Source organism: Maylandia zebra, linkage group LG5 (assembly GCF_041146795.1).
Source record: "Maylandia zebra isolate NMK-2024a linkage group LG5, Mzebra_GT3a, whole genome shotgun sequence".
NCBI lineage: Eukaryota > Metazoa > Chordata > Actinopteri > Cichliformes > Cichlidae > Maylandia > Maylandia zebra.
Genome location: NC_135171.1, coordinates 25,258,406 through 25,320,221, shown reverse-complemented (window position 1 = coordinate 25,320,221; position 61,816 = coordinate 25,258,406). Strand labels below are relative to the sequence as shown.

The 61,816-nt window shown below is 41.5% G+C and overlaps 2 protein-coding genes across 5 annotated transcripts; one reads left to right on the top strand and one right to left on the bottom strand.

Moving 5' to 3' along the window:
- Positions 1 to 28,845: 28,845 nt before the first annotated feature.
- errfi1a (ERBB receptor feedback inhibitor 1a) lies at positions 28,846 to 35,209 on the top strand. Of its 3 annotated transcripts, none has more exons than XM_004548583.3 (4): positions 28,846 to 29,020; positions 31,533 to 31,738; positions 31,906 to 31,985; positions 32,244 to 35,209. In XM_004548583.3, the coding sequence occupies exons 2-4, from the start codon at positions 31,587 to 31,589 to the stop codon at positions 33,230 to 33,232; spliced, it is 1,221 nt and encodes a 406-aa protein (XP_004548640.2). In that variant the 5' UTR covers positions 28,846 to 29,020; positions 31,533 to 31,586; the 3' UTR covers positions 33,233 to 35,209. The 3 variants fall into 3 exon arrangements, with proteins under 3 accessions (XP_004548640.2, XP_004548639.2, XP_076740202.1); XM_004548582.3 differs by having other exon boundaries at positions 31,903 to 31,985; XM_076884087.1 differs by lacking the exons at positions 28,846 to 29,020; positions 31,533 to 31,738 and adding an exon at positions 31,748 to 31,815.
- Positions 35,210 to 37,372: 2,163 nt separating this feature from the next.
- LOC143418637 (mucin-3A) lies at positions 37,373 to 40,614 on the bottom strand. Of its 2 annotated transcripts, XM_076884085.1 has the most exons (8): positions 39,538 to 40,614; positions 39,245 to 39,363; positions 39,032 to 39,096; positions 38,726 to 38,928; positions 38,430 to 38,595; positions 38,035 to 38,199; positions 37,852 to 37,922; positions 37,373 to 37,714 (listed from the first exon to the last, which is right to left on the bottom strand). In XM_076884085.1, the coding sequence occupies exons 1-8, from the start codon at positions 40,598 to 40,600 to the stop codon at positions 37,665 to 37,667; spliced, it is 1,902 nt and encodes a 633-aa protein (XP_076740200.1). In that variant the 5' UTR covers positions 40,601 to 40,614; the 3' UTR covers positions 37,373 to 37,664. The 2 variants fall into 2 exon arrangements, with proteins under 2 accessions (XP_076740200.1, XP_076740201.1); XM_076884086.1 differs by lacking the exon at positions 39,538 to 40,614 and having other exon boundaries at positions 39,245 to 39,495.
- Positions 40,615 to 61,816: the final 21,202 nt, after the last annotated feature.

Here is a 61,816-nt window from a genome sequence, read left to right as displayed (position 1 = left end):
TGTGTGTGTGTAAAGGCAGCAGGATATATATTTTAGTTCTGCTGAGCCAAATAAGACAGGTCAGGGTGAAGAAGTGACAGCCAAAGAAAAGCTTACCACAAAACAGAAAAGTTATGACAAATCAGACTATAAGGCAAAAAGAAAGTGCAGCTTTATAGTTTCATGGACAAAAGAATTTCTGTGGCTGCAATATGACGAGCTATATAACCGGGGCTGCACATAAGTGGTCCGCAGCTGCGCATTCGCTGTCAAAAAAAACCAAAAAAACGCGCACAAGATATGAAGTTGCAACGCGTGTTTGCATACATAAGATTTTCTGGAGGAGGACAGACATTTGTTTAGAACTCTTAAAGATGTCGAAGAAGCTCCTTTAAGCAATTAGTTGGTGTTCCTCCACCTCCAAAGAAATGTCAGAAGGAGTCCGAACCACAAAAGAAGCGCGTATTCTCGGAAAAGTGGTTGCAGGGGGTGAGCTGGCTTCAAACAAATGATGAACGCACAGAGATGTGGTGCGGAATGTGCCGTGAAAATCCCACTCTAGCGGACAAAAACAGTGCTTTTTATATGGACGCAAACGCGCGTTGCAACTTCTTATCTGGTGCGCGTCTTTTATTTTGACAGCGAATGCGCACATGCGGACCACTTATGTGCACCTGTGTAAATAACATAATGTTCTGCCGGGTGTGTTGTTGGTTTTCTCTCGATTTCTGAGTCGACAAGCGCCTTTGTTACTGGGACCAGTCATTTTAAGAAAGGCCCCCATTAGAACCCATGAGAAATGCAAGAAATGCATTATTGCTCAGTCTGCAATATCTTTCCCAGAACAAACACCAATTGCAAATAACATACTAAAATTAAACCTGAAAAATCTGTTTAGAACAGCGTACTATGTTGCAAAGAGTGAACTACCACTGGCAAAATTTAGCCGTCTTTGCAAACTTCAAAAAGCAAATGGCCTAGATCTTGGTTCCACTTGCCTCTCACCCGTGACTTCAGTGGAAATTTCAGGATCTGACACAGACTGATTCATGTCCTACACAGTTCTTACAAGTTCATAGAAATTTCTGTTCAATTAGAACCAAGTATTTGAGTTGATGATTGTAATTTTTATACAATGTTGTAATTTGTTTTTCAACAATTTTTTGATTAATGTTTTGTTTCCTTTACAATATTATACTTTAATGTATAATATTGTAAAGGAAACAAAACATCAATCAAAAAATTGCTCTCTTTTTTATTCGGGCTACTTACATTTATTTTGGGCTACCAAAAACTGAAGAGTCCCTGCCCAAAGGGCTACCAGGGATTTTGAAATTTTGAGAGCCCTGAGATATATTTATTTTTTTAATTACTTTTGTTTCAGCAACATTAAATTTAAAAGCTGTACTTTTGAGTTAAAATATATATTTATAATTTTAATAAATGACAAATTAAAAAGGCATGAACATTTTTTTTGTATCGAAAAAATATCGAACCGTGACACCAAAGTACCGAACCGAACCTGAATTTTGTGTATCGTTGCACCCCTATTATTAAAATATGGGCTATAACAGTTGTATTGATGTATAGCAACTTGAAATGCTCCCAAAAATGGCACTACAACATGTAAAAAAAATATATATTTATATATATATATATATATATAAGCTCTGGCGGACTTGGTTCTATGGTAGGTCTTAAAGGGTTAAATAAATATCGTCAAATAATCGAGATCTCAATTTCAGTGAAAATAATCGTGATTATCATTTTTGCCATAATCGCGCAGCCCTACTTCTATATACCAAACAAATATTTACTCATGTAATCATTTGCCCTTTCAAATATCTTAAAATAACCAATTGTTCAATTGCTGTTTGTTATGGGTTTGGTCACAAAAGTCCTGAAGTATTTTTAACAGGAAAATATTCCAACATCCTTTTTATCTTATTTTAATGTTAACCCCCTTCTGTATTCTCAACTATCTTTTTTACATTGCCATAAAGTCTGTACTATAAACAAGGAAGCATTTGAGAATGTGAGAGAAGGCAAAAATGAAAGGGAAACAGATTTGTAGTATAATACTATAAGGAAGAGTTTCGTTTTTTTTCTCTTTGATGTCTGCATATTCACTTTATGAAAAAATCCTCAAGAGAAGCAGTGGAGGAAGTGGTTTCCAATTTGCCCTACTACTAAAACCATTTTTCAAAATCACATTCCCATTTGATTAGACACTAAACAGGGCACAGAAAGCCACATCAGAATCAGAATCAGAATCAGAATACTTTATTGATCCCTGGGGGAAATTATTATTTTTTTGTTACAGTGCTCCATTTTAAACCAACATTAAGACAAGACAGACAATACGCTAACTAAGAATAGTACAATATATACATATATACAGTGGGGCAAAAAAGTATTTAGTCAGCCACCGATTGTGCAAGTTCCCCCACTTAAAATGATGACAGAGGTCAGTAATTTGCACCAGAGGTACACTTCAACTGTGAGAGACAGAATGTGAAAAAAAAATCCATGAATCCACATGGTAGGATTTGTAAAGGATGTATTCGTAAATTAGGGTGGAAAATAAGTATTTGGTCACCTCAAACAAGGAAAATCTCTGGCTCTCACAGACCTGTAACGTCTTCTGTAAGAAGCTTTTCTGTCCCCCACTCGTTACCTGTATGAATGGCACCTGTTTGAACTCATCATCTGTATAAAAGACACCTGTCCACAGCCTCAAACAGTCAGACTCCAAACTCCGCCATGGCCAAGACCAAAGAGCTTTCGAAGGACACCAGGAAAAGTATTGTAGACCTGCACCAGACTGGGAAGAGTGAATCTACAATAGGCAAGCAGCTTGGTGTGAAAAAATCAACTGTGGGAGCAATCATCAGAAAATGGAAGACATACAAGACCACTGATAATCTCCCTCGATCTGGGGCTCCACGCAAGATCTCATCCCGTGGGGTCAAAATGATCATGAGAACGGTGAGCAAAGATCCCAGAACCACACGGGGGGACCTGGTGAATGACCTGCAGAGAGCTGGGACCAAAGTAACAAAGGTCACCATCAGTAACACACTACAACGGCAGGGAATCAAATCCCGCAGTGCCAGACGTGTTCCGCTGCTGAAGCCAGTGCATGTCCAGGCCCGTCTGAAGTTTGCCAGAGAGCACATGGATGATACAGCAGAGGATTGGGAGAATGTCATGTGGTCAGATGAAACCAAAGTAGAACTTTTTGGTATAAACTCAACTCGTCGTGTTTGGAGGAAGAAGAATACTGAGTTGCATCCCAAGAACACCATACCTACTGTGAAGCATGGGGGTGGAAACATCATGCTATGGGGCTGTTTTTCTGCCAAGGGGACAGGACGACTGATCCGTGTTAAGGACAGAATGAATGGGGCCATGTATCGTGAGATTTTGAGCCAAAACCTCCTTCCATCAGTGAGAACTTTGAAGATGAAACAAGGCTGGGTCTTCCAACATGACAATGATCCAAAACACACCGCCCGGGCAACAAAGGAGTGGCTCCGTAAGAAGCATTTGAAAGTCCTGGAGTGGCCTAGCCAGTCTCCAGACCTCAACCCCATAGAAAATCTGTGGCGGGAGTTGAAAGTCCGTGTTGCTCGGCGACAGCCCCAAAACATCACTGCTCTCGAGAAGATCTGCATGGAGGAATGGGCCAAAATACCAGCTACTGTGTGTGCAAACCTGGTAAAGACCTATAGTAAACGTTTGACCTCTGTTATTGCCAACAAAGGTTATGTTACAAAGTATTGAGTTGTATTTTTGTTATTGACCAAATACTTATTTTCCACCCTGATTTACGAATAAATTCTTTACAAATCCTACCATGTGGATTCATGGATTTTTTTTTCACATTCTGATTCTCACAGTTGAAGTGTACCTCTGGTGCAAATTACTGACCTCTGTCATCATTTTAGGTGGGGGAACTTGCACAATCGGTGGCTGACTAAATACTTTTTTGCCCCACTGTATACATACATACATACATAAGTCACTTATAAATAAATAGTTGGAAAAGAAACATGTGTAGCTGTAGCAGCAAACAGTGTGTTAAGTGGATGCGTTGTACAGGGAGATGGCCACAGGCAGGAATGATTTCCTGTGTCGTTCAGTGGTGCTTTTCGGTAATCTCAGTCTCTCACTGAACGAGCTCCTGTGACTGACCAACATGTCATGGAATGGGTGGGAGGTGTTATCCAACATTGTCTTTATCTTGGACAGCATCCGCCTCTCCGACACCACCTTGAGGGAGTCCAGCTCCATCCCCACAACATTGCTGGCCTTACGGATCAGTTTATTAAGTCTGTTGGCATCTGTCGCAGATGCCAACAGACACATAGAGACACTGCAATAATATTTCAAATTGAATAAGGTGAAATTTGGTTTTTGGCCACTTATAGAAAACTGTAGTAATTTTGCTCTGCAGGATAACACATTAAGGATTTCTTCAGCATTACAAACTGAAACATTTACAGCCCACTGCTTAGGTTCTTGCATTATATGCAGATCAAACGTCACCATTTTTTGTTGTGTACACTTATCTTTTGACCTGAACAGGCCTGATTTGAAGACGTTTCAGTTACAGGAAGTCATTGTTCAAGAACATAAAGGAGGAGTTTTGCTGCCTATCTTGTTTGTCATCTTGACGTAAGAAGAGCAATGATGAAATGTTTTCTTTAGTGCAGCCTGTCTGCGCCTGTCTGCTAACCTTCACTCTTTTAACACAAGCTGGCATTCAAACTTTTATCCTTCCTGCGAATCGTCAGGATCACTTTATTTGCAGAAACATTTAAAGATGCTTACATGTCTCTGACTGGATCTTGTGTGAGGGCGGGTTCAGTGTTTCTGCAAGAAGCGCATGCAGATTAACATCTTGTTTATGTTTGAGCAGCTTTCTTCCTCAAGCATAAAGCATTCGTTGTGTTTTGTAGCTAAGGAAAACCTTTACTGTTGATGTGGGCCAACATCACACGTATGCAAACTGTTCCCTGTTTTATGTCAAGCACAGTACTAAGTGAGTGGGGAAGAGGAAAAAGAATACATAAAAGTCTAACAGCAACAAGGCTTCAGGAGCAGTGCCTCAATCTCATGACTTTCAGTTGTTTTTACTTGCTAATGGTTCTTCTGTGTTTATAAGAAACAATGTTCTTGTGACAAAGTAGGAACAAACTTTCTCTATGGCCAGATGCCACTAGAGGTCTGCACTGTCTCTCTAAAGATCTGCGTGATGCTAAACACTCTATACAAATATATATATGTAAATATAAAAACTATAAAGTGTGTCTTCTTGTATGCATCTCGTTTTGTGTATGCTACACCTGAATTTACATAGCTCAGCCACTAGATGTCAGATGTGTGTATTCTACTGGCTTTACCACACACACTCACAAAGTCTGCCTTGTCAGGTGGACAGAGATCTGACACTGTCTAATAAATAGAGGACAGTTATGCATTAAAAAAAAAGAAAAGTCTAAGTTGATCAAATTCAGATTAAGATGCATCGCTTTGTTGGCCATGAAGTCTAGAAGGTGTCAGCAGCTGTGTGGGCAGCAGGTACACTGTGTAGCAAGCTGCTGTTTGAACAACTGATAACAGATGGGAGTCAACCTGTTTAAATGTTGAATCTAAGAAGAAAAGTGTTTTGTCCTGGAAGTCTGACGCTACATTTCCTGTTTGTCTGTACATTTCCACGGGTGCACTGCAAAGAAGGGAACATTCTTGGACAACACTTCTGAGAAACAATCTATAAGGTGTTCTTTGCATCAGGGGAACACCATGTACATGCTGATGTGAAAAAATAGATACTTCTGAACACATTTTCTGCCCTTGTGCCAGCATTAATGCACTGTGGTTGGCAGTGATAATGTGCCAATAGTGCCATTGTGTCTGTCCCAAGTGACTGTGACTGTTGCAAAACACTGTCTGAGCTGCACTCCCTCTCATAGTGAAAGTCAGGAAAACGACTTGCTCTCCCTTGCTTCCTTTGTCCCTCCTTCCCTCGCTGTTCCCCCTCCTCTTTGCCTGCAGAGTGGCCGGATCAGCCTCACTCTCTAATCTTCATTGCTGGCTTGAGAAACACTGGGCCCGTTGTTGACATGTTGGCCTCATACCCCACAGGGGCTGACAAATTATTAGCCAGCCTCTCTGTGCAGAGTGAGGACAACCAGCTAGCCAGGGAGTCTGTGCAGCCGGGCAGCAGAATACTAAACTGTAACAGTGGACATGAGAGCTGTCCTGATCACTGATAGTAGAAGATACCTGGGGCAACGATGAGCCGCCGCCTGTTGTATGACTGCAGGGGCAATTGGTCAGGACTGAACCATATGTGGTGTCGCAATCCAAACACGCACATGCAGTGCTTTTACCTCACCTTGAAGAGTTAAATAAAGGATTCATCCTCCCCCATGTCAGCAGTAAAACTTGTTCTTCTTCGTGTCTTTAGGCTGTGTGTAAGCGTCTGCGTGCGTGTGCACCTTGTTGTGTTGCAACCTCTATTTGTACATAGATCCACATGTGCAGTGATACAGTATATAAACAAAGAAACATATTCGTGTGTATTGTTTTATTACATTTACAACCAGTTGACGGCAAGATTTGCCTAGTTAAGTATTATGCAAATACTTAATACTTCAAAAGCTACCACACTGTTCTGTGGAGGTTTATCATCTAGGTACAGCCTACAGGAGTAGCTTCATAAAAATCAAGAAAAACTACACACAATTTAACTCAGTTCTTAGAATTGGGTTAGCCCTGTCCAAATTCAGAGTGCAAACAGCGGAACAACAGTGTTTGCACTCTAAACTTACTTACCTTCAGGTCAAGGCAAAAAGGTCTTTTCATGCTTGGTGCGGAAAACTATTTCCAATAAGGCACAACAGCGTTTGGGTGCATTTCTGGATCATGACTGATTTACGACAGCCTGTGGGGCTGAAGCAGTTTATGAGTTTGTTGAATTATAAGAGTACACAGAAAAATTGTTACATCACATGTTAGGAGCTTGTAGTGAGTTACGAAATGAAAAAAGGCATTGCCAAACAGCTGATTTGAATATCCGACACACAAAAAATGCGTTTCTATTTTATGTGTTGGGAATACTGTGAAGGGCAGAAAGTCAAAGAGACATCACCTGAACAACTGTTCGGTTATCTATCTGTTTGTCCACATGTACGATGTTGTCACAGCTGTGCAAACTCTGGTGACATTATGGACCAAAGCAATGAAGAACAGTACAGCTTGTCTGACCTGTGCTGTACAAACAATTCCAGATCTGCACACAGCTACAGCTGGCCATGTGGGCATATTGCATTTTTACATTTTTACTCTGTGGGCTGTGTTTGGTTGAGAAATATCTTTCTTTTTTCTTCTTCACACATCACACTGTTGTACATCATAATGTTTCACTTTACGAATTTCAAATAAACATTCAAAATCAGAAGGCGCTTCATTATCTGATTTGATGTGTGTCATGTTTCACTGTGTGTGCCTAAGTTTATGCGTGTGTGTGTGTGTCTCTGTGGTGTCACGTTACACTCCAAAGCTAACTGATAGGTCTAATCTGTCATCCTACAGTCTGTGACTCATTTGATGAGTTATCTGTAATCTTTCTGTTCCCCTCCTGTGGTTTTAACCTGCTGGAACTGGTGATATGAGCTATTTCCTCCAGTAAAATAAAAGCAGAAGGACATTCAAAGAGCAAAGGAACATCAAGGCCCTACGTTGCAATGTCAAGGAAAGTGGTCTAGATCTGTCCCAGAATGTAATAGCTTTTTTTTACTGCCCATATCCCATAGCTCCAATAAAATTTGCTTTGCTAGTTTTTATATCATGCTGACAAACGGGCAGCCTGCCTCATGTCACTCTCAGGACGGCTGTTCAATACTGAAAATGGTTTGTGGTGGAATGATTTTTGGAGTGGGGATAAAAGTGTCCAAATATATTAAAGTGATCTTTTTATCAATGCCATGACAATTTGAAAACAATATGAACACATGAAAGGATGAATTACCACATGAATGTAAATACCTCTTCCTTTATAGAGCATTATAGCAAGCTTTCAGCTCTTTGTCAGCTCTTTGTCTAGCTGTCTAGCTGTGTCGTTGTTTTGAAAGGCACATGTATTCCTAGAAAAAACCAGTAACCCCTGTGTTCACTACCTGCTTGACAACAAATCGCAACCAGGATTAGTTCTAGCTGGTGAACATAATGGCACAATTACTTGCTAAAATAGCAGATATGCTGCAGAAATTGGTTGATTCTGAGAATGGGCGTTATATAGATTGAACTTTAGTCCATCAGGAGGGCAGCTTTTTGTTCATTGCTGCTCCACAAATTTAAAAAACAAGATAAAAGGTGTAGCCTCCATGATGTAAAACTGATTATTCTTGAGCAAATTAAACTAGAGTACATCTGCGATAATCAAATACAGGTTCTAATCTTTCCTAAGAGGAATCAGTGGCAAGAATCAAGAGATGGTCCATGCAGGAGGCACGGCCACTCACAACAATGACAGTGTTTTCATATGATGGAATCTCATAAAGGTTTAGACTCCCCTTCATTCATTCGAGCCTCATTTCAAGTGAAGTAGCCTGTTTGTGAGCAGCTGGAAAAACATCCGACGAGTAGGCGGCTGTATCTGTACACTAAGAAATTGGGATGAAACACTCGGAAGTTAGAATCAGGGCGTACGCAGGTACTATGGAATTTTACCAGATCAAACTTATGTAAGAGGCTCATCTAGCAGAGGATACCAGTCATTCACTGAGTCAGACAGAGAACGAAAAAGAAAGGAGAGCGGTAGCCGAGGCATTAACAGAAGGTAATGGTGTCAGACAGCAGTACTCAAATGCAGAAGGCAAATGGTGTTTATGGGAAGATAAATGAGGGGGAATGAAAGCTCGGGATGTCTGGTGCCTGAGGCTCTGTCTTGACTGCATGAGTCCTGTTGCTCTTAAGTCCTCTAATTCAGTTCTCTCCCTGTCATTGTTGAACCTTTTCACTCTGCATTTCCATCCGACGTGTGAGTCACGCACCAAGGTTGTCAGTCATCAGATGATTTGATGTGGCTTTATTAAAAAGAGGTGCGTCTGTCCCTCTGACTCAATAATTGCTTCCTTCTGAAGACAGACAGAGATCAGCATCTGCTGCGAGGAAGGCAGAGGAGGAGGAGGCGGAAGGGGTGAGAAGGGTGGCTGCTTGTTTTAGAAACATACCAGCTGCCACAGTCTGACCCTCTGGGTGTCTGTCTTCCTCAGCACAGGTTAGGGGCTGCCTTATGCAACCACACCACATGCCCACTCATGTCCAGGGACTCCTGCTCTGTCTCCACTCATGCTTCTCAACACACTGAGGCATGATGACATGAGTCACTGAGCTTGTGCTTTTTATTGTAGTTTGCTGCTAAAAAACCCTCAGTTTTCATTCTTAAAACAGTGAAATAAAGTGATAATGCTATACACCTGAAGGAATTAGAGTGGGAAAATGTATGTTCTTCCACTGATTTCAGTGGTTTTCTGAGAATACCGCAAAATAAATTAAATTAGATAAATTCAAAAAAACGACATCTGAGTTTTGTCATTTCTTTACAGGACATGAAAGAACAGCATCTGTATTTGAACTGAAACGTGGGCTGCGAGTTAGGTGCTGACTAGTAGGTAGTGTTAACCTGGGAAACTGTTTAGCAAGAGCAACCTCCACCATCACGCCAAAATTTTCCAGCCATCACTGATGAGCATGAAGGCTTTAATTCAGTATTTTCAGCTGCTCATTAAGGCAGCCTGACATTGTATCAATATTTATATTCCTTTTAGCGCAGACAGCCCAAGGGAGGGCATGTGTATGAGAGGAAAGAATGAGAAAGAACAGATTAAGAAGAATAAGAATCTAGAAATGGGTCAGATTGGGGATAAAGTTCAGGTGGTAGATTTACTCTGTCAGAGAGATTAGTCTATTATGAGGGCCAGTTGTATTACTTTGACCACTAAGCTGAGTTTTTTCCACACTCTGGGACCAGGCTGCAAATAGCACCCTGACATGAAGTCACATTTATGTTGGCAAATCTCAGGAAATTGGATAGCAAACAGAACTCATTCAGTGGAAACAGAGTTTGGATTCAGAATAGGTGTGTCCACCTTTAAGCACTGCTGTAACAATATTAATTACTGTCACTTTATTGGATCTGTTCCCTTTTATTAAGTCTGTCTAAAAATAATACTCGCCTTCTTCTTTAAAATATACACAATGAAAAAATAATGCCACTGTAATTGTTCCTGCTCACTGGCCGTGCAAAGGGATGTCTTCACTAGAAGTGACATTGGAGTTTTGAATGTAATGTCCCTCATTGAAAGAGACAGGGTACCATAGCTCAGCTCTTGTTTTGTGCAAAAATGCATTCTGCTGTTTTGCTAAAGCTAAAATCAGCTCCCGGATGTCCGAGTTAGTCTAAATAAGTTAATATCTTAAAAGATGTAGAGTCATTTGAGTCTGAAATAGTGTTACCAAAAAAAAACAAACAAACACTCTGTAAGATACCCATGAGGATCCTTTTGTGCTGCACAGAATGAGGACAATAGAGCTTTTAAAGTGTCATTAATAAGGAGGGAGGTTTTGTTATTCCTGTTAGAGTAGAAATAATGACAATAAGTTTCTTTCTTTTGTTTGCTTTTTTTTGTTTTTTTTTAACCCTATTAAGTCCCAGTGCTCTCTCCATTGAATGAGCGTGAATACAAGGTTGTCTCTGATTGAACTTTCAGTTTCTGTTGCTCATCCTTTTCAAAGCTTTTTGGCTTCTCTGACAAGTCGACTCCTTTTCTTTGCCAGGTAGAGTTTACATAGTTACTCTGGCTTGTTTTTGTCTATTTCTGCTATGGCAGAAAGCTCTAGATACTGGGTAAACTGGTGCACAGAAGTACATAATGAAAGTAAAGTTATACAGGCAACCAATCCAGACGCAACTGGTGTTGCTATTTCTGAGCCACTACATTATTAACATTTCATCTTGATATTTAAAGGAAAAATCTTGTTCTGTTAAGATGAGAAGAAGGCATTTTATGTTTGTGCTGTTTAAGACTGAACTGTAAGACTGAACCTTCTTCTTAAAGCTACCCTTGCCTTGCCCTCCTCTCTCAAATACAAACTTGGCATATTGTTAAATAATCGGTATCACTTCATCTGTGTCGTGGGAGTAAAATTGGAAACACGTATGGTGAGGTCTTGGAAACTCCTCTTAGAAATAACAAACTAGTTTGTGTTTGAAGGACCTCTTTGCTACAGGTTACAGCCCAGGCTGCTGCACAAAATTCTTGCACGACAAACTACAAACCAAAAAAAGTACGACGGTTTGCAAACCGTGAGAAAGAGTGCTGCCGTGCTATGCTCAGTGAACAACACTATTGATGCAAGTCTGTTTCAAAATCATGGTTTAAAAAAAACACACACACCTGACATGTGTTACTTACTCTGTGTAGCCTGTATTTTATTTGGATAGATGACTTAGTTTGTGCTCTTAAGACACGGCTTTTGCGTCACTCTGGTGAACTTACAGGAAAATCCACATTGCATTACTCCAGGCAAGTGACAATACCAGTCATCACCATTATCATGCACTGGCAATAGCTGTCTAAATGAGAAACTAGCACTGTGATACACAGATGGGCTCCGGGTTGTACTGAAGCCCCTGGACTCTGTTTAAACTCTCCCAGCCTAAAGTAGGTATAATGTACTGTAGGTCTTCAGAGAGACCTTTATGTCTTCTGTTTATCTTATCTGAAGACCTGATTTAACCTCTCTGACTCTCTAATTGGATTCAACTTTAATCTGTGGCTGTTATCCACAACCATAGTAAGTGCAAACCCCCACAAGAGAGATCACTCACATCCCTAGCCTGGTCTAAATCTGTCAGCATGTAAACACAGACGCTCCAGCTGCAGACCCTCCGACTGTCTCCAGTGTGATGAATGATAACCTGTGCGCTGTGGCTCCTCCTGACTGACAGTAGGCTTGCGTGTGAAGATGTATACATTAAAAAAAAAGAAAAAAAGTGGCATTAGAGGCCTTCCTTAAATTGCAAAACACCTGCATCTGACTCACAGGGTTAATCACACACTTTTACAGCACTGTTCCCCATCGAGACAAGAGAAAGAGAAATCAGTATGAAGGATATTAAGTGATTGTTTTTGCTCATTGAAGACTGATTTAAAGACATATATGAGAGGCGTTTTAATGAATCTCTGTAAACAAAGTTTATTAACACCCAACTTTTTAACTTTTACTGACTTGTGCTGACAGCATTTTCATCTCACATTTTTATGATATATTGGCAGACATGAAAAATTGTCTTGTGACTGAACAAATCCCCACAGCTGAGCTCTAAAATCCTGTGAAAAGCCTTCCCGGAAGAGTGAAGACTGCTACAGCTGCGCATTAATTGGCCAGGACTCTGAAACAAAATGTCATGCACATAAATGTTGGCATGTATAAGAATCCCATACAGTATATTATGGTGATGTTAGTACTTTTTTTGTCATCATAAGCTTTACTTAACAAAAAAAAACAACTCCTGATGGACAAAACTGTATTTACTGCCAAGCTGTCATGATAAAGCAGGCTGACAGCTTGAGCATGTGAGCAGATGACTCAGGTCAGCCCAGGATTCATACAGCTATTAGCAGCAAGACAGAGCCTGCTGTACTTTCAATGCGCACAGAGAGATGCACAGTCCTGGGTGGCTGCCAGAGGTGATCAGCGGGCCTCTTCTGCCTACCACTGCATGATCGGTGTTGGTCAGGGTGTGAGGGTGCAGGGGCACAACAGTGTGAGCCACCCAGCTATTTACCATCAGATAGCTTTCTTGGTAACTGGATAAAGCAGAGAGAAACAGAGAGAAAAGACAGAAAAAGGGACCGGTTATGCAGTATGAAAGGCAAGGTATGGGCTGCTTTCTGTAACTAAAAGCTTTGAAACTTCATATCTTTCCATTAAGATAGTAGTAATAACATGGACATACAATCTTAGAGAATGATGTGCAAGATGGACTTTCATATATGGTTTGGATATGTGTAAAGGTAAGTTATTTTGCCAGGCTGTAGAGAACAGTACACCTGTATAGTGTGCAGTATGCGTGTTGGGGCAAAGGAAAAACAGAATATTAAGGTGAATCGTGTGTGTGTGTGTGTGTGTGTGTGTGTGTGTGTGTGTGTGTGTGTGTGTGTGTGTGTGTGCGCGGAGGGTAAAGTGGATGGTTGACTCCACTGGAATGTGGCGCTGACTCAGTCCGTCTGTCAGCCACGGCCACGTTTGCTCTGTGGACTTATTCACACTCTGCGACCCTTTCAGGGGGACAGCATGTTGCCTCATGTTGGATTTCCGGCAGGACTCTTGGAATTTCAGGGAAGTTCTGGAAAATGGGAATTGTTTTTGTTAAGATTTCCCCATCCTTTTATGAATACAACATATCTATTGTTTTTATTTATGGGAGAAATATTTAAAGATCGGTGCTATGCGTCTTTTACTGTTGGTTGGACAGTTTGCATCCGGCGCATGTGTAAGATATAAGAGTGATTAAAATAGCTGCATTGAAATCCAGCTGCTTCACACAAACATCATCTCCAAAGTGATGATGGAAACACTGTCACTAGGATGTCCTTGCCTTTATAAATAGAACAGAGCTTCACTTTTTAACCAGTTGTTTGGTTTGGTTTTTACTTGATTAGCACACCACTGGCAATCCCGAGCTTCCAGAAAGCAAGGCTGCTTTTATTTTAAAACCTACTCTAAAGATTTCACTAATGTTCCTGTGATGATGTAAAGACTAGACAGTTTTTTCTTCCAGCGGGACAATGAACGAACACTGTGCTAGTTTTGTACATGAGTAATGAAACATTAACAACAAGGTAAAATTCATTGTTGCACAGACACAGAGTTTAAGACTTTAATAGCTAGCTGACACAAGTCTAGCGTTTTTTCTATACAATACATATGAGTTGTTAAAAGGACAAAGTATGACTATGAATAAGCATGAAGTTTAAAATGGTGACATTGACATGTTCCTAATATAAATTGCTATATGTTTCACACTTAACTATTATGCATGTTAGTGATAGCTATGTAGCAATGCTAAATGGTAAATTTTTAAAATGACATTTTCATTATAAATTAGCATGCATAATTGAAATAAATTTGAATTTTGTGGCAAAAATGAGCAAGTTGGGTTTCAACACTCATGTTTCACTCAATTTACCTGCATCAGACGTACTTGAACATGTAAAATGGTAAACGTTTAAATGGAAAATCACACCTTCAAAGTGGAATTGATGTCACTGATGAATAACTTGCACAGCTCATGTAATCAGAGGGAAATGAGAAAATGTTTTGTGTTACAGGCCCACAGATCCCTGGTCTCACTCTCTCCAGGAAGGCAAAGATCTGATACCCGTGTCTTCATCTGTGGGCTGATCAGACTGATCCAGCCTACTCTACATGCTGGTCAGGGAATACGATAAAACCATCACAGGGTCTTATCTTCTTCTCCTCAACTAATCTATTCAAAGAAACAGCCTGGAGGAAATACTCCTTTCTTATGCAATGTGCTTATCAAGTGTTACCTTTGAAGCTGTTTGGTTAAATTTTCATGTAAGTTTTTGCACTAGCAGTTTCTGGATTATTGAAGCAGTGAAGTGCACTTGCTTAAGTTTTGTGTTGAACTATACATTGTGAACTATTTTATAAAAGCTATTTTAAGTTTAATGATGTCTTGTCAAATTGATTACTTTTAAAATTCACTTGTTAAAAACATACTTCTGTAGTCTGTTTTTCTCTGCCTCTGGTGGAGTTCAGCTGGATTTGTTTTACCAGCCAAACTGTGTTGAATTTCTCACACTATAGTGCTGAACTGACTGCCTTCACTTCCGCTGGTGTGCTCAAGTGTCAAGTGCACAGAGACTAAATCAACCAGATAGACTTAAAATATGTCCATCTGCAATTGATCCCAAGGGATCAGTGTCCACCCCCAAGCAAACAGCAGTTTCTCATAGCACTCACTTCCACCAGCAGCCAACCAGCACTGTTGATGTGCGGACACAACCACATTAATCACGCTACTGTGTAACTTGTCCTTTTAAAGCTCTGTATATCACATACAGTGAAATACAGAGCTTTACACTCACACACACATCTACACAGCTCGTGTGTGTGTGTGTGTGTGTGTGTGTGTGTGTGTGTGTGTGTGTGTGTGTGTGTGTGTGTGTGTGTGTGTGCCTCTAGCTGTCGCCAGTACAGAACTATGTGGCAACAGTTCTCCTCTAACAGAATGTAGTTTGTGGCATGAAAGACAAACAGCTCACACACACACACACATGCACACACACACGCACACACACACACATGCACACACACAATTCAACACTACTTGAACCCTGGGGCAGAATGCCAAAGAGCTGGAGGAATGCGACCTGGTGACCTTGGCTTGCAGACTTCCACATGGAGACCGGACACTGGGATGGTGTGCATTGGAAGAGGTGTTCAGAATAGCTACGGTGTCCAGTAACTAGAGAGAGACCTTGTTTGTAAACCGTGGCCATATGACATACTCACACACAAGGCTTCTTGCATATGCACAGACATGCAGGTGATGGAAACACATGTACACATGTTTTGATGGGTGTTGGGTGATGATGGGTGACATGAAGGGGTTGGGGCAATGGGGGTGGGGGGTGGGGCATAGGTTGAAATAATTTTGCATAATTTCTCTTATACAACATTGGGTTAACCTTGCAGCCACACATTTTTCTGCTCTCATAAATCCTGACTTTCCTGTTTGACCTTTCACGTTTTTTTTCCTTTTTAATTTTCTTTCAAATCATACCGAGAGGCCAAGAGCGACTCATTAATACTTCAATCTCCAAAATCGACATTAAAACCAAATGTGAAACATTAAGACACAAAAACACTAATGCACATACTGCACATGCATACTCGGTGCAATCTTTACATATGGTTCTGCACACATCCCTAACACGACATGACGCACTCCACTCTCAGTGCCAAATAGTTGCACAATATGCTGACCTGTTTTTTTTTTTTCTTCCTCCAGCGAGTGCATGCAGTGGGGATCCAAGTCATGCATCAAAAGATGGTGAAGATAAAGCGTACCACAGCTGTCAGAAATAAATCTGACACTCTTAATAAACTAAACACTGTGTATTGTCATAGCATCACAGTAAGAGTCAGACCACTGACATATGAAGTGTCAGTTTAAATAATTTCACTCCTCATACATTTTATAGAATTAATGAACTAAATGGAAATAACTTAATCAATTTTTAAAACAATATGCTTTTATAGAGAAAGAGGAAAAAAGGAGAGAAACTGTTCAACTATATGGACGGAGGTGCTTAGTGCTATCCTTTTTTCAAAACTCTACACAGACAGGCCATTTTAAACCCCACCCTCTTTGCTCAACAAGAGGACAGAGATACATGTGACAGATCAGGTCCAACCAGTCACAGATGGCAAACCTTCATCGTTGTTCCACGATTATCTGGCAAAGTGTTTGAGTTCTCTGCAAGTCATTGTCTTTGATTTCATGATAATGCAACCAACCTTTTTTCAGTCTAGGAGTTTATTCTCCTTTTAATATGAATCAAATTAGATTCATGTCTCGTTAATAAGACAGTTCCCAGCAAAATTCATCAATCATTGTTCTAGAATCAAACGCGAGCGTCTGTAATTTCTTAATGAACTTCCTTGCAAATGTTTATGTTCATCTTGAAGGAACAATAGCGAGCTTACTGGTGTTTTAAAGGTGAGACTGCATTGTCTGAATAGATCCTATTCCCCACTTTGCACTTATTCATAAAGTACCTGGCTACTCTGACTCAGGAGACAGTCAGCTTTGAAGCTTAGGAGTCTGTCTGCAGACCTGCGTGTAGTTAGTGCCAGTAATATTGAACACACAGGTGCAGATCTTGCCTGATACAGACGGCCTGGTGCCAGTGGGTTGTAAAGCAATTATATGGCAGTAACATCCCTCCACCTATCAAACAGCTAACAAAGTAAAAAAAACAAAAAAAAAACTAACAGTGCAGAAACAAACAGCATTCAACAACCACTCCTTCCCAGTTGGCCTAAGATGATCTGCTTTAGTCAGGCAGACTCGCATGATCCACTTGACACTTGGTAGAGCTACCAATCAAACACTCAGCACTGGCATTGGCCTAATTTTGACCTTAATTATGGGAAAGGTCTTGCTGGAGACAAAGCTTTGTCAACAGCAGTGCTGAAAGTGTATATATGCAGCTGCCAGTAAATCTTAACAAAGATGGCACTGTATACTTAGGCTACCAAGAGTAAACAAGCCCAGCATGATTTATTTCTATAGCAGACTACATATCTGATTAATAGTCCCATAAGTTTACAGAAGCAAAGAGAATAAAGCTGTGCCCCGTGCTGCGCTCACAACATCTATTCAGGCCAACTACTGAGAGATGCCACTATCACCAGGGCAACAAGTAAAACAAACAATGTGTGGGTTTTGTATGCGTATGAAATACTAGACTCAAATCAGTGAGCCACACAAAATGGAGTTAGTAGGAACAGAGGAAGGTCTGGGCCCTGCTCAAGCTGTATTTTCAACCACGTCCTGACTTTACGAGACAGTGTGGGTGGTGGGAGTTTAAAAGCTGTCTGACTTTTGTAAAAATCCGTGTTTACCGCAATGGGAAGCTCTGTAAACACATGGGTTTGCCACAACATTATTCCAACAAGCCAGCACGCTTAGATCCATGGCTCACTGAGGTCTTTCCACAGGGGAGCTGATTGGACTCTTGGATGAGCTGGCTCTGAACTGTTTAACTTTTCCCAGGCTTTTGGGGCACAGAACAATGACCTGGCATTATATTTTTGGGATAATGTTAGAGTAATCGTCTTAAGTTTTCAGTCTTTTTTAGCCTTTTGCTCAGGTGTTTAAACTGAAATGTCACTCTTGTATAGTTCTTGTTGATTTTATAGTTTCTGGCATCCAACCAACTGTCTGAGTACTAAAGCTTTTATCTGCTCTTATTTCAATATAGTGGTGGTAGCAAACACTAGTTGATCTTTATGCTACTGAGAAACCATGTCAAACAGCCTGCACTCCAGGAAGGTTTTTACACTTTGAGCCTTTCTATGGCTTCCTTTGCAAAAAAAGGAAAAAAGAAAAAGAAAAAAAAAGAGCATATCGAATCAGGAAGCACCCTGAAGTCGCAGGAGAGCTGGTAATAACAGGTTTATACGTGCCACTGTTATGTACATAAAGAGTGCAGAGTAAGTACTCTACCTGTCATTATCACTGTCTCTTATCTCCCAGAGGAGGGAGGGTTTTATCAGCTTGGAAATACAAACTGGAGGGAGACAGAGTGTACACTGAAGGGCCAGGGACACTGTGACATGAAAACAGGAACGAGAAGCAAGGAGTGACGGAAAAAACAAACAAATGAAACATCAGGTGTTACATGCAGCATGATTACAACCAAGTCGGTTTTCTGCTTGGAAGAACAATAAATACTCAGAAGGCTGATTGCACCACAGTTTGCTCAAAACTTCTCTCTGAGTTCTTGGTGTTTGAAAGAAAGTGATATCCCTGTCTAGAATAACTTCTCCCTCTGACCCTGTTATACAACATGAAAATGAGAGATTGCAGGAAAAGAGTATTAACAAGCACACACAGTGCAAACAAATTATATAGTAGTTATATAAAACTATAAGACATCCAAAGAACAGCTGTGTGCAAGGAATAATGGTGAAAATCAATGCTGGATGCCTTTCAGGCACTCAGACGGCACTGCATTAAAAACAGACATGATTCTATCATGTAAATGACTGCATGGGCTCAGAAATGCTCCCAGAAATTACTTTAGGTGAAAACAATTCACTCAGACTCAGACATTGATCCAGCAAAAAAGCTGCATCTCTGGAATGGCACCAGCAATGCCGAAAGGTATTTACAGGTTTTAGAGCAACATAATATGTCAAGTTTTTCAGGGAAGGCTTTTCGTTTTATCAAGATGATGCTAAATAGCACTGTACTGCATCTACAAAAACATCATTGCTTCTTAGAAGAGTTTGGATGCTCTTCTAAGAAAAGTACCAAAAGGCATATGTCCTTGGAGTAACATGTTATTCATCACTTTTTTAAATGTAAAGTACATTTTAGATGCGAAATGATCAGAAACAGAAGTATTGCAGAGCACATGTTCACTGGAATAATAGTGTGGTCTGTGCAGGGTGAGGTGTTATAATTAAAGACAGTTAGCTGTTCTCTAATCAGCCAGCAGTTACTGTGGCTCCATGGTAAACGGTCTGGGGCGCTCCCGTCTGCTCTCCTGCTCTGGCTCAGGGACAGGGAGGACATCCTGCGGAGGAGATCCAGTATAACGTCCTTGTCCCACAGCCGTGTGCCCAGCAAACCTCGTGAGTCAAGGCTTTGTGGTAAGTGTGGGTGGCTTCTCTCCTATGACTACTCCCTGACCAGATTTCTCTAATACCCTCTCACACACTCTTCGTCTGTAACTCCGTCTTTCCATGTGAATCATCCGGCAAATTTGATGAAGTTTATCCCCACAAATGCCATTTCACTTCCTGACCACGGTTTGACTGAAGGTGCAAATATCACTAATACTACATCAGTTTGGGAAAAACATGACACAAGCTCTGTTTGCCAACTTGCTGCCCTGTCACATGAGGATTGTGTATTACATCATGTGAACGCAAGCCTGTACAAACAGAAAAAGGCCAGCGGACTGCAAAGAGTAGTGCTCTTGCTCTTGTGCTAGTAAGGTGCTTGGAAAAGTTCAGCAGGTCCACCAGACTTAAGTCATTCCTATTAAAAAACCCATTCCCTTTCTGTGTCTGCTGTTGATGTGAGTAACAGTCAACTGGGGACTAGGAAAACACATCTAGTGTCATGTCTGCTTCTTCTCACGCCGAGTGCCAACATCAGCCTGCGCTCTGAGCTCTGCTCTTCATCCCATGATTACTGCATTTGTCCAACTCTTCCTTTCTGCGTTCACTGATGCAAGCCCAAGTGCATGTGAATATACTGTACCTGCATGTGAAAAGTCATAAACACAAAGTCAACATTCATAAATTTTCAAAACGTCCTCTTAGTTGTGTTTCCCAACACAGGAAAAAAGCCGGAGGAAGCAGAGCCGTTCTTGTCTCTTTCGGCCGGGTGCTTCCTGTCCTGATAGAGGCCAAGTAGAGATATCCCTGAAAGGAGCTGTTGGAACAGGGGAGGAAGAGCTGGGTGTTTTGGCCCCTGTTCAATGACTCACAATCTTATCTGGCCTGAGTTTGGTATGCATCCACTAGTCAGAGCTGAGAAAGGTTTTGGAGAATGTGTTTCCCCTCTCTAGTACAAATAGTAAATAATTGGCAGGCTGCTGATAGCGGCACTTCTGCGGACTCTCATATGAAAACACCTTTACATCCTGAATTCTATCCTACTTTCTCACCATACACACTACAGACACTCATTTAAACCAGTGCTTGTTTGACTCTTAATCTGAAAAGACAAGGACTGAAAGATTTAATTGGGATTTGTTTGGTCTTTCCAGCATTCCAGACAGTCTTCAAAGGAGCTACTTTCAGCACTTTAATGAGCATGAACTTAATTAGCGGGTCCTGGTGGGAACTCTTTGCAAGCTCACATCAAAAACAGACTGCAGTCATGAAGGATACGCTTAAAGCACGCTCTCATTGTACAGCAGCAAGTTGCTTTATACAAACAAGAATCTTCATTTGCCTTAAAGTTCCTGCTTTTTCATAGAAACTATAATAATATGTGGTAGGTGTCGGTGATCACTTGTTGGCAAAGACAAACATTTTTTGTCTTTCAACTTTCAATTCGAATGCAAATCTGAGTAATCATTTAAAGGCAAGCTGCTTCTCCATCTGCCCAGTCTCTTTCTCTCTGCATGTTATTCTCCTGCGTGTTTATGACACCACAGAAGCTCAGTCTTTGGAAAAACATAATCATAAGTTTGTGGCGAGACTAATGTCAACAATAAGCTCCTCTTCCTCCTCATCCTGTCAGCAGATGAGGGTTACCGAAATACACACAAATAAATAATGAGCTGAGGAGAAAATGGTCCCTGGCTGACACTGGTGGCTAGAATAGCTGAGCTTATTCTTGTCAAGGAAACATGACTGGCAATTAGATGGTCAGATACTGTCACCTACAAATGAAGGACACAGGGACTCATGTCACTGAAGTCACATGCTCATGGAAAAGTCTCCACATTTTAATCTAAAGCTCTGTGCTCAAGTGTGTTCTGAGTTATTCCAGGGTATTAAAGCAGGGGAAGGCTTATTATCAGGCTGCAATTAGTCAAAGAGAGAGATAACTCCGATCTGCAGGAACCACATAATGGAAACTTTGAACGAGCTTTGGATGTTTTCTCTGTATTTCTCTGTTAAATTGTGTTCATTGTGTGCATAAGTATAATTATATATGGTATTAATAAGGGAAAACAAGCTTCAAAAATGACTTCTAAAGAAATAGACCAGGGCTTGAATGAGACCTGGATGCAAGCAGATGGTCACATGTGTCTTAAGCACTTTGACCTGGCCAAAGAATCTGTCTTCCTGTGCTGTGACCCCTCTCCAGTGAAGACGATTCAGAGGCGACGCCAAATGATGGAGTAATTACGTCAGGAGCATCTCAGTAAACACATTTTTAGTGGACGATTTGTGTGTAAAGGACTTCAAAAACAGACCGTTGCTCTCAAGGTTTTGTTTGGAGTATAGAAAAAAATATGAAAATGTTTTGGTTAAGCACCAAATAAGAATGTCTGTTTCTCTGTCTGTTTGTCTGTTGCACAAGTGTAAACTCGGATGCGTGCAGACATCTTTCTATACTTGATTTTTTTGCATGAGTCAATGTGAATTCATGTCCACATCTGTGAGTATAGCAAAGTCTGTTTTTTTACTCTCTTTACAAGGAAGTAACAAGCACAGTGTGCCCCATGAGCTCGGCGCACACCTCCCACACGCCTTCAGGCTCCAGAGGCCCTTGCAATGTTTGGTCTGAGGCGGCTCCCCGGCTGATTTACTTCCTGTCAGGGACCACAGCGGTGTGGGGAGGATAGCGTCTTCAGGGCTAGCCGGAAGGTGGAACGAAGACATAAACTGACATGCTTGTTGAATGTTAAAACACAACAACTGTTAACTGTACATTTCGTCCCCTCTTGAAAGAGAAACTGTCCGTTTTACTGAATCGGCTAGCGTATGCGGGAAAACTCAAAGGATGATCTAGGTTCGAGATTCAGAGTCAGTCTGGCTTTTATTGCACTGCTGTGGCAACCTCAAAAAACTCGAGCTTCACTTGTTGCATGATTTAAAAATAAGTTGTGCAGTAGGGATAACCTATTATTTTTCTGCAGAGCTGAGAATAATCGGCTGGCTCCGAGATAATTACAGCCCTTATTTAAATAGACTGAATGTTCTTTCCATTCAGCGCTAAAAAAGCAACATGGTATAGAGATTCCATTGAAGCTCTGTTTTTGACTTCTGTTTTGCGTTAGTCTCAGGATCATAGCAGAGAATAACCCATTTTCCATTGTGTTTATTGCTTTAGGAGTAAGTACACAATAGATATGAAATCTAAAGCATGTTATATATCATTTGGGGTTTTGTAGCTTGTAAACTTTGAATTCTGTTGCTCATAGACATACCTAATTAATATGAGTGTATGAAAGATGCAATATAAAGAAAGTCAACACAGTCGTTTTCTTTTTGTTTCTACAATGCAAGGTTGCAAGAGAACTGTGGCCTGTCCCTTGTATCATAGGGCAAGAGGCATGCTACACTGCGGACAAGTCGCCACTCTATTGGAGAGATAAAGCAGTGAGACGGACAGCTATTCATACATGTAGTCAGTTTAGAAGCTAACCTAACTTGCATGTCTTGGACTGCAGAAGAAAGCTGGGGTACCCATGCCATGTGTTCAGAGGCAGAAACATATCAGACTGCAATTTAATACATATGTTTTTACATTTCAATCAAACTCTGCTCGTTCCCTTAAAGGGTATTTATTTTGTTTTTCCTTCTTTCATGTATATAGTTACTGTATACCATTACAATGGTGCATTTTCATACTAAATATGCTGAAAGTCTGAAATAATGGGGTGTGTGCACAAGCTGTATGTTTAGAAGAAAACTGGATTAAAGGGAGGTGGGGGGAACTGTGAATCATGCAAACCTGCTCTGGTAGCATTCATTAAAAACCAAAACTGGAAAAAAGAATAATAGGCTTCCTTTAATGGAATCAAGTTTTGGTGACTGAAAAGCCATGAAGAGAGTAAAAACTCCTATTTCCAGAGGGGACACATGCTGCAGTCTCTTGGTTGATAAACATATATTTTATACATAGGTTATATTCTAAAATGATAAAAAAGGAAACATTTCTATACTATGTATGACGAGGAAGGTGTTAAAATGTGTTGGTGAAGCTAGATCTGACCATAATCCCCTCTTTTCCAGTTTAATCCCAAAGTGTGACTTTGCATGAACCCTTAAGAAGGGGAACAATTGAATTTGTGCTTAAAATAAGACAGCAGTTTAGTTATTCATTTGGTTTAGTGTTCACCACATAGCCTCAAGGCTGTTATTGTGCCCTTACTGTTGAGTTTAGCACAAGACCGTACAAGGTTTTTTTCCCTGAAGCACTACATTTGGTGCCTAACATATGCGTCTGCACAGCCAACCTGCTTGTAATGTATGGAAAATGGGACATGGAGCCCAACTTTATTCTCCTGAATCCGATCATTAAGAGGCTTGTGTGAGCAGTGATCCAGAGCTTTACTGTTGTGAGGAATTAATGCGGCTGCTGCCCACAGCAGCTCAGGTAGTCTGGCTGATTTCATCAGGCATCCTAAATCCACGTGTGAATGAAACAAAAGACACTCTCACAAAGCGCATACTCTGCCCCGAATGACTCAGTCCCTGTCATCCAGTTCTGTTATGCAGACATTCATACACAATCAGTGACACACACACACACACACACACAAATGAAAAAATAGGATTTATTGAGCTCAGTGACTTTAGCCCATGTTTGGACTGCATCCACTATTGCACATGTGTTTTTCTGTCCTCTTGGTATACCTAGAGAGCAATGCTTTCTTAACCCTGTGGCTATAGATTTATGCCTCATTCACTACATATGCCCGCCTTTTCATGGTAAACCTTCTGATCTCCTTGGTGGACGACATCTGAAATCTTTATCAGAAAACTGGGGAGCCTCAGGTCCCCCTGTGCACTGTGCTTTAATATCTCCCAAGAGTGAACCTGAAGCAGGAAATCGTGGAAAGACAAAACTCCCCAAGCTATCAGTTGCTACTTAAGATTAATAGATTGCTACACCAAGTGAAGCTTAAACATTCTCCTCTTTACAAAAACACAGGAAACCTGGGATACTCGTCGGCTTAATGCCAGAAACGTCTGTTCAAAAGACAATACAGGTGTTACATTACAGGATACTGGTCATGTATTTCCTTGTAGGAACCTTGAGGAATCCCAAATACAGTCAGAACAAAAAATGAAAATGTAGGAAAAAGATTGGTGATGCACAATGAGTGTTGGTTGTGATACATAAAGCAGGGCGTACTGGGAGATACTTTCAATCTGTGTCAGCCAGTCCTGCTGAATTCCAGTGGAGGTGACTGTGAGCAGAATTGGCCTTGATTCAGTGGCTGGAGAGCAAGTCAAACTAGCGTGACATCCTCCATCATACCACAGCTGTCGTTTTCACAGCTTCTCCCTAAAACATCAGACACAAATCAGGCGGTTTGCGTGGGTTTCTGCGAATGAGATTATGTGTGAAAGCAGCCGAAAAGAATGTTCCCACATCTTAATACTGCCCAATATGCATATTTACCATAATAATAATTATTAACAGGACTTTGATTCAGTCATAGGATGAGATTGCCAGCAACTCCCCCAGTCTCTGTCTAAATTGATCCTCAAATCCTGAAGACTAAACACACCCTGTCATCATCAAGGAGGCGGACTAGCTTGCTCCACCCATTAGTAACAGCAGGCTGTGGGTGCACTTGAACCACTCAACATAACAATGTTGAGGAGTGAGGCAATAATGACTCGTTATTGCTGCTTCAGATTACGTTGCACGCTGAAATAGAAAATACCTGTGAGTGACTCAGTTGAAACAAAAAGCCCTTTATTTCCCAGAAGTCTTTCTACCAATACAGGAAGTGATTAATGACTCAAGCAGCTGGATGACCCTCAGGAGTTTGGTACAGTTAATAAGAAGAAGTGCTATAATATGGTTTTATTTACATTGCAGTGATAAATGACAGCCCGTTGCCTGGGGATTTGTGTTTCGTTTCCACGGCATGAGCCAAGTGTGTGTGAGTCTGCCAGACCAAACCGCGATCCAGCAGAATACACAGTGATGTGTCAGCCATGTGCTTTGGCTGTGGCGTTCACAGCTGCACTGACTGAAGGAACGTCTGATCCCCAGTATGAAAAGTGAGGGGAAGATACAGTCAGGCTGAAATTAAAAGAGCATTTTTTTCTCACTTTGCTCTGTTTACAACTAAGCATTAGCTGAACTCATTAAAGCAAAACCAAACCAAACAATCTTAGAACCTGATGGTAGCAACAGCACTAACCACCAGAACATTTTATTCACTGATTTTGGTCTTTATACTGAGATAAGCTAATGCCGTTAGCTTGAAAACGTGAGAAGAATTGTCCAAGATAATTCCCCTAATAGAAAATAGCAAACAGGAACATTGTCAGGGATTTTATTTGTTTGCTTACATTTTTATGATAACTATGATAAGTGATTAATGTTAAGATATATAACTGTGGTTAGAAGGTTTACATATACTCATCATAGGCATGACTTTCATGGTAATTTGGGGGCTTTTAATTGTGTCTTAAAACTATTCTTTTTTCAGGCTGGAATTGTATAGCATAAATCTTTAATGACTGAGGCTTAACTGGTTAAAAGACAAAAATTGGGCCCAAAAAGACACAAGGTTAAAAATATACATATATATAGATACAATCCACTATTATTTAGTTAAATGTTCCTTATCAAGTTGCACCTCAATCAGATGCTTTTGGTAGCTATAAACAAGGTTCTTGCATAAATCTGGCTGTATATTTAGCCATTCTTCTTGGCAGAATTGGTAGAGTTAATTTAAATTGGTTTGTTTCTATGTTATCCATTCCAAACCAGTTTTGATATATGCGTTGGGACACCCAACTGTGTCCAGGGATCAGCAATCTAGCTATTGATCTGAGATGAAGTTGAAGATATTAGAGATAGCTCTCCTTTTTCATTATTCAATCCACTTTCTGCAATATACCAGTACCACTAGAAGCAAAACAGCCCCTTAGCATGATGCTGCCACCGCCATGCTTGGCAACTAGCTCAGTGTTCTTAGGTTTGCTTCTCTAAACATACAACTTGTCATTGAGGCCAAATAGCTCAATTTTGTCTCATCTGACCATAAGGCTTTTCTCCAGGAGTCACTTTGCTTGTCTCTGTGGACAGTTTCAAATGTACATGGCAAACTCTTTGTAATCTGAAATGCTCACAAAATTACCACAGAAGTCAAAAGTTGCAGACCTTCCTTGCTTCTTCTTTAAATGCTTGGTAAAGCTTGGATTTTAGTCTAGAGCAGCACCTGGAATCTACTACACATTTACAAGCTTGATGTCACCACAACAATAAAGCTTGTTGCTGCTGTGTTTATATCAGTGCGAACTTTGGATTCTGTCTGGATATAGACGTAATTGAATTACCTCAGCAGGCAGGGGCAATCAATGCTGTGACCTCCACGCTGAATAAATCATTTACAGTAATATGCTTTTTGTTTTTTTGTTGTTGTTGTTTTAACTCGTCTCCAACCACACTTAACTCTTCCTGTTAGTGAGCCACTGAAATCAGCTGAGGGAGCATAACTGACTTTTAAAATATACCCTTGTACTGGAACTGAGCCACACAGGGAAATTCCTTTCTTTTACAAAAGCATCTGAAAGGAAAATGAGCCAAAAGTGCTACTTTTTGAGGGGGAGATTACTGATTCTGGTGATTAAACTCAGTGTGAGTCATGGGGCTAAGTGAAAAGCTGTGTAATATTTCCTGAGAAGTATATTCGTTATGACACAAGTTCATTCATCTGCTGTCTCTGCCTGCTTATCTTCCACCCTGACTTAGTTCCCCCCCCCCCCCCCCCCCCTCTCCCTCTATAACTTTATATGGCACTTCCTGTGGGTGATGACATCATGATGTGGCTCACAGGCAGAGAGAGGAAGGAGGGCTGAAGTGGGAGGAGAGACATTTTCGGTGAAGTCTATTTATCCCAATGAATGTGTCTCTTTTGTGGAACATGGAAAGGCAGATTGAGCGCACTCAAGCTGAAATACACACAGGCGCTTTTAACTTTGCTTGATTATTTTTATGCATCTTTCAACTCTTTATTTTTAGTCTTATCTTTTACATATGAGTATTTCCTGCAACATCTATCAATATATAGTTTGCATTTGAAATCTTTTAATCCAAACTCTGGTGTTTAAGTTATTAATTCAACTTGCAAAACATTCTCTTTTCCCTGCTGGTCACAACTGGTCCAGAGGAATCCCAAAAATGCACCTAAAATTCTAAAAGGGGGATTAGGGAGGATCTGGTCCTTTTAAGGGGCATATCTGTAACTAAAATCCTTTTGGGCCTCTCAGACTGAAAGCAAGCAGTAAAGAATTCACAATTTCAAGCAAAAGAACAGTGTGTTCTCTCCACACACGCACACACCTCTGCTTTCTGTCACATATTGAGTCAACATACACGCTGTCTGTAGCTATTGTATCATTGTGTTTGGTTAGTGTGCATGTCAGTGTTACATTTGTTTAGCCCAGTTAGGTTTGGTCACAGTTAATGCAACACCACCTAAGGTCTAAATAGGCTAAGCAGCTGGTAATTGGAGGTGTGAGGGACTGCATATTCCAGATTACTCATGTATTTCCATAACAAGAAAAACTGTAGAATATTGAACTTGTTGCCTTTCCTCAGCGACTGATGGGAGCATTATCTCAGGTAAATAGAGAACAGGTCCTGCTGAACGAAAATGCCCAGGGTGATCTGATAAATGAGTAGCTAAACCATCTGAGCCCCATTCAGCTGGCAGGAGAATTACTGCAGAGATAGGAGGGGTTCTGGCTTTGTTTCTTTGCCTACTGTTTGTGTTATCCACTCTGAAGCCATCCCTATTACTGCCTCTGTCTTCGTGCAGATCTGCACAGCTTACTTTTGGGCAGTCTATTGTTTATGAAACAGCAAAGATGACACCTTTTATAGTACAGTATAACACAGGTCATTGAACGGAAAGTTTTAAAAGGCAGAACTTGCAAGATGGCATTTTAGTCTGGCACCAGTAAGTTTACGGCTTTAACTTTAGTTTATGTATACTTTTTCTAAACGTTCTGGGGAAAATGTATCATTAACTGAACCATGGTTGCATTTATTCATTGTGTGATAAATGTGTCCCAGTGGGACAGTTTATCACCTGACTGTGTCCTTGATTTCAAACCTGCTCTGTCCAGAGATATATGGAGCCCTGCAGACTTTCACTGCATCACATAAGTCAACCTATGTTAAGTCTTTTAAATATGTTCAAGGCTGACATGCAGTCCATATGCACTCAGCTTTCTGTGCTTCATGCACACTGCAGACTGGTGGAAAGGAAGCCTGTGGCTTTAAGGAAGGCGGAGCCACTGGGTCGCCAGTGTAGTGAGCCTATAAGAGATAGCTCAATACAATAGACTAGTAGACTTATCTAGAAGTGTCACAGTAATGCCTGAGTGTCGCCAAGTCTTTGGCGACCTGTTCCTGATGCAACTGAAAACTGACGATTACAGATTCAAATCGAACCCCGAAATAAACTGAGGCGCTGCATTTTACCAAAGAGGACTTTAGGGGTCAGTCAGCGGAGAGAACTGCGAAGTGAATTAGGTGAGTTCAAAAAGTGAATTGAAATGTCTGTTTAGAGCCACTGTGTGGATCCATGTCTTGTCTGTCTGTTGTTTTGTATGTCGGTGCCAGCACGGCAGACACAATTGCTTAATGCAACTTGAGATCTTATTCGGATTATTTTTTTTATTTCATTTTATTTTTATTTCTATATCTTATGGTTGTTTTTGATTGTTTTTCACTGACAGAGCCGTATACTAAGAGGAACAACTTAGTCCAGAGCAAAATGATTAAAAAACTTACAATATAATAATCTAAAAAAAAGAAAAACGGAGGGAAACGTGTGAATATGTATCTCTATGTGTTTGTCTATACTGATAACTATAAAGGATACGTGTTTTATATTCTTTATAGGTCTGCAATGGCACAGAAGTTATATAATCGTTCTCTTTAATTCTTAGGCTGCAATATTAATTTAGGTCTTTTCCTCTTAAACAAAAGGGAAATACAATTCACTGTGTATCATCATTGCCAAATAGCTGACTGTGTGTTGTGGCGTGAGTCACCTGCCTGCTGGAGGGCTTTTAACCATTATTATCTCAATCCGGTAAAGTGAGGGGGGTGTGCGCACTGTTTGCTTGCAGCACAGGTAGAGCGAGTATGGTTGCTCGGAAACCGCTGCAGGGGTGTCGTGAGCGGGGTGTGAACTCCTGTCAAGGCCTGAGGGTGACGGCCGTAAGCTTGAATTCAAGGCAAACCGGTGGTGTTTTACATCACTAGGAAGCTCAGCGGACCCCCTCCTTTCTCGAGCCCACTGCCACTGAGTTGTCTTCGTAGTTAGCCTTGGCTTGCCTTCTTATTGTATAAACAGATAAGTCACATTTGACCATAAGAAGGCCCACATTCTCCAGCCGGATTATCTGATTTAACCGACTTGGACATCTGCATGACTACATCATTTGTGTAATCCTGTTGCCTGTAAATGCTAATATGGTTAACCGCCAGGATGAACTGTCTTTGCACCTGTTGCAAGAGGAAGCACAAGCCCCTGGGGGTTCATTATCAAGGATCATGTTGCTTCCCGTCCCCGCCGAACCGAATCGATGGCCCTGGCCAGGGGGATTGCATGCCTTCTTGGGCAGTTTGGCTCAGACTGATGGCTCAGGCTTCCTGTTGTTTTAGAGCTTTGTTTCGCTCCAGCTGTCAGGCTAGCACATAAATATGGCTCATAAGAGACCAGGAACGAGGGAGCCGTGTTCTTTTCAGTCATCACTCCTACATTGTCAGGAGGACAGTGTGGCTCTAGCTGTGCATGCACCTCTTTAGTAGTTTCCAGAAGAGATGATTCTGAGTATGCATTGTAATCGTGTAATAATGATGTCTAATTAAACTCAGCCATGCAACAAAAAGCAACTGCGCTCACCCCTGATGCACTATTTTTTAAGGCTCATCTAAAACACATTTTATGACTTTCTAGGCTTTCTCCACTTGAGACTGAAACCCAGTTGAAACATTTAAACTCTGTTTGAGGCCATTTATTTTGCATTTACTCTATGTATGCCCCAGAATATTAGATTACTCCCCCTTTGAATAATGTACACATTGTTTATACAGCCTGACACATAGTTGACATGACACGAGCATTCGGTTCATTTGGCGTGGGGGCGTTCTTGCAACATCAGGTATATCTGTGGTAACAGGAGGAGCCCCCTTGAACTTTCCTGTTCAAGAGGAACAGGATTGCAAAACACCAGCACAGCACAGTCCAGTTTTAAAATAAACTAAACTTATTAAGCGACACAGTCTGTAGAAATTGAAATTCGAAAGTTGGTTACACAGTTCACACCCATGAATGCAATGCTGAACTCAGGCTCATGGAGTTTGCAAGCCACAGGTGAAATGTAAAGTTCAGTACCTCTCTATAGGAAAAGAAAAAAAAAATGGGTGTATTTTTTCTTCTTTTGTTTTCAGCTGACACAGCTACACCTTTGTACTAACACGGTAAATAAAATGTAAAACATGAAGGGTAATACAACTTTTTCATAGCATGTTTTGACACAATGTGTTAGCAATGACTTTAATGAAGGTCCTGTTCTATTATGATGCAAGATCTAAATCGTATGTTAGTAACACCTGTGTTTACCTTCGATTTCATGTCAGAATGCTTTTGTGATAAAGTAGTTCTACACTGGTTCTCCAAACCCACAGCAAGTGTGTTTACATGCCATTTAATTCAGGTCTACAAAAGCAGACATGACCAGTAGTGACCTTTTCCACCATCTATTGCTTTCATGCTTTGAATGAGGAATACTGTGAATAGAACATTTTGAAAGGCACGTTCTCCAGGTGTGCTCGGACACCAGTGTCCTGAAGGCCATAGGAAATTGTTGTCACCCAAAAGCCATTATTAAATATCTGGTCTAATGAGAATCACCTGGCTCTGCTTTTAGAGCGTTTTTAGTGTCCTATACGATGATCTGTTTCACTTGACCTACTTTTGATTTTATTTTATTTTATTTTTTGCCAATTCATTCATGGCTGTTTTTTAATATAGGTACACCAGAAGCAGGGGCAGCCAGCCGGGCGATCTGAGTGTTTCCTGGCTTTGATGCGACCCGAGGGTGCCTGGAGCATGTCCACAGTGGGCCTGACTGCCCAGGAGATCTCTTTTCCCATAGAAAACCCCTTTCTCCGGGGCAGCTACTGTCACAGCATGGCTGGATCTAAACCCTCCTGGCGCGATCGCCATGTACTGGACAAGTGAGTGTTGTGGTGCACTTCATTAGAGAAAGACTTTAGAAAGGATGTGCATGTCATGTTGAAATTGCATGGTTCAGGTTAGTCTTACATTTTCTGTTAATTTCAATATGTCACATTTCTGTGACGAAGCACTGCTGTTCTGAAACGTCATTCTTCTTTTCTAGCAGCTTCTACTTCAGTATGGACAGGGCAAACATAGATCACAGCTATCGTGCCCAGCAAAAGGAGCCACCTCCAAGTTATGAGAGTAAGTTAAATATCTTTATTTCCTTTTCTTTCTTTTTCATACAGGATGTACCTTTTAAACTACACAAATGCTGCATTGCATGAATTCTCTTTCATTGTTTGTTATTTCACATACTGGACATATTGTTGTAACCTGAATATTATAAAGTCAGTGTAGTATTATAGTATTCGATTTTTATTGTCTTTAATTTACTTTAATTATTTATCAATCTGCCACTTGTCTGATGGTTATTATTTTTTCAACTTACTTTTTTGGCAGGACATAAACACAGTCCCAACTCACAGAGAATACTCTCAAAGAAATCCCGGCCTTCCCAACTCTTCCTGTCCTCCAGCAATGAACCTTCCACCCCAAGTCCTGCTGATGATGACCTGCTGATGAGGCTGTCATTTAACGAGTTGAACAGCCCACCACAGACACCTAGCAGATGCTCTAAGCCTCTACCCCCTATTCCCCCACAGACAGATATCTCCCATGAGCAGGCTATGGACAGTGAGGTAGAATTTTTCACAAGTTCAGACGACAGCTGCCGCCTGGTGTCTGATCAATTTTCTAAATCAGCTTTTAGAAATCCTCTATCTCACCGAAGGAGCTTCAAGGACTGTGGGCAGATTAACTACGCTTACTACGATGGGCCATTAGGACCGCAAAGCCCGCAGCAACCCCAACAGTACCATCAGGCAAATCCTCCGCAGGAAGTACGGGAAGAGTATGAGGAGCAGCCACAGGAAAGACCCGCTCAGAGGAGGCTACGACGCTCTCTCTCTGGACCAGCTGGATCTTTACACAAGCTGCCACGACCCACATGCTCAAAAAGGTACCCCAACAATATGGATAAACAAGAGGTTCCCCCTCCTATACCTCCACGTAATGTCAAGACAGATTGCAGGCGCTGGTCAGCAGAAGTCTCATCTGGGGCTTACAGCGATGAGGACAAACCACCCAAACTGCCTCCAAGAGGCCCTCTGTCCACAGGCAGCTCCCGCACTCCCAGCCCTAAGAGCCTCCCAACATACACTAACGGGGTGATGCCCCCAACCCAAAGCTTTGCACCAGATCCTAAGTATGTAAGCGGTCGGAGTTTACAGAGACAGAACAGTGAGGGCTCCCCATGTATCCTTCCTATTATGGAGAATGGCAAGAAGGCCAGCACCACACATTACTACCTTCTGCCTCAGCGGTCTCCTTTTGCAGACTCGCCTTGTGACTGCCACACCAGAAAGAAAGCACAGGTGGATTTTGTTTGAAAAGTTTTTGTGGAAGTAATAGAAGACTATACTGTACATGCGCAAAACCCACTTGACAAAATGGTGAAATTGGACACCAACAACCTTTTAAAACTGCTGCTTTTACCTTTTTTCTTTTTTCTTTTTGTAATACCCCTTATGTATTTTGAACACACAGGGTATTTGCGCACTGTGTACAGTTACTGGTAATATTGAAAAGATATTTTCTGTGAAAACCATGTCTAACTAAAGATTGTGGGCAAAGTTCAACAGTCTATAGCTTATTTTTTTAAAATATATTTTAATTTTATGAAATTCAATATTTTGCTCTGTTTTAGTAAAGATGTGGTACGGCCAGAAAGTACAAGCGGGCCTTGTACCTTGTGTGCTCAGTGTTTTGTGTCTGATGTGGTGTGGATGTTTTGTGAGATGCACTGGGGCTTTTTGATGGTGCTTTTGCATCTCACAAGGGACAAAAAGGTCAGTAATGTAACCATGTATCACTTAATATATGAAGTCTAAATACAAGCCCGATGAATTTATAACAAAATGAAGGATTCTAGCACGTGCCGATTCTGTTTGCTATTATATCAATACTGATATGGGTTTCGCGCCTTGATGTAGTGTCAGTCTTACTCAGGCTGACTACTTCAAAGTAAATTTGTGTTGTGTTTTGTTCTTTGTTTGTTTTTTCACCCCATATGGCACATTGTCATGGTACATTTTGTACCAGTAGGTGGGTTCATTACTAGTAGCTAACCATATTTCTTTTGGATTGTCCAGTGCAGCTGAGTATGGTGTAGCGTCTTGAGTGTATTTGTGTGTGTATGTGCAGTGGATGTGTTTGCGCATATGTGCATGTGAACAGCAGTTGGGAAAAGTGTTTAATTAGTAAAGAATTGTCAACAATGCTTGTTACTGTGCAACACTTGTTAGCAGTGCCCGCTTTTTAGTAGAGCCTTCTAAGAAGTGCACACATTTGATTTATTTCTGTCAGTCTCCAGATCTGTTTTATTGCACAGGAACTGGTCTGTTGACTGTCAGTGAATGTGTGCTGTTCTTCCAATTGAAGCTATTTCTTTTTCTTCTTTTTTTTTCTGGTCAAGCTGTGAGTCATTGCTTGAAACACATTTGCCTCAAGTACTACCTCACTTTGATATTATCCTTATACCTTTACAAACTCCCTGCTTTAAATTGTGTTCACAGGTGAAATTTGAAATTGTAATCCACGAGCGATGAGGTAACGGCTCCATATGTGACCTAACACTTGTAGGAAAAGACAATGAATTCAAACGCAAAATCTGTTCTAACCGAATATCCTAATATGGAAATTTTAGATGAAATAGATTTTAGATGAGAGATGTTTGACTAATCTGTTAATACAAATGCATTACAAAGACAGTACAGGGTTTACCTACCTGACACAGACTTTCCTGTTCTGCACATGCATTCCTGCCTTACATGATTGCAGTGGGTGTGGTCTGAAAGACTTTGGCTGCTGGCAGCCTACAAAATGTATGATTTTTCTTTTTTTTTTTTTTAAATTGTTGTACATTATCCACAAGGCGTCAGGATGATATAGAAAATGTAGCACATGTATTGAAGTAACCCTTGGTATCAAACACGGTGTTCAGTTTGGGAAACAAATAACTGCTAAGGTCAATCGGTCATTGAAGTATCTTTTTTTTCTTCTCTTCCTTCTGTTCACAGATCTTACCAACACAATGTTGCTTTTGACTTAAATGTTTGGAAAAATGTTTACATCATACACAAAAAAACAAACTATTTAATCTTAAGGTATTCATATGTCTTATTAGAAATGTTAAAACAGAATGAAGACTAGTTTATCAAGAGATAACACTCTGCTGTGGCGAAGACATGCACTGGGAGAGTTCAGTATGCTGTGTACAGTATTTAACAACTCCATTTGTTATTATGAATAGTTGATAAGTATATAGTCTTTAAAAAGAAAGCAATAATAAAGTGACTTATTTATAAGCTTGCTTCGTCCTGTGTCTTGAACCTGTCAAGAGTGAACTCTCAACTCAGCTGTTTGGCCTGTTTTATCACCCACACGCCCTCATGGTGTACTTTATTGTGACTGGCTTCGATCCAAAGAAAGAAGAGTGACAGGTGTACAGTAGAATGCCTTCCTCTTCCTGGTTATAACTAAATTTCCTCCTGCACGATTGCTTCATCGTTCCTTGGCAGCGGGCTTTGCACCCACTGCTTTTAAAGCCCTTTTAACACTGTTACAAGTGTTTTATTCTCAGTTTGAATCCTTGTGGTTAGGCGTGGAGCCAAAACCACAGTGAACCCCATTAGAGGTCAAATAATTACTAAATGAGCCACAGTTCAGCTCCAATTACAATACTGGCGGAGACCTTAGTGATTTGTATTTCTGCTGATTTGCTTAAGACAGTGACTTCTCTCAATGAAACAAAAGGTGACAGTTTAAGTTAAGTTGTCTAGGCCACCTGAAAACCTTTTCACTTGGTTCTTGCTTAGGTGAGTTACTAAGCAACAGCATGCATGTTGACTATAGCTACCAAAGAAAGACTCACTGCGCTTTTAAAATAATTGCTGGAGGCAAGAAAGACAAAAAAATAGGTAAATTAACAGGAAGACCGGTTTGCATTCAGATTGAACATAGTTTATTAATCGGTATTCTAAGATCCTTTCCCTTTAGTGGCACTACAAGTCACAAATGCATTAAGTCATAATGGACACAAGACTTATATTTCTCTCTGTAGCCACAATTTCATAGAAACTGGAACAAAAGAGATCCTGAAAGTTCTATTTTTTTTCTCTCCATTAAATTTCAACACCCCATACACAAACATACAATATGTATGGCTTATCTTTCAGTTTCTCATCAAATACATTTCCTGCCTCAATTAATTAAACTCTGGCACTCTGGAGGCATTAATGAGTGAAATAAACTAATTTCTGTGATAAAAATATTATGATTTTTGTAATTATTCCCTTAATTGCTATACAAATTCTACTTTGCTGGTTACACTACAGTTCTTTGTGTTAAAGAGCCCATATATGTTTAGGTGTTTCTGTAGGACTTCATAGGTCTACACTATAGAAATAAAAAGTAGGAATGGTCATATTGGAGAAGTGCTGATGATGCAGTATATCTATAGCTAGACTATCCACAATCTCATATATTTTCAAGAGAGGATGGAGAAGTATGGATTGTGTGTCTTCCTCTACTCCATCACACAGAGGAACGCACATACACACACAAAACAAAAATCATGAAGCTAGACTAAAAAATAAGTTCCATTGTTTGCATTAACTTCATGTTTAGGCGTAACTTTTCTTATCGTTTGCTGTGAGGTGATTTGTAAATATTTAACTCGGGCTGCAGTGCTGCTGGTTAAATTTTATTCAGGTCACAGTACCTGTGTAGGAAATATAGAACATCAAGCAAAGGTAAAGAACTTGCTCAGTGTACCACCTCTATTGAGGCACTAGGTGGAGACAAAACCAAATCAAGGGCTTATCTCAAAAGAACCAAAGTTAAGTTTGTTTTTCTATTATGAATCAGCTGCAAATACATGCAAAAGTAGTTTGATTTCCTTTCTATGAAAAAAAAAAATCTTAAAATTCCATTAAAGGCCATGGTCTGTGTCTCTTTCTCCTTTGACTCTTCAAAAGCGAAACACTTAAAATAAGCACATCTATGCCATCTAGTGGCAGGTGACTGTGGACTGCAGAGCCCTAGTCTGGATTATTTTCTTGTTGGGGTGTCAAAGTTTTTTTGTTTTTTTTAATGGATAAAAATAGAGATGCTGTTTAAAAAGCAAAAACGAACAAAAAACAGAAGCACCTATCTGATACAGTAAAACCATTGCATAGATACTGTGTAACATTTTAACTGGACAGATGTTTAACAAATATGCAAATGTGTGTATTTGAATGCTACAGTAAGCATTTTTTGTGTTTCACTACTGTTAGATGTTAATTGTAACAAGCTCAATAGAGATATATCATAGAGTATAAGCAGTAGCTAGCCCATATTGCATATTGTTTAATAACACTAAAGACAAAATTAACTTGTTATTTAACAAATTATCTATAGATGATACAGTGCGTTTCTCAGTTTGTGCATTCAGAAAATGTAGATTTTCCAGGCAAAAACTTCAGGTTAAAAGAGATTTATTATTATTTTTACTATTTGAACAGTGCTGAGAAAGATATGTCAAGATAGGATAAAAAGAGAAATGGTGCTCCATGATATGTTGGTGTGGAAAATAATATACGTGCAAAAACATATGCATTAAATTTAAGTTCTTATAAATAAATGATAAATAGCAAAACAACTTCAAAATGTTTTAAAATTAAAAGATGATAGTTCTTACTGATCTTTAAGTAAGATTATTAGCGATTAAAACAGTAACTAATTGCTTAATTTTATATAATATAGTGAATATATCAGTTTCTAAATGTTTTCTGATCTATAAGTGCCTGCCAGTCCCAAGTTGGAAATTCCTGAAAGACAAAGTCAAAAATCATATTTTTAAACACTGCTGAAAAAGTTTAAAATAATTATTGCATTATTAATAACTAATCATAAATAATTATTATAATAAATCTCTGAATATGATAGTAATTAGAGTAAGACATACGTGTATCAGTGAAGTCAAAGAAATCTCCCTCAAGAAAAGACAATCTTCTCCTCTGAGAGTTGCTCCTTTTCCTAAAAAAGAAAAGGATGCTTGTTTGTGTTTTTACTCAATGAATGAACACAAAAAGCGATTTTTTTTCCAGAGTACATTACAGGAAAACGCGCAGAAGGCATCATAACCCACCAAGTATACGTATGTCTCCTTTTGAAAATGACAGCGATGACGATTATAATGAAGAGCAGGAGCGCTACTGCGAGTGAGCCAAACAGTGCTCCATAGAAACCTGGACCTCGGCGGAAAAGGTCACATTGTGGACCATAAAACTGCTCCAGGCTGGTTTCGTAGCACCTGGGTAAAATTCAAAAGAGGTTTAATAAAAGTAGTTTTTACAAAAAAAACTAGATAGATAGATAGATAGATAGATAGATAGATAGATAGATAGATAGATAGATAGATAGATAGATAGATAGATAGATAGATAGATAGATAGATAGATAGATAGACAGACAGACAGACAGACAGACAGACAGACAGACAGACAGACAGACAGACAGACAGACAGACAGACATTTTATTACCTGCAGACTGGGCCTGTGTAAATGTCATTTAAACATTCTCCGTGTCCATTGCAGTAATCAGGGTTTCTTTTGCATAGTCCAACACACTGCCATTGACCATTAGTAATCTCTTCAGTGTAATTAGCAAACTGAGTGCAGTTAATAAAAGGCTTCAACTCTGTGATATCTACAAGATTTCAAAACATATATATATATTCAACATACTATAATGTAAAATAAACAGGACAAATTTAAGAAAAATGAATAAAGAATGGCTGATTGTGCTTTACATTTAGAACAACATACAACACACTTACTAGTAATGGCAGGTGCCTCAAAGCTGAGATCATTTAACTCCACACTTTGATTACCAAAAGCCAAAGAAATTTTGTTGAGGTTATTTTCATTTTGTAGGATATTCTTCAAAACCACACTAAGATGAGTGTTAATAAACTCGATTTGAGTTTCATTGTTTTGATACTGATACTCCGCCAGGCTCTTTGCAACAACACTTCCTTCACTACAAAAAATGGTAGAAATGTTATGAGAAAACAGCTATCTCTTTCTTAAAAGGTAATAATAAATGTAACAAATAGTTTAATAAATGTTGAAGGAAAATTTACCTTAATTTGATTACTTTAACTGTTTTATAGGCCTGGGGATCTGCTTGTCTACACAGGCTTCTGAGCTGTAAAAAAAAAAGGACAGAAGGGATTATGCAACATTTCAGATAAAAGATTTAAATAATTTTATATTTTTTTGTATTACAAAATACTTTGTAATACTAATTAAAAATAATAACTCATAATATTGAATATGAAGAAAATTATCTGTACCTGTGCTTCTAATTTGTTGATGAATATCTGTGATTCAGGTGAAGTTAAATTAAGAAAAGCCTGGATAAAAGTGACGTTGAATTTGAAAGTAATGTTTACTTTGCGCACGGGTGCAGTATCTACAAAAAATTGAAAGATTTTAAAAGCCATTTATGACAACATTTTACCTTGGACATGCAAAAGTGGGGGAGAAAACAAAGATATAACGCAAGAAGTCAAAATATCAATTTATGTAAAAGGTAATGAAAATATATTATTTTTAAGAAAAACTATACGGAAATGAAAAACCTCACCAATGATTGGGACAGTGTTGTTTTCTCCATAAGAACATGAGTCTCCATAGGCAAAATCTTGGCACACAATTGTTGTCAAAGAGGATGTCAAATTTGTAGGGAGAGTAATTGATGAAGAAAAACTGACTGTTGCTGACGATGTAGGAGAATTTGTGACAGAGCCTACAATTGTTGTTTCACTGGTGGATGTATCAGTTAAATAGGTCACAGATGTGGTTGAAGAGGAGAAAGAAGAAGATGTACGGCTGGGAACAGTAGTACTTGAGTTGGGTTGTAAAACTGTAGCTTGTGAGTCAGGAAGTACGGTTGTCATTATCTCAGAAGCCTGAGTAGTTGTTCCTTTGTTCTCTGTTGTACTAGAGCCTGTTACCAGTGCTTGAGTACGTTGTTCAGTGTATGTTGGCGTAAAACTGGTGGTTTCTGAAGTAACTGTGGAAGGCGAACTGGAGGAAGTCTCTGAAGTTGTTGTGGAATGGTCCATGTTGGTAGTTAGAGTAATTTCATTGGTTGTGAATGGTGGGACAGACACTGTAGACTGTGTTGTTCCTGTTTGGGCCATTGTTGTAATAGAAGTTGTTGGTGATTCAGGGTGTGCGGATGTCATTGTCTCAGAAGTCTCAAGAGTTGTTGCTTTGTTCTTTGTTGTACTAGTTCCTGTTACAGCTGTTTGAGTACTTTGTTCTGGGGATGTTGGAGTAAAACTAGTGCTTTCTGAAGTGACTGTGGAAGGCGAACTGGAGGAAGTCTCTGAAGTTGTTGTGGAATGGTCCATGTTGGTAGTTAGAGTAATTTCATTGGTTGTGACTGGTGGGACAGACTCTGTAGACTGTGTTGTTCCTGTTTGGGTCATTGTTGTAATAGAAGTTGTTGGTGATTGAGGGTGTGCGGATGTCATTGTCTCAGAAGTCTCAAGAGTTGTTGCTTTGTTCTCTGTTGCACTAGTGCCTGTTACAGCTGTTTGAGTACTTTGTTCTGGGGATGTTGGAGTAAAACTAGTGCTTTCTGAAGTGACTGTGGAAGGCGAACTGGAGGAAGTCTCTGAAGTTGTTGTGGAATGGTCCATGTTGGTAGTTAGTGTAATTTCATTGGTGGTGACTGGTGGGACAGACTCTGTAGACTGTGTTGTTCCTGTTTGTGCCATTGCTGTAATAGAAGTTGTTGGTGATTCAGGGTGTGCGGATGTCATTGTCACAGAAGTCTCAAGAGTTGTTGCTTTGTTCTCTGTTGTACTAGTGCCTGTTACAGCTGTTTGAGTACTTTGTTCTGGGGATGTTGGAGTAAAACTAGTGCTTTCTGAAGTGACTGTGGAAGGCAAACTGGAGGAAGTCTCTGAAGTTGTTGTGGAATGGTCCATGTTGGTAGTTAGAGTAATTTCATTGGTGGTGAGTGGTGGGACAGACTCTGTAGACTGTGTTGTTCCTGTTTGGGCCATTGCTGTAATAGAAGTTGTTGGTGATTCAGGGTGTGCGGATGTCATTGTCACAGAAGTCTCAAGAGTTGTTGCTTTGTTCTCTGTTGTACTAGTGCCTGTTACAGCTGTTTGAGTACTTTGTTCTGGGGATGTTGGAGTAAACCTAGTGCTTTCTGAAGTGACTGTGGAAGGCGAACTGGAGGAAGTCTCTGAAGTTGTTGTGGAATGGTCCATGTTGGTAGTTAGAGTAATTTCATTGGTTGTGAATGGTGGGAAAGAGACTGTAGACTGTGTTGTTCCTGTTTGTGCCATTGTTGTAATAGAAGTGGTTGGTGATTGAGGGTGTGCGGATGTCATTGTCGCAGAAGTCTCAAGAGTTGTTGCTTTGTTCTCTGTTGTACTAGTGCCTGTTACAGCTGTTTGAGTACTTTGTTCTGGGGATGTTGGAGTAAAACTAGTGCTTTCTGAAGTGACTGTGGAAGGCGAACTGGAGGAAGTCTCTGAAGTTGTTGTGGAATGGTCCATGTTGGTAGTTAGAGTAATTTCATTGGTTGTGACTGGTGGGACAGACTCTGTAGACTGTGTTGTTCCTGTTTGTGCCATTGCTGTAATAGAAGTTGTTGGTGATTGAGGGTGTGCGGATGTCATTGTCGCAGCAGTCTCAAGAGTTGTTGCTTTGTTCTCTGTTGTACTAGTGCCTGTTACAGCTGTTTGAGTACTTTGTTCTGAGGATGTTGGAGTAAAACTAGTGCTTTCTGAAGTGACTGTGGAAGGCGAACTGGAGGAAGTCTCTGAAGTTGTTGTGGAATGGTCCATGTTGGTAGTTAGAGTAATTTCATTGGTGGTGACTGGTGGGACAGACTCTGTAGACTGTGTTGTTCCTGTTTGGGCCATTGCTGTAATAGAAGTTGTTGGTGATTGAGGGTGTGCGGATGTCGTTGTCGCAGAAGTCTCAAGAGTTGTTGCATTGTTCTCTGTTGTACCAGTGCCTGTTACAGCTGTTTGAGTACTTTGTTCTGGGGATGTTGGAGTAAAACTAGTGCTTTCTGAAGTGACTGTGGAAGGCGAACTGGAGGAAGTCTCTGAAGTTGTTGTGGAATGGTCCATGTTGGTAGTTAGAGTAATTTCATTGGTTGTGAATGGTGGGACAGACTCTGTAGACTGTGTTGTTCCTGTTTGTGCCATTGCTGTAATAGAAGTTGTTGGTGATTGAGGGTGTGCGGATGTCATTGTCTCAGAAGTCTCAAGAGTTGTTGCTTTGTTCTCTGTTGTACTAGTGCCTGTTACAGCTGTTTGAGTACTTTGTTCTGGGGATGTTGGAGTAAAACTAGTGCTTTCTGAAGTGACTGTGGAAGGCGAACTGGAGGAAGTCTCTGAAGTTGTTGTGGAATGGTCCATGTTGGTAGTTAGAGTAATTTCATTGTTGGTGACTGGTGGGACAGACTCTGTAGACTGTGTTGTTCCTGTTTGTGCCATTGCTGTAATAGAAGTTGTTGGTGATTGAGGGTGTGCAGATGTCATTGTCTCAGAAGTCTCAAGAGTTGTTGCTTTGTTCTCTGTTGTACTAGTGCCTGTTACAGCTGTTTGAGTACTTTGTTCTGGGGATGTTGGAGTAAAACTAGTGCTTTCTGAAGTGACTGTGGAAGGCGAACTGGAGGAAGTCTCTGAAGTTGTTGTGGAATGGTCCATGTTGGTAGTTAGAGTAATTTCATTGGTGGTGACTGGTGGGACAGACTCTGTAGACTGTGTTGTTCCTGTTTGGGCCATTGCTGTAATAGAAGTTGTTGGTGATTGAGGGTGTGCGGATGTCGTTGTCTCAGAAGTCTCAAGAGTTGTTGCATTGTTCTCTGTTGTACCAGTGCCTGTTACAGCTGTTTGAGTACTTTGTTCTGGGGATGTTGGAGTAAAACTAGTGCTTTCTGAAGTGACTGTGGAAGGCGAACTGGAGGAAGTCTCTGAAGTTGTTGTGGAATGGTCCATGTTGGTAGTTAGAGTAATTTCATTGGTTGTGACTGGTGGGACAGACTCTGTAGACTGTGTTGTTCCTGTTTGTGCCATTGCTGTAATAGAAGTTGTTGGTGATTGAGGGTGTGCGGATGTCATTGTCTCTGAAGTCTCAAGAGTTGTTGCTTTGTTCTCTGTTGTACTAGTGCCTGTTACAGCTGTTTGAGTACTTTGTTCTGAGGATGTTGGAGTAAAACGAGTGCTTTCTGAAGTGACTGTGGAAGGCGAACTGGAGGAAGTCTCTGAAGTTGTTGTGGAATGGTCCATGTTGGTAGTTAGAGTAATTTCATTGTTGGTGACTGGTGGGACAGACTCTGTAGACTGTGTTGTTCCTGTTTGTGCCATTGCTGTAATAGAAGTTGTTGGTGATTGAGGGTGTGCGGATGTCATTGTCTCAGAAGTCTCAAGAGTTGTTGCTTTGTTCTCTGTTGTACCAGTGCCTGTTACAGCTGTTTGAGTACTTTGTTCTGGGGATGTTGGAGTAAAACTAGTGCTTTCTGAAGTGACTGTGGAAGGCGAACTGGAGGAAGTCTCTGAAGTTGTTGTGGAATGGTCCATGTTGGTAGTTAGAGTAATTTCATTGGTTGTGACTGGTGGGACAGACTCTGTAGAATGTGTTGTTCCTGTTTGTGCCATTGCTGTAATAGAAGTTGTTGGTGATTGAGGGTGTGCGGATGTCATTGTCTCTGAAGTCTCAAGAGTTGTTGCTTTGTTCTCTGTTGTACCAGTGCCTGTTACAGCTGTTTGAGTACTTTGTTCTGAGTGTGTTGGAGTAAAACTCGTGCTTTCTGAAGTGACTGTGGAAGGCGAACTGGAGGAAGTCTCTGAAGTTGTTGTGGAATGGTCCATGTTGGTAGTTAGAGTAATTTCATTGGTTGTGACTGGTGGGACAGACTCTGTAGACTGTGTTGTTCCTGTTTGTGCCATTGCTGTAATAGAAGTTGTTGGTGATTGAGGGTGTGCGGATGTCATTGTCTCAGAAGTCTCAAGAGTTGTTGCTTTGTTCTCTGTTGTACCAGTACCTGTTACAGCTGTTTGAGTACTTTGTTCTGGGGATGTTGGAGTAAAACTAGTGCTTTCTGAAGTGACTGTGGAAGGCGAACTGGAGGAAGTCTCTGAAGTTGTTGTGGAATGGTCCATGTTGGTAGTTAGAGTAATTTCATTGGTTGTGACTGGTGGGACAGACTCTGTAGACTGTGTTGTTCCTGTTTGTGCCATTGCTGTAATAGAAGTTGTTGGTGATTGAGGGTGTGCGGATGTCATTGTCTCAGAAGTCTCAAGAGTTGTTGCTTTGTTCTCTGTTGTACCAGTACCTGTTACAGCTGTTTGAGTACTTTGTTCTGGGGATGTTGGAGTAAAACTAGTGCTTTCTGAAGTGACTGTGGAAGGCGAACTGGAGGAAGTCTCTGAAGTTGTTGTGGAATGGTCCATGTTGGTAGTTAAAGTAATTTCATTGGTTGTGACTGGTGGGACAGACTCTGTAGACTGTGTTGTTCCTGATTGGGCCATTGTTGTAAGAGAAGTTGTTGGTGATTGAGGGTGTGCGGATGTCATTGTCTCAGAAGTCTCAAGAGTTGTTGCTTTGTTCTCTGTTGTACTAGTGCCTGTTACAGCTGTTTGAGTACTTTGTTCTGGGGATGTTGGAGTAAAACTAGTGCTTTCTGAAGTGACTGTGGAAGGCGAACTGGAGGAAGTCTCTGAAGTTGTTGTGGAATGGTCCATGTTGGTAGTTAGAGTAATTTCATTGGTGGTGAGTGGTGGGACAGACTCTGTAGACTGTGTTGTTCCTGTTTGTGCCATTGCTGTAATAGAAGTTGTTGGTGATTGAGGGTGTGCGGATGTCATTGTCGCAGCAGTCTCAAGAGTTGTTGCTTTGTTCTCTGTTGTACTAGTGCCTGTTACAGCTGTTTGAGTACTTTGTTCTGAGTGTGTTGGAGTAAAACTAGTGCTTTCTGAAGTGACTGTGGAAGGCGAACTGGAGGAAGTCTCTGAAGTTGTTGTGGAATGGTCCATGTTGGTAGTTAGAGTAATTTCATTGGTGGTGACTGGTGTGACAGACTCTGTAGACTGTGTTGTTCCTGTTTGGGCCATTGCTGTAATAGAAGTAGTTGGTGATTCAGGGTGTGCGGATGTCATTGTCTCAGAAGTCTCAAGAGTTGTTGCTTTGTTCTCTGTTGTACTAGTGCCTGTTACAGCTGTTTGAGTACTTTGTTCTGGGGATGTTGGAGTAAAACTAGTGCTTTCTGAAGTGACTGTGGAAGGCGAACTGGAGGAAGTCTCTGAAGTTGTTGTGGAATGGTCCATGTTGGTAGTTAGAGTAATTTCATTGGTTGTGACTGGTGGGACAGACTCTGTAGACTGTGTTGTTCCTGTTTGGGCCATTGTTGTAATAGAAGTTGTTGGTGATTGAGGGTGTGCGGATGTCATTGTCGCAGAAGTCTCAAGAGTTGTTGCTTTGTTCTCTGTTGTACCAGTGCCTCTTACAGCTGTTTGAGTACTTTGTTCTGAGTGTGTTGGAGTAAAACTAGTGCTTTCTGAAGTGACTGTGGAAGGCGAACTGGAGGAAGTCTCTGAAGTTGTTGTGGAATGGTCCATGTTGGTAGTTAGAGTAATTTCATTGGTGGTGACTGGTGTGACAGACTCTGTAGACTGTGTTGTTCCTGTTTGGGCCATTGCTGTAATAGAAGTTGTTGGTGATTCAGGGTGTGCGGATGTCATTGTCTCAGAAGTCTCAAGAGTTGTTGCTTTGTTCTCTGTTGTACTAGTGCCTGTTACAGCTGTTTGAGTACTTTGTTCTGGGGATGTTGGAGTAAAACTAGTGCTTTCTGAAGTGACTGTGGAAGGCGAACTGGAGGAAGTCTCTGAAGTTGTTGTGGAATGGTCCATGTTGGTAGTTAGAGTAATTTCATTGGTGGTGACTGGTGGGACAGACTCTGTAGACTGTGTTGTTCCTGTTTGGGCCATTGCTGTAATAGAAGTTGTTGGTGATTGAGGGTGTGCGGATGTCATTGTCTCAGAAGTCTCAAGAGTTGTTGCTTTGTTCTCTGTTGTACTAGTGCCTGTTACAGCTGTTTGAGTACTTTGTTCTGGGGATGTTGGAGTAAAACTAGTGCTTTCTGAAGTGACTGTGGAAGGCGAACTGGAGGAAGTCTCTGAAGTTGTTGTGGAATGGTCCATGTTGGTAGTTAGAGTAATTTCATTGGTGGTGACTGGTGGGACAGACTCTGTAGACTGTGTTGTTCCTGTTTGGGCCATTGCTGTAATAGAAGTGGTTGGTGATTGAGGGTGTGCGGATGTCATTGTCGCAGAAGTCTCAAGAGTTGTTGCTTTGTTCTCTGTTGTACTAGTGCCTGTTACAGCTGTTTGAGTACTTTGTTCTGGGGATGTTGGAGTAAAACTAGTGCTTTCTGAAGTGACTGTGGAAGGCGAACTGGAGGAAGTCTCTGAAGTTGTTGTGGAATGGTCCATGTTGGTAGTTAGAGTAATTTCATTGGTGGTGAGTGGTGGGACAGACTCTGTAGACTGTGTTGTTCCTGTTTGGGCCATTGTTGTAATAGAAGTTGTTGGTGATTGAGGGTGTGCGGATGTCATTGTCGCAGAAGTCTCAAGAGTTGTTGCTTTGTTCTCTGTTGTACCAGTGCCTGTTACAGCTGTTTGAGTAATTTGTTCTGAGTGTGTTGGAGTAAAACTAGTGCTTTCTGAAGTGACTGTGGAAGGCGAACTGGAGGAAGTCTCTGAAGTTGTTGTGGAATGGTCCATGTTGGTAGTTAGAGTAATTTCATTGGTGGTGACTGGTGTGACAGACTCTGTAGACTGTGTTGTTCCTGTTTGGGCCATTGCTGTAATAGAAGTAGTTGGTGATTCAGGGTGTGCGGATGTCATTGTCTCAGAAGTCTCAAGAGTTGTTGCTTTGTTCTCTGTTGTACTAGTGCCTGTTACAGCTGTTTGAGTACTTTGTTCTGGGGATGTTGGAGTAAAACTAGTGCTTTCTGAAGTGACTGTGGAAGGCGAACTGAAGGAAGTCTCTGAAGTTGTTGTGGAATGGTCCATGTTGGTAGTTAGAGTAATTTCATTGGTGGTGACTGGTGGGACAGACTCTGTAGACTGTGTTGTTCCTGTTTGGGCCATTGCTGTAATAGAAGTGGTTGGTGATTGAGGGTGTGCGGATGTCATTGTCGCAGAAGTCTCAAGAGTTGTTGCTTTGTTCTCTGTTGTACTAGTGCCTGTTACAGCTGTTTGAGTACTTTGTTCTGGGGATGTTGGAGTAAAACTAGTGCTTTCTGAAGTGACTGTGGAAGGCGAACTGGAGGAAGTCTCTGAAGTTGTTGTGGAATGGTCCATGTTGGTAGTTAGAGTAATTTCATTGGTGGTGAGTGGTGGGACAGACTCTGTAGACTGTGTTGTTCCTGTTTGTGCCATTGCTGTAATAGAAGTTGTTGGTGATTGAGGGTGTGCGGATGTCATTGTCTCTGAAGTCTCAAGAGTTGTTGCTTTGTTCTCTGTTGTACTAGTGCCTGTTACAGCTGTTTGAGTACTTTGTTCTGAGTGTGTTGGAGTAAAACTAGTGCTTTCTGAAGTGACTGTGGAAGGCGAACTGGAGGAAGTCTCTGAAGTTGTTGTGGAATGGTCCATGTTGGTAGTTAGAGTAATTTCATTGGTGGTGACTGGTGTGACAGACTCTGTAGACTGTGTTGTTCCTGTTTGGGCCATTGCTGTAATAGAAGTAGTTGGTGATTCAGGGTGTGCGGATGTCATTGTCTCAGAAGTCTCAAGAGTTGTTGCTTTGTTCTCTGTTGTACTAGTGCCTGTTACAGCTGTTTGAGTACTTTGTTCTGGGGATGTTGGAGTAAAACTAGTGCTTTCTGAAGTGACTGTGGAAGGCGAACTGGAGGAAGTCTCTGAAGTTGTTGTGGAATGGTCCATGTTGGTAGTTAGAGTAATTTCATTGGTTGTGACTGGTGGGACAGACTCTGTAGACTGTGTTGTTCCTGTTTGGGCCATTGTTGTAATAGAAGTTGTTGGTGATTGAGGGTGTGCGGATGTCATTGTCGCAGAAGTCTCAAGAGTTGTTGCTTTGTTCTCTGTTGTACCAGTGCCTGTTACAGCTGTTTGAGTACTTTGTTCTGAGTGTGTTGGAGTAAAACTAGTGCTTTCTGAAGTGACTGTGGAAGGCGAACTGGAGGAAGTCTCTGAAGTTGTTGTGGAATGGTCCATGTTGGTAGTTAGAGTAATTTCATTGGTGGTGACTGGTGTGACAGACTCTGTAGACTGTGTTGTTCCTGTTTGGGCCATTGCTGTAATAGAAGTAGTTGGTGATTCAGGGTGTGCGGATGTCATTGTCTCAGAAGTCTCAAGAGTTGTTGCTTTGTTCTCTGTTGTACTAGTGCCTGTTACAGCTGTTTGAGTACTTTGTTCTGGGGATGTTGGAGTAAAACTAGTGCTTTCTGAAGTGACTGTGGAAGGCGAACTGGAGGAAGTCTCTGAAGTTGTTGTGGAATGGTCCATGTTGGTAGTTAGAGTAATTTCATTGGTTGTGACTGGTGGGACAGACTCTGTAGACTGTGTTGTTCCTGTTTGTGCCATTGCTGTAATAGAAGTTGTTAGTGATTGAGGGTGTGCGGATGTCATTGTCGCAGCAGTCTCAAGAGTTGTTGCTTTGTTCTCTGTTGTACTAGTGCCTGTTACAGCTGTTTGAGTACTTTGTTCTGGGGATGTTGGAGTAAAACTAGTGCTTTCTGAAGTGACTGTGGAAGGCGAACTGGAGGAAGTCTCTGAAGTTGTTGTGGAATGGTCCATGTTGGTAGTTAGAGTAATTTCATTGGTGGTGACTGGTGGGACAGACTCTGTAGACTGTGTTGTTCCTGTTTGGGTCATTGTTGTAATAGAAGTTGTTGGTGATTCAGGGTGTGCGGATGTCATTGTCTCAGAAGTCTCAAGAGTTGTTGCTTTGTTCTCTGTTGTACTAGTGCCTGTTACAGCTGTTTGAGTACTTTGTTCTGGGGATGTTGGAGTAAAACTAGTGCTTTCTGAAGTGACTGTGGAAGGCGAACTGGAGGAAGTCTCTGAAGTTGTTGTGGAATGGTCCATGTTGGTAGTTAGAGTAATTTCATTGGTGGTGAGTGGTGGGACAGACTCTGTAGACTGTGTTGTTCCTGTTTGTGCCATTGCTGTAATAGAAGTTGTTGGTGATTGAGGGTGTGCGGATGTCATTGTTGCAGCAGTCTCAAGAGTTGTTGCTTTGTTCTCTGTTGTACTAGTGCCTGTTACAGCTGTTTGAGTACTTTGTTCTGAGTGTGTTGGAGTAAAACTAGTGCTTTCTGAAGTGACTGTGGAAGGTGAACTGGAGGAAGTCTCTGAAGTTGTTGTGGAATGGTCCATGTTGGTAGTTAGAGTAATTTCATTGGTGGTGACTGGTGTGACAGACTCTGTAGACTGTGTTGTTCCTGTTTGGGCCATTGCTGTAATAGAAGTAGTTGGTGATTCAGGGTGTGCGGATGTCATTGTCTCAGAAGTCTCAAGAGTTGTTGCTTTGTTCTCTGTTGTACTAGTGCCTGTTACAGCTGTTTGAGTACTTTGTTCTGGGGATGTTGGAGTAAAACTAGTGCTTTCTGAAGTGACTGTGGAAGGCGAACTGGAGGAAGTCTCTGAAGTTGTTGTGGAATGGTCCATGTTGGTAGTTAGAGTAATTTCATTGGTGGTGAGTGGTGGGACAGACTCTGTAGACTGTGTTGTTCCTGTTTGGGCCATTGTTGTAATAGAAGTTGTTGGTGATTGAGGGTGTGCGGATGTCATTGTCGCAGAAGTCTCAAGAGTTGTTGCTTTGTTCTCTGTTGTACCAGTGCCTGTTACAGCTGTTTGAGTAATTTGTTCTGAGTGTGTTGGAGTAAAACTAGTGCTTTCTGAAGTGACTGTGGAAGGCGAACTGGAGGAAGTCTCTGAAGTTGTTGTGGAATGGTCCATGTTGGTAGTTAGAGTAATTTCATTGGTGGTGACTGGTGTGACAGACTCTGTAGACTGTGTTGTTCCTGTTTGGGCCATTGCTGTAATAGAAGTAGTTGGTGATTCAGGGTGTGCGGATGTCATTGTCTCAGAAGTCTCAAGAGTTGTTGCTTTGTTCTCTGTTGTACTAGTGCCTGTTACAGCTGTTTGAGTACTTTGTTCTGGGGATGTTGGAGTAAAACTAGTGCTTTCTGAAGTGACTGTGGAAGGCGAACTGAAGGAAGTCTCTGAAGTTGTTGTGGAATGGTCCATGTTGGTAGTTAGAGTAATTTCATTGGTGGTGACTGGTGGGACAGACTCTGTAGACTGTGTTGTTCCTGTTTGGGCCATTGCTGTAATAGAAGTGGTTGGTGATTGAGGGTGTGCGGATGTCATTGTCGCAGAAGTCTCAAGAGTTGTTGCTTTGTTCTCTGTTGTACTAGTGCCTGTTACAGCTGTTTGAGTACTTTGTTCTGGGGATGTTGGAGTAAAACTAGTGCTTTCTGAAGTGACTGTGGAAGGCGAACTGGAGGAAGTCTCTGAAGTTGTTGTGGAATGGTCCATGTTGGTAGTTAGAGTAATTTCATTGGTGGTGAGTGGTGGGACAGACTCTGTAGACTGTGTTGTTCCTGTTTGTGCCATTGCTGTAATAGAAGTTGTTGGTGATTGAGGGTGTGCGGATGTCATTGTCTCTGAAGTCTCAAGAGTTGTTGCTTTGTTCTCTGTTGTACTAGTGCCTGTTACAGCTGTTTGAGTACTTTGTTCTGAGTGTGTTGGAGTAAAACTAGTGCTTTCTGAAGTGACTGTGGAAGGCGAACTGGAGGAAGTCTCTGAAGTTGTTGTGGAATGGTCCATGTTGGTAGTTAGAGTAATTTCATTGGTGGTGACTGGTGTGACAGACTCTGTAGACTGTGTTGTTCCTGTTTGGGCCATTGCTGTAATAGAAGTAGTTGGTGATTCAGGGTGTGCGGATGTCATTGTCTCAGAAGTCTCAAGAGTTGTTGCTTTGTTCTCTGTTGTACTAGTGCCTGTTACAGCTGTTTGAGTACTTTGTTCTGGGGATGTTGGAGTAAAACTAGTGCTTTCTGAAGTGACTGTGGAAGGCGAACTGGAGGAAGTCTCTGAAGTTGTTGTGGAATGGTCCATGTTGGTAGTTAGAGTAATTTCATTGGTTGTGACTGGTGGGACAGACTCTGTAGACTGTGTTGTTCCTGTTTGGGCCATTGGTGTAATAGAAGTTGTTGGTGATTGAGGGTGTGCGGATGTCATTGTCGCAGAAGTCTCAAGAGTTGTTGCTTTGTTCTCTGTTGTACCAGTGCCTGTTACAGCTGTTTGAGTACTTTGTTCTGAGTGTGTTGGAGTAAAACTAGTGCTTTCTGAAGTGACTGTGGAAGGCGAACTGGAGGAAGTCTCTGAAGTTGTTGTGGAATGGTCCATGTTGGTAGTTAGAGTAATTTCATTGGTGGTGACTGGTGTGACAGACTCTGTAGACTGTGTTGTTCCTGTTTGGGCCATTGCTGTAATAGAAGTAGTTGGTGATTCAGGGTGTGCGGATGTCATTGTCTCAGAAGTCTCAAGAGTTGTTGCTTTGTTCTCTGTTGTACTAGTGCCTGTTACAGCTGTTTGAGTACTTTGTTCTGGGGATGTTGGAGTAAAACTAGTGCTTTCTGAAGTGACTGTGGAAGGCGAACTGGAGGAAGTCTCTGAAGTTGTTGTGGAATGGTCCATGTTGGTAGTTAGAGTAATTTCATTGGTTGTGACTGGTGGGACAGACTCTGTAGACTGTGTTGTTCCTGTTTGTGCCATTGCTGTAATAGAAGTTGTTAGTGATTGAGGGTGTGCGGATGTCATTGTCGCAGCAGTCTCAAGAGTTGTTGCTTTGTTCTCTGTTGTACTAGTGCCTGTTACAGCTGTTTGAGTACTTTGTTCTGGGGATGTTGGAGTAAAACTAGTGCTTTCTGAAGTGACTGTGGAAGGCGAACTGGAGGAAGTCTCTGAAGTTGTTGTGGAATGGTCCATGTTGGTAGTTAGAGTAATTTCATTGGTGGTGACTGGTGGGACAGACTCTGTAGACTGTGTTGTTCCTGTTTGGGTCATTGTTGTAATAGAAGTTGTTGGTGATTCAGGGTGTGCGGATGTCATTGTCTCAGAAGTCTCAAGAGTTGTTGCTTTGTTCTCTGTTGTACTAGTGCCTGTTACAGCTGTTTGAGTACTTTGTTCTGGGGATGTTGGAGTAAAACTAGTGCTTTCTGAAGTGACTGTGGAAGGCGAACTGGAGGAAGTCTCTGAAGTTGTTGTGGAATGGTCCATGTTGGTAGTTAGAGTAATTTCATTGGTGGTGAGTGGTGGGACAGACTCTGTAGACTGTGTTGTTCCTGTTTGTGCCATTGCTGTAATAGAAGTTGTTGGTGATTGAGGGTGTGCGGATGTCATTGTTGCAGCAGTCTCAAGAGTTGTTGCTTTGTTCTCTGTTGTACTAGTGCCTGTTACAGCTGTTTGAGTACTTTGTTCTGAGTGTGTTGGAGTAAAACTAGTGCTTTCTGAAGTGACTGTGGAAGGTGAACTGGAGGAAGTCTCTGAAGTTGTTGTGGAATGGTCCATGTTGGTAGTTAGAGTAATTTCATTGGTGGTGACTGGTGTGACAGACTCTGTAGACTGTGTTGTTCCTGTTTGGGCCATTGCTGTAATAGAAGTAGTTGGTGATTCAGGGTGTGCGGATGTCATTGTCTCAGAAGTCTCAAGAGTTGTTGCTTTGTTCTCTGTTGTACTAGTGCCTGTTACAGCTGTTTGAGTACTTTGTTCTGGGGATGTTGGAGTAAAACTAGTGCTTTCTGAAGTGACTGTGGAAGGCGAACTGGAGGAAGTCTCTGAAGTTGTTGTGGAATGGTCCATGTTGGTAGTTAGAGTAATTTCATTGGTTGTGACTGGTGGGACAGACTCTGTAGACTGTGTTGTTCCTGTTTGGGCCATTGTTGTAATAGAAGTTGTTGGTGATTGAGGGTGTGCGGATGTCATTGTCGCAGAAGTCTCAAGAGTTGTTGCTTTATTCTCTGTTGTACCAGTGCCTGTTACAGCTGTTTGAGTACTTTGTTCTGAGTGTGTTGGAGTAAAACTAGTGCTTTCTGAAGTGACTGTGGAAGGCGAACTGGAGGAAGTCTCTGAAGTTGTTGTGGAATGGTCCATGTTGGTAGTTAGAGTAATTTCATTGGTGGTGACTGGTGGGACAGACTCTGTAGACTGTGTTGTTCCTGTTTGGGCCATTGCTGTAATAGAAGTAGTTGGTGATTGAGGGTGTGCGGATGTCATTGTCTCAGAAGTCTCAAGAGTTGTTGCTTTGTTCTCTGTTGTACTAGTGCCTGTTACAGCTGTTTGAGTACTTTGTTCTGGGGATGTTGGAGTAAAACTAGTGCTTTCTGAAGTGACTGTGGAAGGCGAACTGGAGGAAGTCTCTGAAGTTGTTGTGGAATGGTCCATGTTGGTAGTTAGAGTAATTTCATTGGTGGTGACTGGTGGGACAGACTCTGTAGACTGTGTTGTTCCTGTTTGGGCCATTGCTGTAATAGAAGTTGTTGGTGATTGAGGGTGTGCGGATGTCATTGTCTCAGAAGTCTCAAGAGTTGTTGCCTTGTTCTCTGTTGTACTAGTGCCTGTTACAGCTGTTTGAGTACTTTGTTCTGAGGATGTTGGAGTAAAACTAGTGCTTTCTGAAGAGACTGTGGAAGGCGAACTGGAGGAAGTCTCTGAAGTTGTTGTGGAATGGTCCATGTTTGTAGTTAGAGTAATTTCATTGGTGGTGACTGGTGTGACAGACTCTGTAGACTGTGTTGTTCCTGTTTGGGCCATTGCTGTAATAGAAGTAGTTGGTGATTCAGGGTGTGCGGATGTCATTGTCTCAGAAGTCTCAAGAGTTGTTGCTTTGTTCTCTGTTGTACTAGTGCCTGTTACAGCTGTTTGAGTACTTTGTTCTGGGGATGTTGGAGTAAAACTAGTGCTTTCTGAAGTGACTGTGGAAGGCGATCTGAAGGAAGTCTCTGAAGTTGTTGTGGAATGGTCCATGTTGGTAGTTATAGTAATTTCATTGGTGGTGACGGGTGGGACAGACTCTGTAGACTGTGTTGTTCCTGTTTGGGCCATTGCTGTAATAGAAGTGGTTGGTGATTGAGGGTGTGCGGATGTCATTGTCGCAGAAGTCTCAAGAGTTGTTGCTTTGTTCTCTGTTGTACTAGTGCCTGTTACAGCTGTTTGAGTACTTTGTTCTGGGGATGTTGGAGTAAAACTAGTGCTTTCTGAAGTGACTGTGGAAGGCGAACTGGAGGAAGTCTCTGAAGTTGTTGTGGAATGGTCCATGTTGGTAGTTAGAGTAATTTCATTGGTTGTGACTGGTGGGACAGACTCTGTAGACTGTGTTGTTCCTGTTTGGGCCATTGTTGTAATAGAAGTTGTTGGTGATTGAGGGTGTGCGGATGTCATTGTCGCAGAAGTCTCAAGAGTTGTTGCTTTGTTCTCTGTTGTACCAGTGCCTGTTACAGCTGTTTGAGTACTTTGTTCTGGGGATGTTGGAGTAAAACTAGTGCTTTCTGAAGAGACTGTGGAAGGCGAACTGGAGGAAGTCTCTGAAGTTGTTGTGGAATGGTCCATGTTGGTAGTTATAGTAATTTCATTGGTGGTGACGGGTGGGACAGACTCTGTAGACTGTGTTGTTCCTGTTTGGGCCATTGCTGTAATAGAAGTGGTTGGTGATTGAGGGTGTGCGGATGTCATTGTCGCAGAAGTCTCAAGAGTTGTTGCTTTGTTCTCTGTTGTACTAGTGCCTGTTACAGCTGTTTGAGTACTTTGTTCTGGGGATGTTGGAGTAAAACTAGTGCTTTCTGAAGTGACTGTGGAAGGCGAACTGGAGGAAGTCTCTGAAGTTGTTGTGGAATGGTCCATGTTGGTAGTTAGAGTAATTTCATTGGTTGTGACTGGTGGGACAGACTCTGTAGACTGTGTTGTTCCTGTTTGGGCCATTGTTGTAATAGAAGTTGTTGGTGATTGAGGGTGTGCGGATGTCATTGTCGCAGAAGTCTCAAGAGTTGTTGCTTTGTTCTCTGTTGTACCAGTGCCTGTTACAGCTGTTTGAGTAATTTGTTCTGAGTGTGTTGGAGTAAAACTAGTGCTTTCTGAAGTGACTGTGGAAGGCGAACTGGAGGAAGTCTCTGAAGTTGTTGTGGAATGGTCCATGTTGGTAGTTAGAGTAATTTCATTGGTGGTGACTGGTGTGACAGACTCTGTAGACTGTGTTGTTCCTGTTTGGGCCATTGCTGTAATAGAAGTAGTTGGTGATTCAGGGTGTGCGGATGTCATTGTCTCAGAAGTCTCAAGAGTTGTTGCTTTGTTCTCTGTTGTACTAGTGCCTGTTACAGCTGTTTGAGTACTTTGTTCTGGGGATGTTGGAGTAAAACTAGTGCTTTCTGAAGTGACTGTGGAAGGCGAACTGGAGGAAGTCTCTGAAGTTGTTGTGGAATGGTCCATGTTGGTAGTTAGAGTAATTTCATTGGTGGTGACTGGTGTGAAAGACTCTGTAGACTGTGTTGTTCCTGTTTGGGCCATTGCTGTAATAGAAGTAGTTGGTGATTCAGGGTGTGCGGATGTCATTGTCTCAGAAGTCTCAAGAGTTGTTGCTTTGTTCTCTGTTGTACTAGTGCCTGTTACAGCTGTTTGAGTACTTTGTTCTGGGGATGTTGGAGTAAAACTAGTGCTTTCTGAAGTGACTGTGGAAGGCGAACTGGAGGAAGTCTCTGAAGTTGTTGTGGAATGGTCCATGTTGGTAGTTAGAGTAATTTCATTGGTTGTGACTGGTGGGACAGACTCTGTAGACTGTGTTGTTCCTGTTTGTGCCATTGCTGTAATAGAAGTTGTTGGTGATTGAGGGTGTGCGGATGTCATTGTCGCAGCAGTCTCAAGAGTTGTTGCTTTGTTCTCTGTTGTACTAGTGCCTGTTACAGCTGTTTGAGTACTTTGTTCTGGGGATGTTGGAGTAAAACTAGTGCTTTCTGAAGTGACTGTGGAAGGCGAACTGGAGGAAGTCTCTGAAGTTGTTGTGGAATGGTCCATGTTGGTAGTTAGAGTAATTTCATTGGTGGTGACTGGTGGGACAGACTCTGTAGACTGTGTTGTTCCTGTTTGGGTCATTGTTGTAATAGAAGTTGTTGGTGATTCAGGGTGTGCGGATGTCATTGTCTCAGAAGTCTCAAGAGTTGTTGCTTTGTTCTCTGTTGTACTAGTGCCTGTTACAGCTGTTTGAGTACTTTGTTCTGGGGATGTTGGAGTAAAACTAGTGCTTTCTGAAGTGACTGTGGAAGGCGAACTGGAGGAAGTCTCTGAAGTTGTTGTGGAATGGTCCATGTTGGTAGTTAGAGTAATTTCATTGGTTGTGACTGGTGGGACAGACTCTGTAGACTGTGTTGTTCCTGTTTGTGCCATTGTTGTAATAGAAGTTGTTGGTGATTGAGGGTGTGCGGATGTCATTGTTGCAGCAGTCTCAAGAGTTGTTGCTTTATTCTCTGTTGTACCAGTGCCTGTTACAGCTGTTTGAGTACTTTGTTCTGGGGATGTTGGAGTAAAACTAGTGCTTTCTGAAGTGACTGTGGAAGGCGAACTGGAGGAAGTCTCTGAAGTTGTTGTGGAATGGTCCATGTTGGTAGTTAGAGTAATTTCATTGGTGGTGACTGGTGGGACAGACTCTGTAGACTGTGTTGTTCCTGTTTGGGCCATTGCTGTAATAGAAGTAGTTGGTGATTCAGGGTGTGCGGATGTCATTGTCTCAGAAGTCTCAAGAGTTGTTGCTTTGTTCTCTGTTGTACTAGTGCCTGTTACAGCTGTTTGAGTACTTTGTTCTGGGGATGTTGGAGTAAAACTAGTGCTTTCTGAAGTGACTGTGGAAGGCGAACTGGAGGAAGTCTCTGAAGTTGTTGTGGAATGGTCCATGTTGGTAGTTAGAGTAATTTCATTGGTTGTGACTGGTGGGACAGACTCTGTAGACTGTGTTGTTCCTGTTTGGGCCATTGTTGTAATAGAAGTTGTTGGTGATTGAGGGTGTGCGGATGTCATTGTCGCAGAAGTCTCAAGAGTTGTTGCTTTATTCTCTGTTGTACCAGTGCCTGTTACAGCTGTTTGAGTACTTTGTTCTGAGTGTGTTGGAGTAAAACTAGTGCTTTCTGAAGTGACTGTGGAAGGCGAACTGGAGGAAGTCTCTGAAGTTGTTGTGGAATGGTCCATGTTGGTAGTTAGAGTAATTTCATTGGTGGTGACTGGTGGGACAGACTCTGTAGACTGTGTTGTTCCTGTTTGGGCCATTGCTGTAATAGAAGTAGTTGGTGATTCAGGGTGTGCGGATGTCATTGTCTCAGAAGTCTCAAGAGTTGTTGCTTTGTTCTCTGTTGTACTAGTGCCTGTTACAGCTGTTTGAGTACTTTGTTCTGGGGATGTTGGAGTAAAACTAGTGCTTTCTGAAGTGACTGTGGAAGGCGAACTGGAGGAAGTCTCTGAAGTTGTTGTGGAATGGTCCATGTTGGTAGTTAGAGTAATTTCATTGGTGGTGACTGGTGGGACAGACTCTGTAGACTGTGTTGTTCCTGTTTGGGCCATTGCTGTAATAGAAGTTGTTGGTGATTGAGGGTGTGCGGATGTCATTGTCTCAGAAGTCTCAAGAGTTGTTGCCTTGTTCTCTGTTGTACTAGTGCCTGTTACAGCTGTTTGAGTACTTTGTTCTGAGGATGTTGGAGTAAAACTAGTGCTTTCTGAAGAGACTGTGGAAGGCGAACTGGAGGAAGTCTCTGAAGTTGTTGTGGAATGGTCCATGTTTGTAGTTAGAGTAATTTCATTGGTGGTGACTGGTGTGACAGACTCTGTAGACTGTGTTGTTCCTGTTTGGGCCATTGCTGTAATAGAAGTAGTTGGTGATTCAGGGTGTGCGGATGTCATTGTCGCAGAAGTCTCAAGAGTTGTTGCTTTGTTCTCTGTTGTACTAGTGCCTGTTACAGCTGTTTGAGTACTTTGTTCTGGGGATGTTGGAGTAAAACTAGTGCTTTCTGAAGTGACTGTGGAAGGCGATCTGAAGGAAGTCTCTGAAGTTGTTGTGGAATGGTCCATGTTGGTAGTTATAGTAATTTCATTGGTGGTGACGGGTGGGACAGACTCTGTAGACTGTGTTGTTCCTGTTTGGGCCATTGCTGTAATAGAAGTGGTTGGTGATTGAGGGTGTGCGGATGTCATTGTCGCAGAAGTCTCAAGAGTTGTTGCTTTGTTCTCTGTTGTACTAGTGCCTGTTACAGCTGTTTGAGTACTTTGTTCTGGGGATGTTGGAGTAAAACTAGTGCTTTCTGAAGTGACTGTGGAAGGCGAACTGGAGGAAGTCTCTGAAGTTGTTGTGGAATGGTCCATGTTGGTAGTTAGAGTAATTTCATTGGTTGTGACTGGTGGGACAGACTCTGTAGACTGTGTTGTTCCTGTTTGGGCCATTGTTGTAATAGAAGTTGTTGGTGATTGAGGGTGTGCGGATGTCATTGTCGCAGAAGTCTCAAGAGTTGTTGCTTTGTTCTCTGTTGTACCAGTGCCTGTTACAGCTGTTTGAGTAATTTGTTCTGAGTGTGTTGGAGTAAAACTAGTGCTTTCTGAAGTGACTGTGGAAGGCGAACTGGAGGAAGTCTCTGAAGTTGTTGTGGAATGGTCCATGTTGGTAGTTAGAGTAATTTCATTGGTGGTGACTGGTGTGACAGACTCTGTAGACTGTGTTGTTCCTGTTTGGGCCATTGCTGTAATAGAAGTAGTTGGTGATTCAGGGTGTGCGGATGTCATTGTCTCAGAAGTCTCAAGAGTTGTTGCTTTGTTCTCTGTTGTACTAGTGCCTGTTACAGCTGTTTGAGTACTTTGTTCTGGGGATGTTGGAGTAAAACTAGTGCTTTCTGAAGTGACTGTGGAAGGCGAACTGGTGGAAGTCTCTGAAGTTGTTGTGGAATGGTCCATGTTGGTAGTTAGAGTAATTTCATTGGTGGTGACTGGTGTGACAGACTCTGTAGACTGTGTTGTTCCTGTTTGGGCCATTGCTGTAATAGAAGTAGTTGGTGATTCAGGGTGTGCGGATGTCATTGTCTCAGAAGTCTCAAGAGTTGTTGCTTTGTTCTCTGTTGTACTAGTGCCTGTTACAGCTGTTTGAGTACTTTGTTCTGGGGATGTTGGAGTAAAACTAGTGCTTTCTGAAGTGACTGTGGAAGGCGAACTGGAGGAAGTCTCTGAAGTTGTTGTGGAATGGTCCATGTTGGTAGTTAGAGTAATTTCATTGGTTGTGACTGGTGGGACAGACTCTGTAGACTGTGTTGTTCCTGTTTGTGCCATTGCTGTAATAGAAGTTGTTGGTGATTGAGGGTGTGCGGATGTCATTGTCGCAGCAGTCTCAAGAGTTGTTGCTTTGTTCTCTGTTGTACTAGTGCCTGTTACAGCTGTTTGAGTACTTTGTTCTGGGGATGTTGGAGTAAAACTAGTGCTTTCTGAAGTGACTGTGGAAGGCGAACTGGAGGAAGTCTCTGAAGTTGTTGTGGAATGGTCCATGTTGGTAGTTAGAGTAATTTCATTGGTGGTGACTGGTGGGACAGACTCTGTAGACTGTGTTGTTCCTGTTTGGGTCATTGTTGTAATAGAAGTTGTTGGTGATTCAGGGTGTGCGGATGTCATTGTCTCAGAAGTCTCAAGAGTTGTTGCTTTGTTCTCTGTTGTACTAGTGCCTGTTACAGCTGTTTGAGTACTTTGTTCTGGGGATGTTGGAGTAAAACTAGTGCTTTCTGAAGTGACTGTGGAAGGCGAACTGGAGGAAGTCTCTGAAGTTGTTGTGGAATGGTCCATGTTGGTAGTTAGAGTAATTTCATTGGTTGTGACTGGTGGGACAGACTCTGTAGACTGTGTTGTTCCTGTTTGGGCCATTGTTGTAATAGAAGTTGTTGGTGATTGAGGGTGTGCGGATGTCATTGTCGCAGAAGTCTCAAGAGTTGTTGCTTTATTCTCTGTTGTACCAGTGCCTGTTACAGCTGTTTGAGTACTTTGTTCTGGGGATGTTGGAGTAAAACTAGTGCTTTCTGAAGTGACTGTGGAAGGCGAACTGGAGGAAGTCTCTGAAGTTGTTGTGGAATGGTCCATGTTGGTAGTTAGAGTAATTTCATTGGTGGTGACTGGTGGGACAGACTCTGTAGACTGTGTTGTTCCTGTTTGGGCCATTGCTGTAATAGAAGTTGTTGGTGATTGAGGGTGTGCGGATGTCATTGTCTCAGAAGTCTCAAGAGTTGTTGCCTTGTTCTCTGTTGTACTAGTGCCTGTTACAGCTGTTTGAGTACTTTGTTCTGGGGATGTTGGAGTAAAACTAGTGCTTTCTGAAGAGACTGTGGAAGGCGAACTGGAGGAAGTCTCTGAAGTTGTTGTGGAATGGTCCATGTTTGTAGTTAGAGTAATTTCATTGGTGGTGACTGGTGTGACAGACTCTGTAGACTGTGTTGTTCCTGTTTGGGCCATTGCTGTAATAGAAGTAGTTGGTGATTCAGGGTGTGCGGATGTCATTGTCTCAGAAGTCTCAAGAGTTGTTGCTTTGTTCTCTGTTGTACTAGTGCCTGTTACAGCTGTTTGAGTACTTTGTTCTGTGGATGGTGGAGTAAAACTAGTGCTTTCTGAAGTGACTGTGGAAGGCGATCTGAAGGAAGTCTCTGAAGTTGTTGTGGAATGGTCCATGTTGGTAGTTATAGTAATTTCATTGGTGGTGACGGGTGGGACAGACTCTGTAGACTGTGTTGTTCCTGTTTGGGCCATTGCTGTAATAGAAGTGGTTGGTGATTGAGGGTGTGCGGATGTCATTGTCGCAGAAGTCTCAAGAGTTGTTGCTTTGTTCTCTGTTGTACTAGTGCCTGTTACAGCTGTTTGAGTACTTTGTTCTGGGGATGTTGGAGTAAAACTAGTGCTTTCTGAAGTGACTGTGGAAGGCGAACTGGAGGAAGTCTCTGAAGTTGTTGTGGAATGGTCCATGTTGGTAGTTAGAGTAATTTCATTGGTTGTGACTGGTGGGACAGACTCTGTAGACTGTGTTGTTCCTGTTTGGGCCATTGTTGTAATAGAAGTTGTTGGTGATTGAGGGTGTGCGGATGTCATTGTCGCAGAAGTCTCAAGAGTTGTTGCTTTGTTCTCTGTTGTACCAGTGCCTCTTACAGCTGTTTGAGTACTTTGTTCTGAGTGTGTTGGAGTAAAACTAGTGCTTTCTGAAGAGACTGTGGAAGGCGAACTGGAGGAAGTCTCTGAAGTTGTTGTGGAATGGTCCATGTTTGTAGTTAGAGTAATTTCATTGGTGGTGACTGGTGTGACAGACTCTGTAGACTGTGTTGTTCCTGTTTGGGCCATTGTTGTAATAGAAGTAGTTGGTGATTCAGGGTGTGCGGATGTCATTGTCTCAGAAGTCTCAAGAGTTGTTGCTTTGTTCTCTGTTGTACTAGTGCCTGTTACAGCTGTTTGAGTACTTTGTTCTGGGGATGTTGGAGTAAAACTAGTGCTTTCTGAAGTGACTGTGGAAGGCGATCTGAAGGAAGTCTCTGAAGTTGTTGTGGAATGGTCCATGTTGGTAGTTATAGTAATTTCATTGGTGGTGACGGGTGGGACAGACTCTGTAGACTGTGTTGTTCCTGTTTGGGCCATTGTTGTAATAGAAGTTGTTGGTGATTGAGGGTGTGCGGATGTCATTGTCGCAGAAGTCTCAAGAGTTGTTGCTTTGTTCTCTGTTGTACCAGTGCCTGTTACAGCTGTTTGAGTAATTTGTTCTGAGTGTGTTGGAGTAAAACTAGTGCTTTCTGAAGTGACTGTGGAAGGCGAACTGGAGGAAGT

Bases quoted from the DNA above. Each gene is read 5' to 3' on its own strand.
- LOC143418637 (XM_076884085.1), bottom strand. From the start codon at position 40,600: ATGGACCATTCCACAACAACTTCAGAGACTTCCTCCAGTTCGCCTTCC. The intron at 39,097-39,244 runs GTACAGATAATT...TTTTTTTTACAG, and splicing joins TCAACAAATTAGAAGCACAG to CTCAGAAGCCTGTGTAGACA. The intron at 38,596-38,725 runs GTAAGTGTGTTG...GAAATCTTGTAG, and splicing joins TGAGGCACCTGCCATTACTA to ATATCACAGAGTTGAAGCCT.
- errfi1a (XM_004548582.3), top strand. From the start codon at position 31,587: ATGCGACCCGAGGGTGCCTGGAGCATGTCCACAGTGGGCCTGACTGCC. The intron at 31,739-31,902 runs GTGAGTGTTGTG...CTTCTTTTCTAG, and splicing joins GATCGCCATGTACTGGACAA to CAGCTTCTACTTCAGTATGG. The intron at 31,986-32,243 runs GTAAGTTAAATA...CTTTTTTGGCAG, and splicing joins GCCACCTCCAAGTTATGAGA to GACATAAACACAGTCCCAAC.